The 72089-nt window shown below is 38.4% G+C and overlaps 1 long non-coding RNA gene across 2 annotated transcripts; it reads left to right on the top strand.

Moving 5' to 3' along the window:
- Nucleotides 1-51195: 51195 nt before the first annotated feature.
- On the top strand, nt 51196-53571 carry LOC103883070. Of its 2 annotated transcripts, XR_001900996.1 has the most exons (3): nt 51196-51410; nt 51515-51785; nt 52998-53571. It is a non-coding gene; the product is annotated as an uncharacterized LOC103883070 (long non-coding RNA). The 2 variants fall into 2 exon arrangements; XR_645141.2 differs by having other exon boundaries at nt 51196-51785.
- Nucleotides 53572-72089: the final 18518 nt, after the last annotated feature.

The raw sequence follows: 72089 nt of genomic DNA, 5'->3' as shown, positions 1-72089 counted from the left end.
TTCTAAGTAGTATCATTTTCCCCATTTTACAGATGATAAAACAGAGAAAAACAGACTAAGTGATTTACTTAAGGTCACACCTCTGATAAGTGATACCCAGGCAATCTGACTCAGGTGGTTTTTGGCCACTATACTACTCTCATACAGCTGAAAAATGTTTTCTTGGTGTTGGCCAGGAAGGACCCTGGTGACCAGGTGCCTGATCCTGTAGAAAAGGAAGTGTTACTGCATCTTGCAGGGGCAGGACAGAGGACAGGGAAAAGGTATGCATATAGTGTGCTAATGAGGTTATATTTCCTTTTAGAGTTAGTGTTTATCCTAATAATCAGATTTGGGATGGTGAGAAGCCACTATTTTGTTAGCTTAACTGGAAGAGTGTTCTTCCAGTGGTGTTTTTGTTGTTCTTTCATACTAAGTGTTTCTGGACACTTCAGCCTGTTGCAGTTGGAGAACCAAAGGTACCCCTCCTCCAGTGCCCAAGTCATAGAGACGCCATCCAGGAAATGATGGTACTCAAAATCAAAGCATGAAAAACTAGAGTGAGGAAAAATTCAGCAGGTATGAAGCTGGAGGTGTTAGACGACTGCCTTTTCCTACCTACAACGTCTTCCCTCAAGGCTAATACTTAGGTGGGCCTGCATTTATTGTAATAATGGAGGCTATTTCCAAAAAACTTTTGGGTAGCTGCCTGCAACCTTCTACAGTTTGGTGGCCAACAGTGACCTTGGGGCAGAACAGGCACAACTTTTGGTTTCCTGCACACCACTGTTCTTTCCTTGTAAAAGAAAAGGGATAGAAGTGCAAAGTGCTACACAGAAGTCCTGGGAAGAATCACTGTGTGTGCAGGATGTTCAGTAAATAATTTTCAGGGGATTATACCTAGAGGCCATTGAGCTTCTGTTTGTCTTACTCAGAGTTACCACAGACTTTCACCCAATGAGGGCTCTGACCTAAGAGCAGGCATAGGCCATGTCATCAGCCAGGGAGTACTGTAGTTGATTTTCTAAAATTAAACCTATTTTTATAAGAGGTATTTCTAGGATCAGATTTTCTATCCTGATTGGGCATTATGTAATAGCAACAGGTTTCCCCAGTTACTGTTTACACTGTGAACCTAAAGCCTTTAATAATATTGTCCAGATACCTAGTTTTTCCATGTAGGAACAGCTATGCATTGGAGTTTTCACATTAGTAATTTTGGTCTTCGAGGAGCATCCTCTCCAGGCATGTTCCGCAATGTCTCATACCTCTCAACTTTGCTTATTTAGTTTCTCCAGGGTAGGATGCTTTTTCCTCCCTTCTTCAATTGGTTAAATGTTCATTACCTTTAAGAATTCATTTTTTGCATTATCCCCTCTTAGAAGCCTTTTTTGAACTCCCAGGTTGAGCTCTGTGCCTCTCTTTCCATTTTCCATCATGCTCAATATCTTTATCTTGTTCTGTAGGCTCATTCAAGTAAAATTATCTACCCTGAAGTTTCTTTTGTGAGTTTTTCCCTCTCATTAGATTCTAAAGTCCTCATGGGTGGGGGTTGTCTTTACTCAGCATTTTCACCTGTAAATCTAGTAAAGTTCTTCATAAATGTCAGTCAAACCAAATTAAATGGGTAAGAGCTGGTTTTCAATAAGATGTAGTGAGAGTTCCATAAATCTATTGTAGCTTTGGAAGTGAGAATTGTTTCTACTAAACTATCACTGAAACAATGTTACCAAAATTAAACCCCATAATGCAGCTGTCCCAGAAAAGGGATAGACTTGTCTTGTTGCTGATTTCTGATTCTAATTTGTTTTGAAACAGGTTGTTTTTTCAAGGTGTCTTAATTTGTCTAGCTGCAAAATAGCTGTGGACATTGTGTTCATTGAAATCTGTGGGGCTTGCTATTCTCACTGAGTCAGCATATTAGGAATGCAGTTTATTATTCCCAAAATGTAGTGTATGCAGCTTAATCAGTGCAGAAGCAAAGACCAAGAGCCTTGGAGCAGTTGTACTGATTTGACATTTTCCTGGAATCAACAAAGAGGATATATCTCCATGAGGCAAGCTACTGGATTTCCCTCCCTCCCTGTATTTCAAGCTATAAACACAGTTTCCCCATTGACATTTATTAGAAAGTAACACAAAGCAGATTGCTGGATTTGTACTCTGCAGACATTTTTATATCAGGCACATTGCATGCTCTTTGTAAATCAGGCATGATGGCATCCTTGCAGGTTAAGCTCTCAAACCCTGTTCTACCATTTTAATAATTTCAGTGACTTAACCTTTATATGAATGAAGTATATAATTTCCTCAAACAATACTTTGCTCCTCTGTGTTTGCCAAAAGAATGCTTCAGTTTAGAAATTTGGTCTGTGATCTGTCAGATGAGGATACAAAAAGTTTACTTAAACACAAACACTAGGTCACACAGGGACAGGATCCAGATGGTTTTGTATTTGATTACACCACCCTCCATCTCCCTGGCATCTATATCCTTTCTTCTATTTTCTGCCATCTGTCAATACACCTGAACGAAGAACGTAATCACATATGCTATCAATAGGTCAGTTTGAATTTTTTTCTACCTTCTCTTTCACTGGGTGGTTAAAAAAGAGTATATTATAAAGCAGTATCTAGTTTTACATCATAATTTATGTTTTTCCCAAAGCTAAGTAAGCCTTAAGATTAAGGCTGGGCCATTTACTCATGTAATTCCAGTATTTGAGACAAAGAAATCAAATATTGTATTTGATCTAATTTAATGAGTTAGAATGAAGTACGTTTTTCTTCCATTATTTGTTGTTAATATAAATTATAGATTTTGTTATTATTAGTAATAAAATTGTAGATTTTAAAATTGATTCTTTTTTTTTTTTTGAGAGTCTTGCTCGTTGCCCAGGCTGGAGTGCAGTGGAGTGATCTCGGCTCACTGCAAGCTCCCCCTCCCGGGTTCAAGCGATTCTCCCGCCTCAGCCTCCCGAGTAGCTGGGACTATAGGCACATGCCACCACGCCTGGTTAAGTTTTTTGTATTTTTTTTAGTAGAGATGGGGTTTCACCGTGTTAGACAGGATGGTCTCGATCTCCTGACCTCGTGATCTGCCTGCCTCGGCCTTCCAAAGTGCTGGGATGACAGGCGTGAGCCACCGTGCCCAGCCAATTAATTGATTCTTAACATTGGAAATTTAGAATCAACCATAACAAGAAATTAACAACAGTATTTAAAGTGGTTTCAATGAAATACCTTGAAGTCAGAATCACCTGATTTACTCCTGGCTCCGTTATGTACTAGTCATGTTGCCTCAGGCATGTTACTTACCTCATCTGTAAAGGTGGTAAAGGACTATGTAACTTGCAGGATTATTGTAGCATTAATGAGATAATTGAGTACAGCATTTAGCACAGTGCCAAATGAAACCCTTTGTCAACAAATAGTGATTGTTTTCATTATTATTTGTGCTACTATTAAAATATCTTTGAATACTAAAGAAAAGAGATAAAGTAATAAAATAGAGTTTTGAAAAACTACTACACTATCATGCATTTTGAAATGTGATTCTCAGGTGGTTTCATAAAAATATTTTTATTATAGAGAGATATCACTCCATGAATACAATTCTCATTCACAAGTTAGGCCACTTATCTTATGTATCCTAAGTAAAAGAGTGCATATTGCTTTTCTGTCATGGTTTTGACCAAGTGGATCAAATTTATGTTATCAGCCTGGAATAAGGTTCAACAAGTTGCATCTGCAGACAAAATCCAGGCCCCCCCCCGCCAGCCCCCCCACCCCCCGCCTGTTTTAGTGTAGCCTAAGAGCTAATAATCACGTGTATATTTTTAAGTAGTGGAGAAATTTTTTCGATACCATTTTCTGATTCAGGAAAATTATATGAAATTCAAATTTCAGTGTCTATAGATAAAGTTGAATGGAACATAACCACACTCATTGATTTACATATTATCTATGGCAACTTTTAATCAGCAGAATTGAGTATTTATGATAGAGACTGCATAACCTGCAAAGTCTATATCTGTTCCTTTACAGGAAAATCTTACAGAAAAAATGACTCCTGACTTAGAAAAATAAAAATATATTTCTGGATGAGGCTTTCAGAGTTCAGCATTCTCAATTTAAAGATCAGCATTTTAGTTTCCTAGGGCTGCCATAACAAAGTACCACAGACTGGGTGACTCAAAGCAACAGAAATTTATTGTTGCACGCTTCTGGAGGCTAGAAGTCTGAAATCCTAGAAGTCTGAAATTAAGGTATCAGCAGGGCCATGCTCCCTCTGAAACCTGTGAGAAAGAATCCTTCCTTGTCTCTTCCTAATTTCTGGTGGTTTGCATGTTCCCTGGTTTGCAGCTGTATAACTTCAGTCTCTGCCTTTGTTGTCCCATGGCATTCTCCCTGTGTGCCTCTGTCTTCAGGGGGCCATCTTCTTATAGGGACACTAGTCTTATTGGATGATGGACCCATCTACTCCAGCAGGACCATCTTATTCATTATATCTGCAAGAACCCCTTTCCAGCTAAGGTCACATTCTGAGGTACTAGGGGTTAAGATTTCAACATGTCTTTCTTTGGTAGAGGGGAAGGGGACACAAATGAACCTGTTACAATCAGGAAACTGGAACCCTGACCTGTGAAGGAACTTACCCAAAGTCACAAAGAGGGTTAGTGGAAGAACCAAGACACACCTGAGAAGCTGAATCTGTAGCTGATTGATAAATAATCTTTATACTACACTACATGAATCAAAGTGAATTAATCTTTTATATCTAGTATATATGCAATACTTAATTTCATTGAGTCCTTTTTAGAATGTATCTATTTAAGCATTAATAATGAAGCACACTATTTAAAGTTGAGGACTGTAATTGGCTAAAATCCCCAGTACTGTAATTTTTATTTATTTTATAGCAGAGAATAATAATTGTGATGAGGTGTATTTGTTCTATTTCAATTGTCAGCTAACCATTCTAAAAAAAAGAAATGAATGTGTTCATAATCTACATTATGTGGCAACAGTAATATTCTACTAAATTGTCAAAATTTACACTCTTATTCAGAAGTGACAGCCATACAAAACAATACTAAAGAGGAAAACCCAGCAATATAAATAGTAATTTAAGCACTTAAAAATAATATGATATACACCTACTATGTATGCACAAAAATTAAAATAAAATGTCTGCTAACTCCACAATTTCATTTCTTTTCTCAATTGCTATCACTTTTATCCACTATAGAAATTCAACTTTCAAGTTGTTTCTTTCTCAAAGTTGCTCTAAAAGTGGTATTCGTGGGTGGGTTTCCACCTCCATAGGTCTGTCACTGGTTGTATACAAGGAACTAATAGAAATTTTCAGTGTTAAAATACGATTGTGAAAAAGGATCCCTTTAAAACTAAAAGTGATAGAGACATGGCAGATAAAGAACGATATTGGTGTTACACAAACAGGAAGAGGAGATGGGAAAATTTAACCAGGCCATATTTACCTGCAATTACCAAACTATATTCTTTACAGTATTTTTCAAGTGGTATTAGGTGTGTATATTATGGGGAGGCTCAGGAAGTTGGGACTAAAGAAAGCCACCCATGTGATTTAGCAGTGTGGTTCTCTTCAGCTGAATCCAGGCTTTTTGGTTTAATGTTTTGGAAGATTCTTCTGCTTCCGTCTGCCAGCACTAAGGCAATTGAGTACGTGGCTCAGTAACCCTAGAGAAAAAACACCCCTGAATGAACCTCCAGCTGTGACATTCATATATCCAAAAGCTAAAATAATCCCAAGATTCAAGGATTATGCTTTGAAGGAAAAAGCTGACAATAGCTTTGTTACTGCACAGAAAGTTTCAAGTTTACTGTGGCCAATAGGTAATTAATTGTCATAACCTATGCCTTTGAAGTAAATGGAAGGAAGGAAAAATTACCCCATTTGACTGATAGAAAAACTGAGACAAGGGCAACTAACTTGCTTGTGGTTACCCAGGGAATAGTTGGCTGAGACTCCAGGATTCTTGACTCCAAATTCATTGCCGTAACCACCAGACTGAAACCGGCCGCCAAAGGCTGTAATTTGGTCTTGAGGCTGTGGCTATAGTTTAGAACCACAATAGTGAGGGAAACACACTTTAAGGAGGACCTTGAAAATCTCTCAAGAGAATTATGCCTCTTTATCTATGTTTATGCAATGATTGGAATAAATGAGAGTTCCGTCCCAACCACATTTGTGGCTTTGGGTTAGGCTGGAATCCCTCTGAGGAAACTGGGAAGGTTTGTCTCATCTGTCAGCCCAAACTTTAAAACCAATGGTGTTGAATTTTTGATACATAAATCAATGGGTTAACATCATGCTTTTACTTGGCAGAAGTAATATCATGGATTGCCATGGATATAGCAAGTTGGCCCAAAGAAGAGAGGACTGGAGACTTGGAAGCTAGGGGAACATATTTTTCGGGGCCACATGGGTGATCTGGAACAGCCCTGAGGTGGGTGCTCTGCAGGGATCCGAACAAACATAGGCCTTGCATCAAGAACATCTTCTGTATCTCTAGGACACAGGCAGGAGGAGCATGGTAAGAGAGAGTGGTAGAAGTAGGGTCTGACTGTGGGTACCAGGTTGAAGTCCTAGAGGGCAAGCCTTAGGTGTCACAGAGATTGAGCTGTACATCTTATGGTTGAGGCAAAAAAAAAAAAAATAGGGTTCAATGGCAGCATTCAAGCAATTCTTGGAAAGGTAAAGCAACAATTTTACTCCATTGAAAAAGGGTACTAAGTAATAATCATTATATTTATTATAATATCATACTATAGCTACACTTTATTGAGTACCTGCTATGAGCTGAATGTTGTACCATCTCTTTATATAGATCTCATTTACTCCTTACTACAATCCAACAATGTAGGTTTTAATGTCCGCATTTTATAGATGTGGAAATTGAGACTCAGAGAGGTTAGCTGACTTACCCAAAGTCACAGTGATGTATCAAATGCAGACAGGATTTGAAACTAGGACTCTAGTTCTGTTGTCCATGCTTTATGCCCATCCTTCCTGGACTAGGGGAGACTGCAGAGCCTCGGTTTATAGGCATAAGACAAGAACCCAGTTTCCAGATCTAGGGTACAAGGATGATACATACACTGGGAAAACTTTTAAGATTTCTTTCAAGACCAAGAGTCCTAGAGATTCAGCTTTGGCTGTGTCTGTAAGTAAGAATATAATGGCTCTAGAGTGGGAAATTAAAGTTGCTAAGCAGGTCCCTATCCACATTTAATTTTACCCTTCCTCACAATGACAGCTTTTTCTCACTTGCTAGTGGTTAAGTGCATGAACTTTGAAGTCATGTGAACTTGGTTGGAAATGCTGTTTCATACCCTGCCTAGCTGTGTGGTCATAGGTAAGTTACTTAACCTCTCTGAGCCCTAGCTTTCTCATCTGCAGGGCTGATGTCTCACAGGATTGTTGTGAAGAGTCAGTGAGGACCTGTGTTGACATGTTTATCCTAGGGACAGGTGGTCAGCTCAACCTTAGTTGTACATTGGAATCACTTGGAGACTTTAAAAACCCTTGCTGCCAGGCACATTCCAGGTCAATTTATTCAGAATTCCTAGGCATGGGACCCAGACCTCAGTATTTGTTTAAAGCTCCCTTTGTCATTTAATGTACAGTCAAGACTGGAGACCAACACATAAGTGCTGAATAGTATTTTTCTCTTGTTTAGGTGGAAGGTAATTATCTTCCTCAGTTCAGCAAAGAATTGGTGAAATTCCTGAGTAAAAATAACTGTCGCCAAGTCTTAACCATAAAAAGAGTATTTTTCTATTTATAAATAGAGAACTAACTTTTCATATTTACTCTCTCAGAAGTTTAGAGTTGCTACATTTCCTTTGTTTTTTAAGTTGTCAAGTTAGCTGTTGATTTCAACAGTGAACAAGAATGAGAAACCAAGGCCATATTTTTAGGCGGGGAATATACCTTCAAAATAGATCGTCTTCTATCTCTTCCCTCCCCTGAAATCCCACCGACATGTAGGCATTTTCCCCCTTGGTGAACTCCTGTGTTGCAGAGGGGTCTGTGACTGAGTCTGTGACTGAGTGGTGTCTGATACTACCTCTGGGATTTGGCAAGTCAGAGGGATGTCCAACCAGAGAGCTGGGTCAAGGGCTGGCTGGGAGTGAGAGGCTAGGATAGAGCTGCCTTTCTGGGGTAGAGGATTGTGGGGAAAGTCAGTGTGAAGATGAGAAGCCAGTGCCTATGGGAGCCCTGAGAATTCAGAACTGAGATCCCAGATGCCAGTGCTGAGCCCACTGAACGTGTGTAGGATTGTGAATCTGGAAGAACTAAAGGGGAAGTGGGTTGAATCCGGAGCAGCTTGGAAACAAGTAGAGGATGCAGAATGATTGCTTCAGAGACTGCTGTGTGTCCACCACTTAACTTTGTGGGTGTCAGCATTTTATTTTTTTGTATCTGTGGTTTATTCATTAATTCACTGTTGTATGGTTTTTCACTTTGTAAACATACCAGAATTTATTCAACCATCCTACCATTAATGAACACTTGGTTTGTTTCCAGTTTCTATTGTCTATGCACTATGTGGCTATGAACATTCCAAACCATGTGTCCTGGTGTGTGTGTAAGCGTCTTTACAATGATGTGGTAGGCCAAATAATATCCTGCTAAAGACATTCAAGTCCTAACCCTCTGAGTCTGTGAACATATTGTTTCACATGGCCAAAAATGAAAGTGCAAATGTGATTAAAGTTAAGGCCCTTAAGAAAAGAAGGTTATCCTGGATTACCCAGGTGGGCCCAAACTAATCACCCAAGTACTTAAAAGCAGAAGATGGAGGCAAAAAAATTGGTCAGAGAGATGCAACTCAAGAACTTCTCAAGCTGTCCTTGCTGTCTATGAAGATGGAGGAGGGGAGCCAAAAGCAGAAGAACCTGGAGGCCTCTGAAATCAAGAACAGCCCTCATGTTACAGTGAACAAACAGGGAACTCAGTCCTACAACGTCAAAGAATGGAATTGTGCCAACAATGCGAAAGAACAGGGAACAGATTCTCTCCTAGAGCCTCCAGGAAGGAATGCAGTCTGCTAACACCTTCCTGTTGTTCCAAGGAGACCCATACAGACCTCTGGCCTACAGAATTGTAAGATGATAAATATGTGTTGTTTCAAGCCACCAGGTTTGTGGTAATTTGTTATGGCAGCAATAGAAAGCAAACAGATATATAACTAAGAGTGGAATTACTGGGTTGCGAATTCTTGTTTTCAGCTTTATGAGCTAATGACACACTGATTTCCAAAGGCAATTAGTGCTCCCACAAGCATTCAATGGAGTGTTTCTTTTATTCCATAACTTCACAAACACTTGGTATGTTTAACTCTAAGGTTTTTGCCAATCTTGTGGGTATGAACTGGTTTTAATTTTTATCTTCCTTGTTACTGATGAGACTTTTTATATACTTTTGGACTATATATTTTATTTTCTGTGAAATGCCTGCTTTGTCTTTCGCCTGTTTTTAATTCTATATTTGTTTGACTTTTATATTTTTTTCTTAAAATTCTTTATAGTGTTTATAGTGTTCAAGTCTTCTGTGTTACTTCTTGAAGTCTGTGGTTGTCTTTTCACTTCCTTTCTGGTGTGTGTGGTAACCACGGGAGTGCACCGTTCAGAGGGAACCTACTGTAAGGAAAGTAATTAGTTGACATCTTTCATTAGCCACACCTTTGGGTCACGTACTACTGGTCAAACCTGAGCATGGTGGAGGTACTGAAGCCTGCCCAGGGGTTTCTCAGTGTGGCACTGCAGGCTGAGGCTCTTCCTTTTTTTTTTTTTTTTTTTTCCTTCCTCGAGACGGAATCTCGCTGTGTTGCCAGGCTGGAGTGCAATGGCGCGATCTCGGCTCACTGCAACCTCTGCGTCCCGGGTTCAAGAGATTCTCCTGCCTCAGCCTCCCAAGTAGCTGGGATTACAGGCACGTGCCACCACACCCAGCTAATTTTTGTATTTTTAGTAGAGACAGCGTTTTGCCATGTTGGCCAGGCTGGTCTCGAACTCTTGACCTCGTGATCCGCCTGCCTCGGCCTCCCAAAGTGCTGGGATTACAGGTGTGAGCCACCGCGCCCGGCCAGCTCTTCCTATCCAATCCTTCTTCTCGCCCCTCTGTTTTCCTAGGTGTCAGGCCTGCATCATAGTCTCAGACTCTCCCGGACACTGCTGCTCCTTCTTGCCTTTATTCTTCACATGTGCTTTCCCCAGCAAATCTCTTGCACCTCTAATTCCATTTTGGCATCTGCCTCCTGGGGAACCCAGACTAGCACAGTGTTTTTTGATAAATGTAATTCTGCGCTTCCTCCTCTCTTACCTCCTCTTTCTCTCTTTATTCTTCTTATGGAAATTTTAAAACATATACAAAAGTAAAGAGAGTTGTAAAATAATGTCCACATACTCATTGCCCAGTTTCAATAGTTATCAACATGTTTTCCAATCTCATGTCATGTATTTCCCTCCACTTTTTTTTTTTGTTTTTTCTGCTGGAATATCTTAAAGCAAGTTCTGCATCATATTATTGCACTAGGACATGCTTCACTATGTATCTCTAATAGAGTCTTTCTTAAAAACAAAACAAAATCACACAATACCATTATTTTATCTAATAAATTTAATGATTTCTTAATGTCATCTAGTACTCAATATGTGTTCAAATTTTTGTGGTCGAACAGAAATGTTTTATTTTAATGTAGCTGGAAAATCAGCTTTTTCTTTTATGGTTTAGACTTTCTACATCTTATTCAGGAACATGTGTTCAACAAAATATTCTCCTATATTGCCTTCTAATTTTTTTAGTCTTTTGCTTTTGCACAGTTAAGCCTTGAATTATATTGTGTTAGTTTTTGTGTATGATATGAAGTAGGGTTCAGTCTTTGTCCATATGCCCAATTTCACCAGTTGTCCAAACACCATTTATTGAATAGTCAGTTTTTTAAAAAAATTATTTTTATTTTACTTTAAGTTCTGCGATACATGATGTGCAGAACGTGCAGATTTGTTACATAGGTATACATGTGCCACGGTGGTTTGCTGCACCCATCAACCCGTCATCTAGGTTTTAAGCCCTGCATGCATTAGGTATTTCTCCTAATGTTCTGCCTCCCCTTGCCTTCCACCCCCTGACGGGCCCCAGTGTGTGATGTTTCCCTTCCTGGGTCCATGTGTTCTCATTTTTCAGCTCCCACTTATGAGTGAGAGCATGCGGTGTTTGGTTTTCTGTTCCTGTGTTAGTTTGCTAATAATGATGGCTTCCAGCTTCATCCATGTCCCTACAAAGGACGTGAACTCATTTTTTATGGCTACATAGTATTCCGTGGTGTATATGTGCCACATTTACTTTATCCAGTCTGTCACTGATGGTCATTTGGGTTGGTTCCAAGTCTTTGCTATTGCACATTGTGCTGCAATGAACATGTGTATGTATGTGTGTTTATAGTAAAATGATTTATAATCCTTTGGGTATATACCCAGTAATGGGATTGCTGGGTCAAATGGCATTTCTGATTCTAGATCCTTGAGGAATTGCCACAGTGTCTTCCACAATGGTTGAACTAATTTACACTCCCAGCAACAGTGTAAAAGCGTTCCTATTTCTCCACATCCTCTCCAGCATCTGTTGTTTGCTTTTTTTTTTTTTTTTTTGAGACAGAGTTTTGCTCTTATTGCCTAGGCTAGAGTTCAATGGCATGATCTTGGCTCACCGTGACCTCCGCCTCCTGGGTTCAAGCCATTCTCCTGCCTCAGCCTCCCAAGTAGCTGGGATTACAGGCATGCCCCACCATGCCCAGCTAATTTTTGTATTTTTAGTAGAGATGGGGTTTCTCCATGTTGGTCAGGGTAGTCTTGAACTCCCAACCTCAGGTGATCCACCTGCCTTGGCCTCCCAAAGTGCTGGGATTACAGGCATGCTGCACTGCGCCCAGCCCCCTGACTTTTTGATAATCACCATTGAATAGTCAGTTCTATTCCCAAGATATACAATGCCACTTTTGCCATATATAAGTCAATTATATGCTTGACTTTCTCTCTTCTCTATTTTATTCGTTTCATCTAATTTATTTCTGGTCAGTACCACACTACCCAAGTCAATACAGTGTACAACAAGTCCTTACATCTGGTAGGGCAAGTCTTACCTTACTCTTTCTCTCAATTATTATCTTATTTTTATTGAATATTTGTTGTCTTATATACAATTTAAATTTGTTGAATTCCTGGGAGCAATTTGTTAATATTTTGATTGAAGTTGCACTGAATTTATTTTGATTGAAATTGCACTGAATTTAAGAACAACTTGGGAAAACATTGATATCTGAATGATTTGGAATCTTTCCAATCCTAAATATGATATAGCCATCTATTAGGTGCAAATGTCTTTTAATAAACCTTTATGGATTTCCGATCTTGCATGTCTTTTGAGAAGTAGCAGAGAATAGTGATGAGGAGTACAGAATCTGGCAGCAGACTACCTAGGTGTGAATCCTGCTATTTACTGGATGTGTAAACTTATGTAACCTCTCTGTGCCTCAATTTCTTCATCTTTAAAATGGAGATAAATATACTCACTTTAAAGGGCTATTGTCAATAGTAAATAGTAAATTAATACATATGAAATATTTTGAAAGAGGTCTGAGAAATAGTTAAGAACCATGTAAATTTTTATGGCTAGTGTTATTTATTCCTAGCTTCCTTTGACTTGTTCTATTTCAAATAAGATTTTTTTGTAATTACATTTTTCTATTTCTGATACATACATTAACTAATATTTATATATTGGTTTTAAACTTAATTCTGTTGTGGTCAGATTCCATTTGTTCAAAATTTCTTGAGAATTGCTCCGTTTGGTCAATTTTCATAAATATTCCATGAATTCTATTAAATAATGTGTATTCTTCAGGTATTCAATATAGATTTTCTTAGATGTTCATTAAATTGAGCTTGTGAATTTTGTTGTTCAGGTCTTCTGTGGCACTGTATTTAAAGTGTGTGGGTTTCACTAGATCATTGGATGAAACTGAGATAGTAATATAGAAATCTCTAGACAATTTTGAAATTTCTAAATGCACACTGGAAATTATATATACAATAACAATGTGTTTTCTCAGTTTAAATAAAGCATAAGGGGTTTTTGCTTTTTACTGGGATTGGATTAAGTTATTATGTTCAGAGTGGTACTTATATACATTTTTATTTTTAAAATGAAATTATTAGACAATAAAATGCCACTATATTTGTACTAATTTTTAAAAAGTCTCTTTGTCCTATCAAGAATTGAGAGAAATGTGTTGAAATCTCTCACTATGAGAAAAGATTTGTCCATTTATCCCTGTAGTTCTATCAACTTTTGATTTATATCGTTTGAAGCTATTTTATTAGTTATATGCAATTTTAGAATTGTTGGATCTTCCTGGGGAGTTGAAATCTTTGTCATTATGTTGGGACACACTGGAGCCACAAGAATGGATTTTGTCTCAAAGTCTATCTCATCTGCTGTTATTATAGCCATCTCAGCTCTATTTTTATTAGTATTTGCATGGTTAGTTTTTTTCTGTCCTTTTATTCTCAACTATCTCATGTCCTTAGATGTGTTTTAGGGGAACTGCTTATAATCAACAGTAGGTTTTACTTTTCATCCAGTCTGAAACTCTTATTTTTTAACTGGCAAGTTTAATATAATCCCACTTACTATGATTACCGACATATTTGGGCTTTTTTTTCTCCCTATCTTTCTTTTTTTATTTGATTCACATTTTCTCTGATTCTTCTATGTATTGTCTTGCCTTTTGGGGGACTTGATGGGATATTTTGTTTATTTGTTTATTCTATTTTTCCCTCTATTAGTTTGTAAGTTATTCATTTTATTTCTGTTTTAGTGATCACCCTTGAAATTTTGCAAGTAGGCTTAACAAAATTAGTAAGCAATACCAATAGCTGTGAAAATACACAGACCCTTAACATGCTTTAATTCTAATCACTCTTTCTTCCATCTTGAGTATTTTGTCTTTTTCTAAGACATCAGGTTTGAGATTATCACTATTTTATACAAATAATGTTGTTTAGATTTACCCCCAGTTTAAACATTTATTTGTTCACTTTTCTTCTTGTGTCTCTCAGATTGTCCTTCTGAAATAAGTTTCTCCATTTCCTCTGGAAGTGCATTTAGTAAAGATCTTCTGGTTGTGATCTCAACTTTTGTTTGCCAAAAATGTCTTTATATTGCCTTTGTTCTTGAAAGACAGTTGTGCTGAGAGTATAAGTTGGCAGTGATTTTCTGTCAGCAGTTTGACAATATTATTTCACTGTTTTCTAGCTTTCCTTATTGCTATAAAGGGTCTACCTGTGATTTGTGGATCATTTTCTTTCCTGTTGCTTTTAAAATTTTCCCTTTGTCTTTGGTGTTCTACAGTTTCACTAAAACCTATCCAGGTGTGGATTTCTTTTCTGTTTTGCTTTTTATTTTAATGGGCTTCTTGTGTTTGTGAGTTCATGTTCTCTCAATTCTGGAAAATTCTGAACCTTGATTTTGCATGCTGACTTTCCCATACTTCTGAGGTTTGCTACACTTCTGCAGGTATAGACATCTGCCAAGTTTTCTGAGACATCCACAATAATGCAACTAACCACAACTGCAGGGCCTCTGCTAGATCATATAGTACCTTTGTGCGTTAGCAAAAAGGTACCCCCTTCAGGGATGGGAACATGTGGTTCAGTGGGCAGAAAGCATGGCTTAGGGAGCAGGGATCAGTGTTGGGTTTTATTTTCCTGTTGCACCACTAACTGGATTCCTTTTTGGTGGGCACAGTTGCACAGCAATTTGCACCACCTCTGAAATGATAAAACCCGTGGTGGCTGTGGGACACTCAGCGCTGTGTTAAGATCAGAGGCATAGGGAGGTAGCCCCAAAGATTGCAGAAGTCTTCACATTGTGCATTAGGGAAAGACCTCTTGATTACAGGCTGGTCTCTTCAACAATAGTTGTGCACAGACACTCTACCCATTATTGGGGCACCTTCTGACACTGAGACAGGTTATGGATACTGTCTTCTAGGAATTACATGGCTCCTATGCACGAATTTAACATTTGTTCCCTTCTACTTGCACTCTTTCTCAGAGAAGCCTATAGAAAAACAAATTAATTGGTCATTTTTAATATTGAAAAACACCCGTATGACTTCAAAAATTCAGATCAGTAAAGAAATTAAATGACCATATACCAGAGAAGTTCAGCCTTTTTTCATGATATCAAATACATTTTCCAAGCATTTGTGATCTTCCAAGTGAGTGCATAGATCAAACCCAGAAAAAAGAGAGGCATTGAGATTTAGTTTTCACTGAGCACTCACACTGTGCTCAGGACTGGGCTGGCACTAAGCACTACACTTCAAAGGTACAAGAGGAATATTAGCAAAACACTACCCTGGCAGCCTCTGGGCCCTGCAGCCGGGAGAGTTGCAGGCCACTGAATCATGCATCCCATCCTCTAATTTCGCTTGGGATTCATCGGCCTAAATAACCTAATTGAGTGTCATAATTGATTTGGGAGACTCATTTCCTTCCCTGGAAATCATTAAAGGTGGCCGCGGCATGCTTAAAACAGCACTTTCTCTAATGGAATCCCCCGGACTTATTCATGAGGAAGAAAGGCCCTGTCAGCAGGTGGCTTCTCAGTCCTGCTGGTTCCTGGCCTGCCCAGACCTGCCCTCTGCACAAAGGTTGCCAGTGGCTCCTGGGGCCTCCCCACCAGGCGCCTTTCAGAGTACACAAAAAGGGCATATGGGCATTCCTAATGGAGGCAGCCACCCTGGGCAAAGGGCTGGCCACTGGCGTTGTCGTGGTCATCACCCCAATTAGCAAGACACACTCCGTGCCACTAAAGAATTTGTAGCAGGAAATTCTTTTGTGAGTGACTCAACTTCCCTGCATGAAATACCTAGATATTGTGACTTCTTTTTTGAAGCCAATGTTAAATTCCTAATTAAACTCTTACCTTTGAGGTTTTCCAACTGAGAAAACCCACTAGAGGTGGCCCTAAGGAATTTGCAATTCCTTCTGTTGGCTTTCACCGGTGAGAGGTGAAACTGGCCACTCTGCTGAGAACACCTTTGGAGTCAGAGGAGGTGGTTCTCTTTTCCCTTGATTTTAATCCCTCTTTTACTTATGATGGAAATGGCCTGAACCCAAATCTGAAAGAGAGATATCAAGACTGGATAAAGATGCTGAAGTTTAGGGTCACAAATGGAAAGCTGTCTGAGGTTTAATTTTGTGAAGTTCATTGATCCTGAAAGCACTTTATCCTTAAACATGCATCTGTGTCTACAACAGAAGCTGCCACTTGAAATACACCTCCTACAAGTGTAAGCCACCCTTAATTTAGAATCATCTCTATAATCCTGAGTTAGTCTCAAGTCTACAGATAACATTTCAAAAATCGTCTAACAAAAAACTGTCATTGATGAGGTAGGAGATTCCTTTGCCTATTCCTTGGCTTCTTTGTTCTCACTGTTTCAAAGTGTCTAACTTAAATTTCCTTACTGCCATTTAAATTGTTTCATCTCTGTGGAAATGAATAATAGATGCTGCATATTTTAAAGGGCTTAAGACAATATTTCTTAGGGTACATAATCCCAATTTTATACTATAGATTGCATATTTTAACAGTCACAGCCACAGATAGATGTATAAATTGACCCAACTTATAAGTAAGCCCAACTTATTTTATATACATTATGTGTGTGTGTGTGTGTGTGTGTGTGTGTGTGTGTATATTTAACATTATGTTTTTTAACATGCACTCTTCAACTGGGCTATATCAGCCCCAATAGTTGAAGAGTGTATATGCTAAAACTGCTAGCCTGTAGCATTCTTCATTCTCATATGCAGACATTTTGGGATTCAGAGATTATTTTTATCACTTCATCTTTTATCACTAAATAAATAAATATAGATAATTTTGCTGTACCAAAACAGTTTTCCAAACACTGATTTTGAATTTAGATGGAAGAAGCCTGATATATATATTTTTTACTAGGTCCTAAACTGACTCTGGGGACTAAAGAAAAAAAGTATAACTTACCATGGAAGTTGCTTAAGTGCAAAATTAATTAGATCAGGGGAGGACTGGATATATGGATTAAATTGTCATGCTTGGATCTCGACCGTCAGTGACAAACTAGGTGGGCTGCCAAGGAGGCTGGGGTGGGGTAGGAGTTAATTTCTTCTAAATATCAGAGGCTGCAAGAGGAAAGCCAGCTGAGGCAGTGATGTTTAGGCAAGGAAGTAAGCTCAAGGAGACAAACTAAGCAGTGAGGAGAGAATGCTCAGGCAGTAGGCATGAGGACTCCAACTAAGAATTTGGAGACTTGTGGGTTTGGCCAACCAAAAGCCAGAAACGGACACCAGAGAGATCAGGCAACATCTTGTGTGTGCAGCAGATGCTGTCACCAACAGGAAAAAAAATGGAATTTAATTCTGAGCTCAGAATTTGGTTAGAGGGAGTCTTTACATTCCTCCTGCCCAGGGCAAGAGCCTGTTTCTGAGGTGAGACTGGAATGAGCCTATGGATGCGTGGAGGCTCGAGATGGGAGCAAAAAGACATGCTTCCCATTCCTTACTGCATGATTCTATTAGATGCTGTGAAGAATCTTGTGGGAATCTGACCCAAAGTTTCTGTCATCAAGATTAATGGCTTCTTCCTACATAGCCAGTACCGTTTTCACTTTTCACTATTATTATAAAAGTTGTATCTCTAGTCCTTTATTTTACAATCACTAATTATCAAAATATTCTAGTTTATAAGTTAGCTTTATATTCATTATGGAAATGACAAAATGGAAAAGAAGTAACTTGTTCAAAGCCACAGGCAACTAGTCATAAAACAAACAGGGTGGGAAAAATCAAATCAGGACCCTCAACACCTGCTGTAATGAAAGGGACATGGGGACACTTTTGGGAGCGATGGGTTTGTTCATTATTATGACAGTGGTGTTAGTTCACAGGTGTAGATAGATGTTTAAACTTTTTAGACTGTACAATTTAAGTATTTGCAACTAACGCAGGGTGCAGTGGCTCACACCTGTAATGCCAGCACTTTGGGAGGCTGAGGCAGGCAGATCACAAGGTTAAGAGATCGAGACCTGGCCAACATGGTGAATACCTGTCTACTAAAAATACAAAAAAAAAAAAAAAAGAAAAGAAAAGAAAAGAAAAGTATTTACAATTGATTTTATGTCAAACATAACTTAGCAGAGCTGTTCAAAAAAATGAAATAACTGATGATTCCAACAGCTGATTAATGTAAGTGGAAATAAGCTGCAAAGTTTGCACAACCACACAACAATGGCAATGGAAGTCTATGGTACTTGATGCCTTTCTATTTTCTCTGTCAAGACTCCTCTACTGCTTCCTTCACTACCTGGCCCAGACGCTGAGATGAAACGTTTTAAACATTTTAGTTGCTGGTACCCTTAATCTCTGGTACTTCTGCTCTCACTGAGGCAGAAACTTCATTAAGAGGTAAGGGTTAACTTGTACAAAACTAACCCCCTGCTGGCTACCCTCCCTGAAAAGAAGTTGGCTTCCTGCAAATCTTCATGGAAACAGACTAGGCTCTAAGTGTTTAAAGCAATCAATCATTTCTGGTCAACTACTGGCCTGGAGCCTGGCCTCTCCCTATCCTGCCAGGGGAGGGGACGGTGCTTCACAGTCATGAACACTACTGTGGTGAATACTGCAGAGAGCTTGCAACATCATATACCTGTAACTGCGAATTGTGGACCTCAAATCCAGATCACACCAGGGAAGAAGTTGCTGACTCCCAGTCAAGAGCCTTGAGTTGGCGGGAGAGCCTTGCATCGAGGTTCCATCACACTACAGATCTCATTTACAATTGACTTATGTCCCTACAAATATATAATAAGCTGAAAATACCTAAAATAAAAAATGCATTTAATATACCTTACCTACCGAACACCAAAGCTTAGCCTACCCTATCTTAAATGTGCACAGAACAGTTACGTTAGCCTACAGATGGACAAAAATTATCTGGCAACTCACCGGTAGAGTAGCATTTGCTCACCCTCATGATGGCATGGCTGATGGGCGCTGTGGCTCACTGCTGCTGCCCAGCATTGTAAGAGAGTACTTGCTAGCTCTAGAAAATACCAAAATTCAAAATTCAAAGTATGGTTTCTATGAATGCATACAGCTTTCACACCATCATAAAGCTGGAAAACCCTAAGCTGAACCATCGTAAGCTGGAGACCATCTGTATATGACGTTTATATCCTGGTTCTTGATTATACTAGCAGAGGGACAACACTTTCTATTGGAGTAGCTTCACAACTCCATAGCCCAAAGTTCAGCTCTTTCTACTTGAATCTGAAACCTGGCCTGGACAGGTCTCTTATGCTGTAGAATTAAGTGAAAGGTAGAGACCTATGTCTTCTGTCTCCATGAATTTTCCCTAGTGAACTGTAGTATGAGTACTTCTTGCCCAAATGTCATTGTTTGCACAACATTGAATAACTGTGAATGTGGGCTCCATTACAAATATAGGGCTTCCTTGCTTAACTGGGCTCTCATCATGCTCTGCAAACCATTTAACTATACTCTTCTCTGGTCAGCTCCTAGCTGGATGTGAATGTTTACAACTCTCTGTAAGTTTCCCCCTCAATCATATTCCCTCATTTGGGGCAGATATCCTAGCTTCCAATTGCATAAAGAAATAGACACTCTTAAGTATAATTCCCTGGCCCCCAACAGACAAACATTTCTCTGCTGTCTGCCACTCCTTCATTTTATCCTCATTCAGAAGAAAGAGAGGAGACTGTGTTGTTTAATGGTTAGGTGGAGGATGGCCTGCATTCCTGCCTCGTTCCAATGCTTGCTAGCAAGCTGACTTCGGGAAGATAAGGTAACTCATCTCAGTTTCCTCATCTGTAATGCAAAGGTAATAATGATGTAAATTTCACAAGTTATTGGGAGGAATAAATAAGAAAATGAATGCTTAGCATAGTACGTGGGATTATTGGACTTAATGGACTTAATCTGTACAGGTTGCTATCAACTATCATGACTCTTCTCTAAAATAAGTCCATTTGCCCTCCTGATGCCATTGCCGTTCCCATTGCTGGGTCTTGGCTACAACAATTACTTCTGTCCCACCTCTCTTACCACCCTTAGCTGAAATCACCTTAATTGACTCCTGCCTGGAAAAATAAATAATGTTTATTTGTTTTTGTGTCTGTTTCCCTGTTAGAGTCTGAACTCAAGAGCTAGGCAATTATCTCTGTAGATCCCAGTAAGTAGGTGAGCAATTTGTTAAATGAGTCAGATCTAGAAAAGAGTCAGATTTCCTCCATTTTTTTCTATTAGGAATCTACCTCCATTTTTAAAAAAGCTGAATCTCATATCTGCCTTTGTTTGTTTTGTTCTGTGTTTTGACAGGCAGTGTACCACAGTTGTCTGCACATGGCTCCTGGAGCCAGTGAGGCCTGGGTGGGAATCATGGCTTTACCATTTACTATTGTGTGACTTTGGTCAAATGACTATTTAAATCTCTGGTGCCTACATTTTGCACATATGTAAAATGGAGATCATAGTACCTGCCAGCATAGAACTGTTGCATTAGGTCATGCATAAAAAGCATGTAGCTTAGTGCTTGGTGCATTAACCATGTCCATCATTATTGTTATCAGAATTGAGAAATCTCCAAAACCATGGTGCTGTAGCTACTAGAAAATCCAACAGATTGTGCTAGTGTATCAACATTAATGGTTCTGTCAAAACTACGAAGAGTGGAAACAGAAAGAAAAGGGGGATCGTTTTTATTCTGTTCACAGACTCTTCAATGCATGCTTGAGTGATTATCTGTATGAGTGTGTGTTTTAAGTTTAATTCACACAATTAGCTTTTCACTTCACATTCAAATAATTTGAGTACAAATTGGGAAAAACTGTATTTCATTCTTTGGGGAACATAACTGAAGATGAAAAGGAAAGGTTTTCTAAGGTAGCGTAGATTTCTTTGGTGTTTTAAATAGTATTATACATAAAATCTATTATGCCTTCAAAGTTTTAAAAATTAATATTTGGTGACCATAAAATTAAAATAATCCAAATAATGGATTGGATCATTTATGTAGCATATATCTTGATACTAGATAAATAAATTTTCTCTATTCTTTTTGTGTTGGTGATTATTTTTCTATGATTTCCCTCAATTTTTTAGAAAGAAGAGAAGATACTTTATCATATCCTAAATATGTCCAAACTAGTTTACCAAAATAAATACAATATATATAGAATTCAAATAATTTGCATCTTTAATGTAGAATTAGCTAATAAAAATAAATGGGAAAAACACATTCTCATTTGACAAATGGGCAACAGACAGGAACAGGCAATATACAACAGAAGAAATACAATTGGCCAGTAAACACAAATAAAGCAATAAAATAAAGCAATAAATATTATTTCAATATAAAAAGTTCACTTGACTTGAGTGTGCATTAATTTTATTAAATTCTTCATGATTATGCAAATAAAAATCACAGCGAGATACCATCTCACACCAGTTAGAATGGCAATCATTAAAAAGTCAGGAAACAACAGGTGCTGGAGAGGATGTGGAGAAATAGGAACACTTTTACACTGTTGGTGGGATTGTAAACTGGTTCAAACATTGTGGAAAACAGTATGGCGATTCCTCAAGGATCTAGAAGTAGAAATACCATATGACCCAGCCATCCCATTACTGGGTATATACCCAAAGGATTATAAATCATGCTGCTATAAAGACACATGCACATTTATGTTTATTGTGGCACTATTCACAATAGCAAAGACTTGGAATCAACCCAAATGTCCATCAGTGACAGACTGGATTAAGAAAATGTGGCACAATTACACCATGGAATACTATGCAGCCATAAAAAAGGATAAGTTTGTGTCCTTTGTAGGGACATGGATGCAGCTGGAAACCATCATTCTCAACAAACTATCACAAGAACAGAAAACCAAATACCACATGTTCTCACTCACAGGTGGGAATTGAACATTGAGATCACTTGGACTCTGGAAGGGGAACATCACACACCGGGGCCTATTATGGGGAGTGGGGAGGGGGGAGGGATGGCCTTGAGAGTTATACATGATGTAAATGATGAGTTGATGGGTGCTGACGAGCTGATGGGTGCAGCACACTAACACGGCACAAGTATACATATGTAACAAACCTGCACGTTGTGCACATGTACCCTAGAACTTAAAGTATAATTAAAAAAAAAAAAAGAAAAGAAAAATTCTTCATGATTCAATTGCATTTAAATGAATCCTGCAGATGAAGAGACATTTTTATCTTTTCAGACAACATTATTACCTCAATTTTACATGCTATCCAAAGCAATGGAAAATAAAAGTTCGAAGAGATGGGAAGAGGTATGAATTAAAATGACAAGTGGCAACATGTTAAATATTCAAACTGAGGGTCATCTGCTCTTCTCTAAAGCCTCTGAATAAAGTAATTTCCAGACTTGAGGCTAGTGTAATTTTTGACCCATGTTTTTGCATCTTAAAACCCTTTTGCAGCCAGGCGTGGTGGCTCATGCCTGTAATCCCAGCACTTTGGGAGGCCAAGGTGGGAGGATCACTTGAGGTCAGGAGTTCAAGACCAGCCTGGCCAACATGGTGAATCTCCGTCTCTACGAAAAAATATAAAAATTAGCTGGGCATGGTGATGCACACCTGTAATCCCAGCTACATGGGAGGTGGAGGCAGGAGAATTGCTTGAACCCAGGAGGCGGAAGTTGCAGTAAGCTGAGATCACGCCACTGCACTCCAGCCTGGGCGACAGAGCAAGACTCTGTCTCAAAACAAACAAACAAACCCTTTTGCCATCTTGCTCTTTATCACCCCTGTGGGTTGAAGCTTCTCCTTTAGTCCTGATGATCACACATACCATTTACCCATGAATAGAGATGCTGCCTTTGACTCTGACCTGGTTCTTGACTCTGCCTTTGGATTTTTTTTTTTCTCGAGTCTACCTAACGTGAATTGCATTTGATAGTGTGGATATTCCAGAAAAACTTCCTCACATATTGTCTCCAATTTATTTTAAATATTAATAGTTTATCTTTGAAAAATATCTTCTATAATTTTAATAAGATAAGGAAAATCATGTTTAAAAAGAGTGTTTTTAATTGGAATCTTGAAGGAAGAGCCTAACACCTTTTCCAGCATGGAATTTTAAGCTCTCTTGAACCCTAATTTATTACCATTGGCCACAAGAGGTGACACTTCCTACAAGGTTTAGGGAATTTATGGCAATACTAATAAGAACCAATCCTTGACTTGCCACCCACCTGCAGTTCAAAGCTGTTCTTCTAGAGAACATGGAGTCTGTGGTGTCTTAGACTACTGACTTTGCTGTTATTCATCCTACCCACCCTTCATTTTTCTCCATGAGTAACTGCTTTCCTCTTAGTCCTAGTAACCCAGAGGCACAGATGTCCAAAGACAACAGTCAGATGGAAATGTAAATCACAGATCTCCACACCTGAAAACACCATTGACAAACTGAAAACCAGACTAGCTCTAGGAAGCAATTGCTATCAAATTGCACAGATGAAATTAACCTGATACACATGAAAAAGTCACTGTCTAAAGATATAAAAAAAGAAGGAAATTTATATATTTTATAAAGGATTGTTGCTATCAGGCCACTTTTACATGGGGAGAGTTTTGGAGCTCTGAGTGTGTGTGTGTGTGTGTGTGCGTGTGTGTGTTTGTGTGTGTGTGTGTTTAAATTTGGAACTTGGAGGTTTTCATTTAAATTCTAAGTAATGCCTTTTAGGGACCTACAGTGATGTTAGTGTTATTTACAAATCTGTGTTTCTTCAGAATTTTTTATCTTTCTCTCCTTCCATGCTAAAGCTGTGAGAAAAAGCCCTGAGCTATCTCCCTAAATGGCTGTGTCTCCTGCAGTGGCTTGGTACCGTCAAGTCAGATGAAGGACCCATTGGGTGAGGTGCCTATCTACTGCCTGGAGAACATGCCCAGGAGGCTGGAACCTGTTCCCTTTCAGAGATGAAATCCTGTCTTCTCATCAACTCGCAAGACAAAGAGGACTTTTCTGACGTTTAGCTGAAGGAGGAGGATTGTTTCAAGTCTTGTGCCGCAGAATTTCCCATAGTTTGTTCTGTTGATCCTTAGTTTTTCAAGATGCCCATAGGAAAAAAATATTTTTGTGGTCAAGTCAGTTATGGAAACCTCTGCCTTTGAGCTATTTATAGGTTCTTAAGGCATATTAGCATGAACATGTTCTGAGACTTCCTGTGTTTAAAAGAAACTCTGTTTAACTTTGTTTAGCTTAGTGATTTCCAAATTTGTTTGACCACAGAACCCTTTTTTGGGAAACATTACTAATATTTCATGGAACTAGTGGGCTACAGAAAACACATGGGATATATGGATGGATGGTGTTAAGATGATGGATCAGATGGAGAGTGGGAAGAATAATGGATTTAAAGTCACAGACCTATGTTCAAGTCTAATCGGCTGTTAACCAAAAATGCAACATTTTTGTTATGGAGATCTCTAAACCTCTCTCACTCTTGGTTTCCTCATCTAAAAATGGGAAATAATAATATTTATTACACGGGGTGTTTGTGGGGATGAAAGGACACAATGTGGAAGAACATGGGACCAGGGCTTGGTTCAACTTCGGTTAAATCAGACTCTTCTTGACAAATAAACACTGGGACCAGATGACAATGGGATACTGGCACAAAAGTGATCTGCAGAAGTCTTGTTACTTTCTACATGCACATATGTGCTCCATCACCTTATACATTGTTGAAAATAGCAGCTTATTGATGGCTTTGGCTATAGTTGAAAAGGATACGGGCCCTTCTATACCACCAAGTTGGCTGTCTTCAGTGTTGGTCAAGATTGGCTGTCTTAAAGTTCAAAGGATGGGCCCGGCTAGATATTTTGTTGTACCTCAGAAAAAGTACCTTAATTTTCTACCCTCCCCAAATTTTTTGACCACAGAATCGTTTTTTGGAGAAAAATTATCAATATTTTATGGAACTAGTGGGCTATAGAAAACACACAGGATATACTGATAAAACACAGTAGTAAAACACATTGGTTTATGAATGATCTCTGTTTTAAACCATCTGTACACATTGGTTTAATAAAAGTTCATTGCTAGATCTATCTGCTGAATTTCCATTCACCTTCATTAATGGATGCTTTAATTTGCAGTTCTCGAAAAGCTTTACAAATGAATTAGGGTAGACACAAAACTGTGCCACCCAGAGCATCTTCAGTGATGTGCTGGACCCAATAGCGAGGGGGACCTTCAACAGAGTCCCCAGTCTTCAGCTCCGGGAGGCTCCACCTCTGTTGCAGAAAGCCACCTTATTGGAGATCACACCTTCTCAGGGTGGTTCACATCCAATGACTGATCCAGGCAGGGGAAAAAAGACTCAGCTGTTTTGGCCCGATGTGAGAAAGCTCAGACAGCCGATATATGCTCCAGCACCGCGCCCCCCACAACCCCTAGGTGAGTGGCCGAGGCTTTGTCAGGTCTGCACTGCAGTTTGACATGCAATGGTCTGCAAAAACAACTGACTTGCAAAAAATTACAGTTTGGCTTCTGCTTAGCCCTTCTTCTTTCACTTATTTTCACAAGTATCCATCCAAAATTCCTTCTGTAGAAGCCAACTTATACCCAGAGGTTGGTGCTTCGGCTCTATACCTCCTAAATATCTATTCGGTGTCTCTTGACTACAGTATTCTCTCTCTAACTTGACTGCAAGTTCCTTGTGGGCAAAAAACATATAGCGATTTCTATATGCCACAGTTTCTATGGCTGTGCCACAGATATAGAAGATAGCTGTTAAATACATTTTGAATGAAAGGATATTCCTTTTATAAGACGGATACTTTCATTTCTGTACACGGCAAGTGGTCAAAAATTAAAAGAGCCATGTTAGAACTCTGGAAATTCTGTCAGTTTTTTCAGGTTTCTTTCGTGGCTCTCTCTGTGTCCACTTACACTGTGGAAATTTCTGGTATGTATTATATTTCTCACTCCTTTCTTTTCCTCCTTTTCTTTCTATGTCCAGAACTAACGTTGATGTCCAAAATTTCTCCACCTATATCCTGCTACTCCTCCTATGACAGTTGAAATGATATTTTTCTTTATGAATTGTTATTCACAGCAACCTTCTTGAGTAATGTATTCAAAAATTGTGAATGCCATTTTCCCCTTAAATAGGCCCCTTTAGACAAATAACTGCTAAGCATTTTTCCCTGTGAATATGTAAATAGGTTAAAAACGAAGATGCAGCCAGTGTTGTGTGAATATTATTCCAACATTACACTTAAGATCCTTTCAGCACCATTTGCTAACATTTTGTACTCCTAGCCAAAGTGCCAAAAATTGCTCTCTCCTCATGCAATTTTCAAAAATTTCACTGGCACAAAATGAAGTAAAATCTCTATCTGCAGGAGAGAGCAAACTTCATTTAGCGTGTTTTACAAAGTGCTAAATAGGTTTTCTATTTTGGGAGTGGAGTAGCAGAACGTGTGCTTCCTGCTCTCCTGATCAAACATTTGCAATTCTGTTTCTGCACAGATTGCACATTTCAGGTTGTCTTTGGCTATATTAACATAAGACTTGTTGTTTTATGCAAAAGAAAAGAAATACAATTACAATGTGTTCATGGGATGTGATATCAGTACTGGAAGGTTATTTTTCCTTGTCTTTAATGTTTTCATTATTTAAGAGAAAATAGTGATAAGAGTCCCTGCAAGAGGCTTTTGTATTCAACTGGTTTCAGAGTAAGAGCTCTTATTTGCTATCTTCTAGGGCACCATCCAAAAGAAAATGGTCGTGTTCTCACTGATGAGAAATTTAGGATACCGGATTGGTAGCATCCTTTCAAGTAGCCCATTATAGCCATATCTCAAAGAAACCATACATAACTATTTGCTGGATATATTTTCTAAGAGAAAAGTTCTTGTCTCATAATATGATAAGAATAATAATTATAGCTAAGATTTGTTGATTGCTTATATGTTCCGAGCACTATATGACATGCATGATCTCATGGAATTCTCACAACTGCCCTCTAAGTTAGCACCTATTTGATTTGACTCCAGACCCTGGGTCCTTTACCATTTGCAATACCATCTCTCACGTAAAGACAGCGTGCAGTGCTATACCTCACCTCCCTAGTAGAATATCATTTAGTTTACAAGTAAACTTGACTGAGAGAGCATGGAAACAGAGTTAGGGAGGTGGCTGCAGAGCACACCAGGAACAGAAACATATTACTGCTTTGTAAACTTCTCAATATTTGCACTATGAAACACATATGCTTAGAGTATTTACACACTTCTCCAGCTTTTCTCAATGCTTAATATGTGGATATATTTAATATCTAACTGTAGTTTGAAAGGGGCAAACATTCCTTCAAAGCCAGTGAAGGCTGGAGGATTGACCTAGGCAATTGGGTTTTGAAGAGTAATGATACTTGTGAGCATTAGCCCTTTATAGATATCTGCTAACTCACCCTCTCAGAAGCTATTAACGAAGAAAGAAAGAAACTCTGTGACTCTTACATGGGGATCCAATTGTGTCTTTAATCTCACATAGCTATCTCTCAAGTATATACCAACATTGTGTGCAAGTATCTTAAACTTGTGTTGCACGTATCACCTGGGGAGAGGATGGCAGTCGGCGGTGGGAGTGGGAGTGGGTAAACAACTTCACTGAGGAATCCAGAGAACTATGCCTTGTGTATTATAGACAGCCAGCATCTCTGGTCCCTGTTTCCAAAAAATCTTACATGTGTAATTTCTATATTTAAAAATCTAAGCTTTTGGAAGAGAAAAAACTCAAGACAACATATAGGATAACTAAAATAATATGTGACCCGAACAGTAATAACTACCAGTTCAGAGGAAAGAGAAAGATCATTGTGGTCCCAGAACATAAGAGAAACTTTGAGCTGGACTTTAAGGAATAAGCAAGATATGGATAAACTAAGTAGTTAAGAGGTCAGCAAAGTTGTTCTGTAAATGACCAGATAGTAAATATTTCAGGCTTTGTGGGCCATATATTATCTCTTTTGAAACACTTAACTCTACCATTGTAACAAAAAGCAGCCATAGACATATTAGGTAAGTGAATGGACTGGGTTGTGTTCTAATGAAACCTTATTTCCGAAAAAAAAAAAAAAAAAGAAAGGCTGCAGGCTGGATTTGTCATGCAGGCTGTAGTTTGCTGACCCCTGGCATAGACCATAGATAAGTACATCTTAGGAAAGAGGTACTCTCAAAGGAATAGGAAGGGATATATATCTGGGACAATGGAGAATGGGAAAGACATGATGAATCAGTGAAACATTATAATGTATGAAAGAAACTACACATGACTAAATATTCATGGAATATATTTTCTTCTTGTGGAAGGTAGAGAGAGCATCATCTCTACCCATAAAAGGTGGCATTCTGCAAGACTGAGAAGATGCCCCCCCTCCATTCCCAGAGTCCAGGCCTTCATTAACTCACATGTGAACTACTAAAGCATCACCCCTAGTTCTTCTATTAGTCACTCCTCCTCACCTGCTTCTAATCCAGCCATCCATCCAGCGTGGGTCATGTAAAGTTACAGCTGAGAAGGTACTCCCTCTCTTAAGCTCATCAGGGCTCCATGTGGCTTCAAGATTGAAAATAAAACTTCTGTGTATGGTATATAAACTAAAGCTCTCAACAGTATGCCCACTCCCTGTGCTCCAGTCGTGGAAAACTATTTGCAGTTCTTTGAGCATGCTCTGGTCTCTCTTTCATGCTTTATATAATCTGTCCTCTTTTATTGGAACATAATTCCTTCCCATCCTACCCTCAACACCCAACTTGTCTACCTGAGGAGCACTTAGTCATTGTTAAAGACCAAGTCCAAGTTTTTCATCCTTGGAAATACTTTCCTGACCTAGTTTGTCTGGAGTTTGTACCCGCTTTCCTGTTCCTAATGTTCCCTAAACCTACCTCTACAGTAGCAACCATATTCCATTATATAGTGTTTACTCATTGACCCATCCCTCTTCCCTGCCAGACCTTGAACTCCCTGAGGGCAAAAATCTTCCCATTCTCAATCTCTGCCACCTAACACGGTCTGGCAGTTTATGAACTAACAAATGCTTAAATATTAATTTATTGATCATTGAATGAATGAATGTCTAAATCCTGTTGTCTATTTTTAAACACAGGGACAATTCTCGTATAGTCAAACATCTGTATGATAAAAAGTATAAAGATGGCATTAAGAAAAACAGAAAGAATATGTACCACAAAGGCTTAATAGTAGTTATTACATTTCTTAAAATGTATTTTCTATGTTATAAATGTGCTCATTTTATAATAAAAACATCAATATAAGATAAATAGTATATAAAAACTCTTGGAATCTAATTAAAAATTGAATCTGACTGGTGTGAAGCAGGTTCACCATGCACCTGTCACTCTACTTGAATGAGTCTGTTGAGACAGAATACTCAAACAAGTTAATTGAGCTTCTTATCTATTACACACAGATGAGAAGCATGGATAATGGAAACCTAGCATTAAGGTGGACTGGTGCCCAACTTTCAGGAAAGCTGTCCAGGATGAACAGAGCCTTGTCTGTGCGTGCCCCACGGCGCACTGCAACTGAGGGACCCTGAAAGCATTCTGCCCTGGGTTTTATACCTCATGGAAAACTGGGTGTGCTGGGCTAAAGCTTTGCAGAAAATCCTGTTCTAGAATAGATAGGAACAGAGCCCGGGCTGTTCTGAACAGTCCCTTTTTATTTCAGGATGTTATATTCCCAGCACATTTTACAGTTATCCTGAGCAGGAGGAGACCTGACCTCTTGCAATTGGCTGTCATGAGGTAGCCTCTTCCGCCTTCCCCCTTTAATGCTTATGAAGATAGAAAAATATATAAAAATAGCAAGACAGGAAACCAAACCTTACAGAAGATATATTGCCAGACTCTGGGAGCACTCTTGGGAATCTACAAGGCTGATAGAACTTGGTCAGGATAATCCGAACTTCTGATTGTTGGCATTCCCAAACTTTGCTTCATGAAACAGCTCATAACCCAGAGAACCAGAAATTGCTCCAACGAAAGATTATGGAATCTCACCTCCACCACACAGTTGCTCCTTTTGGAGGCTTTCTGAGCTTGTCTAAACTGCCTTTCATCCTTTCATGTCATTTACAGGAGCAAACTCCGGAGAACAAGCCAGTAAAAGAAAGCCCCAGAGAACAAGCCAGAACAAGCCAGTAAAGGGTTACACCTAATGGCAAGTTACATCCTTGGAGGTAAAGTGGTTACAAAGTGATGGTGAGGACATAGATTGTGAAAAGCTGGGAATGGGCTTGGGGCAGGCTCCACTCAGGCTTCTAGATGGAGATTTAAATATTTGCAGTTAATAAGGAGAAGGAATTGGACAAAACAAAATCCTTTATTTTCAAATACAACCTCTTTATTATTCTTATCTTACTTAACAATTACTAAATTTAATGCTATTCCTCCCCTAGCCCCCCACCCCCTGACAAGACACAGTGATGTTCCCCTCCCTGTGTCCATGTGTTTTCATTGTTCAACTCCCACTTATGAGTAAGAACATGCAGTGTTTAGTTTTCTGTTCTTGTATTAGTTTGCTGAGAATGATGGTTTCCAGCTTCATTCATGTCCCAGAAAAGGATATGAACTCATCCTTTTTTATGGCTGCATAGTATTCCATGGTGTGTATGTGTCACATTTCTTTAGCCAGTCTATCATTAATGGACATTTGGGTTGGTTCCAAGTCTTTGCTGTTGTGAATAGTGCCGCAATAAACATACGTGTGCATGTGTCTTTACAGCATTAGGAGAAATACCTAATGTAGGTGACAGGTTAATGTGTGTAGCAAACTGCCATGGCACGTGTATACCTATGTATCAAAACTACATGTTCTGCACATATACTCCAGAACTTAAAGTATAATAAAAAATTTAAAAAATAAAAATAAAGAAAATATGGTACGTATACACCATGGAATACCATGCAGCCATACAAAAGAATGAGATCATGCCCTTTGCAGGAACATGGATGGAGCTGGAGGCCATCATCTTTAGCAAACTAAAGCAGCAACAGAAAACCAAATACTGCATGTTCTCACTAATAAACTGGAGTGAAATGATGAGAACACATGGACACATATGTGGGAACAACACACACTGGGGCCTATTGGAGGGTAGGTGGTGGGAGGAGAGAGTATCAGGAAAAATAACTAATGTGTACTAGGCTTAATCCATGGGTGATGAAATAATCTGTACAATAAACTCCTATGACACAAGTTTACCTATATAACAAACCTGCACTTGTACCTCTCAACTTAAAATAAAAGTTAAATTTTAAAAAATGAAAAAAGATAAAATTTATTTTTTTAATTGTTTATTTAAATTTAAAATCCAAATTAGAGCCCATAGAAACATAATGTAAAATAAGGGACAAGAAGTGGTCATGCTGAGGACTTGGAAGAATGGAGACTGCTTATAACTGAAAATGACCAATTGTAGAATCCTGAAGAAAAAGTTCAAAAAGTTGTTCAGAATTTCCAATAAAAATGAAAACAAAATATGGCTTCTACAAAACAGTTAAAAATAATAAGGAGAAAAGAGAGAAAGAAAAAAGTGACAGCAGGACAAGATATACGAGTAGATGAATGGGTGAGAAATAATTATTTAGTAGGATTAATACCCTACTATTATTACAGAAAAAAAATCATAGTTTGGTACTTAAGAAATAAACTCAAAGATGCAAAGGACTAATTTGATAACTTTTCCTGAAGAGTTTTAAAAAAGAGACAAAGGTGAAACTATGAGAAAAAAAAAAAAGAGGGAAACAGAAAACAGAAACTCGAACCAAGATAGAAGCTACCATACCAGGAGAAAAATAAAGCAATTTTTAAAGACATAATTGAAGTAAGTTTTCCCGAGCTCAGACTATTTCCCATATGCAGATTGATATTCTAAACTAAAATCTACATAATTACAACCTGAAAATTTAAAATTCTATAAACTCTAGGTAGAAAATCTGGTTATTCTATAAAGGAATTTAAAACAGGTGTCTTCAACCTTCTTCTCTGCACTCTACAAGTCAATGGATCAATGTGTAGACTGGGAGCTGCTGTTCAATAAAACTTTCTGCAGTGATGAAAACGTTCTAGATGTGTGCTGTACAATATGGTAGCCACTACTCATGTTGAGCTATGGAACCCTTGAAATGTGACCAGTGGACTGAATTTTCATTTTACTTAATTTTAGTAATTTAAATTTAAATAGCTCTATGTGGTTAATACCACCCATATTAGACAGTGCAAATTCAGCATTTTGAGGTTAAGCTATTGTAACTTAGATTATTATTCCCATCAACGCTTTCTTTCTCATGTGAAGGAAATAACACTTTTTTGAGTATTCAGGAGCTTAGAAAATATACCACCTATTAATTTTGTTTGGAAAAAAAATCTTCAAAAATCTGTTCAAACCTTAATAAACATTAAAAAATTAAAAGCACAGGAATAGGGAAGTTTTCTTATAATAGGCTTGATGGGGACTACTGAAAATAGGAAATGTGTAATGTAAAACTTAAACATTAAAGACAATAGTCTGCCTAAATCTCCAAATTATGTTACCAAAACAGGTATGGCTAGAAGTGGGGTAGGAGGCATGCTAAATTCTTTGATTGTTTGTTTGTTTAAAGAGACAATCTGCATTTTAACTAGACAAGAAGAAAACTATACAATGTTTTTGCATATGTATATGTTGAATTTAAAACAAAATGTATCTTCTATAAAAACTGGAGAACACAGATATAAAGAAGGGTATACTCTTGTGCTCAGGGAAAACTCCTAGATTTCCATGCTTTCATTACTAAAGAACAGAGAATTAAAATAATTTAAATAAGCACTAAACTCAGGAAGTTAGGTAAAACAAAGCAACTCTAAGAAAAGCGTACACAAATATTAAAGCAAAAATAATTGTATCAGAAAACAGAAATATGGTAGGATTAAAATAAGCCTGAAAATGGTTTGAAGAAAAAACTAATAAATAAATCTCTAGCTAGTCTTCTCAAAGAAAAGGAGAATAAATACAGCTAAAACTATGAATAGGAAAGGATATATAGTGTCTGATATAAAGTGGATTTATTGTTAAGGAAAGAAAAAATACTACCTAAAAATCTTGAAAAAATTGAAACATTTTTAGGAAGTATGTTATCAAAAATAACTTCTTAAGAAGTAGAACACTTGATAACTATAGAAAAAAAGTAATATTTTAAAAAGTTTACTGCTAAGAAATGGTGATCTTAGAAGTTCTCAGTGAGTCTTCTCAAACCTTCAAGTGTGAGATTACTCTAAGTTTTTTGTAAAAAAAAAAAAAAGCAAAAACGTATTTTTTAGAGCAGCTTTAGGTTAGCAGCAAAATTGAAATGAACACACAGAGAAACCCCATGGTAGGGGTTTGTCTTCCTCCTCCCCTGACACATGCATAGCCTCCCTCGTTTATAGCATACCCCACAGAGTGGTACATTTGTTACAGCTAATGAACTTCCAGTAACACATCATCACCCAAAGCTCATAGTTTCCATTAGGGTTCACTCTTGGTGCCCTACATTCTGCGAGTTTGGATAGATGTATAATGACATGTGTCCCCCATTATAGTATCTTACAGAGTATTTTCACTGCCCTAAAAATCCTCTGTTCTCCACCTATTCATCTCCGCCTCCCCGGACCCACTGCCAACCACTAATGTTTTCACTGTCTCCATAGCTTTGGCCTTTCCAGAATGTCTTATAGATGGAATCATACAGTATGTGGCCTTTTAAGATTAGCTTCCTTCACTTGGTAATATGCACGTAAGTTTTCTCCTTGTCTTTTCATGGCTTGGTAGCTCATTTCTTTTTGCCACTGGAAAATAGTCAATTATCTTTATGTGCCAGAGTTTATTTTTCATTCATCTACGGAAGGATGTCTTAGCTGTTTCCAAATATTTGCAAAATTATGAATAGGCCTGCAATAAACATGTGTGTGCAAGCTTTTGTGTGGACATAAGTTTTCAGTTCCTCTGAGTAAATACCAAGGCATATAATTTCTGGATCCCATGGTAAGAGTTGTTTAGTTTTGTAAGAATCCACCAAGCTGCCTTCCAAAGTGGCTGTTCCATTTTGCATTTGTATTCATTACAGCAGTGAATGATAATTCCTGTTGCTCTACATCCTCACCAGCATTTAATATTGTCAGTGTTCTGGATTTTGGCCATTATAATAAGTGTGTAGCAGTATTGTACTGCTGTGTTAATTTGCATTTCTTTGACGATATATGTATGGAATATCTTTTCATATGCTTATTTCCCACTGCATATCTTCTTTGGTGAGATGTCTGTTGAGGTCTTTGGCCCTTTTTCAAATCTGGTTGTTTGTTTTCTTATTGTTGAATAGGTGCCTTGTAGGATAACAGTCTTTTATCAAACATGTCTTTTGCAAATATTTTCTCCCAGTCTGTGGCTTGCCTTTGCATCCTCTTGACAGTGTTTTGCAGAGCAGAATTTTTTTTTTTGTTATTTTAATGAAGTTCAGCTTATCAGTTATTTCTTTCATGGATCATGCCTTTGGTGCTGTATCTAAAAAGTCGTTACCAAACCCAAAGTCATCTAGAGTTACTCCTGTGTTGTTTCTAGGGGACTTATACTTTTACATTTTACATTTAGGCCTGTGATCCATTGAAGTCAAGTTTTGTGAAGGGTGTAAGGTTTGTGTCTAGGTTCACTGCATTTGAATGTCCTGTTGTTTCAGCATCATGTGCTAAAAAGATGATCTTTTCTGTACTGTATTTGCCTTTGCTTCTTTGTCAAATATCAGGTGACTATATTTATGCAGGCATATTTCTGGGTAGTCTATTCTGTTTCATTGATCTCTTTGTCTGTTCTTTTGCCAATACCACATTGTCTTGATTACTATATCTTTACAGGAAGTCTTGAAGCTGGCTAGTGTTTGTCCTCTGACTTTGTTCTTCTCTAGTTCTTTTTTATTGTTCGAAAGCATAGGGAATAAAATGAAAAATTTAACTTCATTTTTAAAAGACCATATATTTTGATGCCAAATGTGAACAAAGTTGAATAATGAAAAAACTGGAGATCATTCCCAGTTCTAAATAAAGATGAGAAAACTCAGTAGTATATTAAGAGCACGTGACAAAGTGAAGTTACTTTCAGGATTGAGAAGCAATTACAAACACATTGTTTTGGTTTTGTGTCAGGTGGTATCCTAAGATCTGCTCATATATTCATTCAATTCTCACAAGAATAAATTATATGGGTCCCATTATTGTGCCTCGTTTACATATGAGAAAGTTAAAGTGTTAGGAGATTAAATAAGTTGTTCAAAGTCACACAATTTGTAAGGGCAGAGGAAGGCTTGAATCCAGGAAGTCTGGCTATAGAGTGACACTCCTACCACTAGTGATAAGACACTATTACCACTAGTGATATTGTTTTTTATGCCAATAGATTACTGGAAGAAACCAGAGCATATATCTCAATAGTAATGAAAAAGAGATGTGATAACATTCAGAATCCACTCCTGAATTAAAAAGAAAGTGCTTACACTAGGAGAGAAGGTTATGTAATTCTTAATATTATAAAGAATATTTATTACTATGGGGAAATATTAATAATGGATTGCTGAGTGAAAAGGAGATATAGTGTATAAAATCGTATTTTAATTAAATTACTATATAGAAAATATATTAGAAAGATATGTCAAAGTTAATAATAAATGGGGAGATTATAAGTGATTCTATGTCCCTTCACTCGACCTTTTCTGTATTTTCTGAGTTTATTGTAAATGCATTTATTTTGTAATTTAAAAAATATATATTGTTTAAAAAGCAAAGATTGCCCAAATTATGGTAGATCAAATGTAAAGTAAGAATTAGAAATCCCAAATAGACATTCATAGAGTATCCTTTGAGTTTCTCCAACAATAAGAGATTGTTTTGTGCCCCAGAAGGTGGGAGGGAATTTGTGGCACCATATGAAAATGACAGAGCAAAGCAAGTGTGGAAGCTATGAAGGAAAGTACCAATTAAGTTTGAATTCTTAACTTTGGTCTTCTCTGAAAGGAGCTGAGAAAAGTCTTCATCACAAATCATCTTGAAACTGGTAGAATGGAAGAACAACACGAAGAAAGACTCATCAATAACTGAGTATAAAAACAATACCATGTAAGATTATTTAAAATTAGCAAACAACGGCTTGACCAAATCCAGCCATCAAGTGCAGGCAGCATCTGCTAACTTGTTGTTCATTGGTAGCCATTAGCTCTGTGACAGGGTTGCTCTAGAAGTACACAAATGAGCTTGCCATTCTCCTTGGAAGCTCAGGGAAGGTGAGGGTGGACAGAGAAGAGGAAGGCTGTTGAGTCAGTGAAAAAATTCTGAGTAAGTTCAACAAAGAGGCAGCCCAAGGTGCATATCAGGAATCAGAATAAGAATTAGCCAGGGTGATAAGAGGGAAGAAGATGACAGCTAGTGAAGGGGAGTGCTTGGTTCAAACAGAGGCCATCTGTCCATACCCAGCTGATTCACAGGCAGCAGAACAATCGGACTAAAGGGCAGCCATTGGATAGGTGTCTCTTTCATCTTATGCAGAAGCACATTATCTTAGCATTTAAACTGAGAGTGAAGTGGGCCCCTCATTATGCTTTGCCAAGAGTCCAATATCCTAACATTAAATGGAAAATAGAATCAAGCACATCATCTGTTGGCATAAAAATGAAGTTTAAAGAGAAATATAAGCAGAAAAGCATGACTTTCCAGCAATGAGAAGCATCTCAAGGGAAAACAATTTATATGATGAAAGTTGTAAGTACATACACATATTAAAAGCACCCAGACACCTTGCTTGTATTGGCTTCAGGTTATGAATTGAAGAAGACTGCAAAAGCTTGGAACACACCATTTGAGTGCTTCAGAGCTGAAACGAGAAGCGCATTCTATTTTTGACCAGGGATATGGGAAACGTGTCAATCTCTGTGTGAGGGTGAAGAACACACTGAGAGTCAGAAGAGACGTGTGAGTAATGCCACTGACATTTAAAAATCTTTTTCTGGGTCTAAGTATACCCTGGCGACTTCATGGCTTCCTGATAGAAGCAACACAGTCATACATACCCTCTCTACAACAGATCACTTCCTCAGCACCACTAGCCTAGGGACTATGTGGGGAACCAGGGACAGTGGCTAACAATAGCCTTAAACTCTCTGTTTCTGAGTCAGACACAAGTAGAATTCTGAATCATACGTTCTTTTTCCTTTTGTTCCTCCTTCCACTCAGAGAATACTTGCCTCAATTTTAAGGCGGTATCTCCATCTTCCACTGAGTCAGATGCAGAAATTCCGATCCTTCTCATCTTTGCAACATGCTATACCAAGTGGACTTTACCATGAGTAACAGACCAATCCAGTGAATCTCCAAAACCCACAGCAATAACAGACACCATGTAAAACAGAGAGGAGTGTTGTCTCCACCCAATCCCAGTTCTGAAGTCTTCATTTTGTGGCTTCTTTCACTAACCACATTTCTTTAAACTTAATCAGAGCTAACCCTTCCCTAATTGGACTCAGACAAGTTACTTGAGCACTGGACACAAGACCCAGAAAGAATTCAGGGCTGTGAACAGCTGATTATAATTTCCTGTGGTGATTGAGACACACACATGCAGACACACACACTTTAGAGATCCTGGTTATACATGTTACTTAGCTATTCTTTATCTAATTGATGAATAGGCCTTCCTGAGGGAAAAGGAAAGGGAGTTTCTTGGGTTTTTCTCCATTTCTAACTTCACTGAAGAGTTCTTGGTGGTAACTGTGGGTTGCTCACCATGTCCTGTGGATTTCTCCCACAGAGTGACTTAACAAGGTACAGATTCTGCCTTACCACTCTAGTAACGTTGCTCATGATGACCCAGTCACCATGACTTTCCCTTTGTCAAGTTCTTTTTTTTTTTTTTCAGAGTTTTACTCTGAAACTCTGACCAGGAACCAGGAGTTATAAGCCCTTCTTTTGACTTCTCATAGGTGCCTTGTGCTCTGATTGCAACACTCACCTTGCTTCACCTTGTGTTATGTATACTCCTTGACATTCTTATATTGCACACCTTTCTAGATGGTAGGAACCTGATGCAATGCCAATAGTCTGTTGCACTGAATTGATTTAATTTGGTTCTGAACCCAGAGGCTTGCTAAAATTGTTTGGTTTTCTTAAAAAAGACATCGATTCTTTTAATAAGACAAGAGTATATTATGGAAAAATTAGAAAAATGCATAACTACAAAATGAAAACACCCATTATGCTACCAGTTAGAGACAGACTTGCTCTCTTTTTGAAGTATTACTTTATTTTTTCCTAAAATTTTAATCAAATGATTTAATTTCTCCAATAAATAATAAATTATACCAAGGTCATTTATAAAGCGATCATTCTCCCTGCTGATTTGAACTGATTTTAACAAATTGAAGTAATTGTTTTTGTATAGCAATATTGGTTGAAATGTCACTTCAGTGATACTAAAAAGGTTGTCAAAAGTAGTTATCTCCACCTCCTTGCCTCTCATTCTAAAAGGTATCGCATACCCACCGGCTTCACCAAGATTGCTCTTTTCAAGCTAGGCAATGCTCTCTATTTTCTTTGTATATTGCTTGAAGTCTCCACAGGATTTAGCACAGCTGACTACCCCTTCCCTGAACTACATCCTTCTGTCTGCTTCAAGGCCTGTCTGGTTTTTCTCCAGCCTCCTCAGCTATCTTTTTCCTGTTTCCCTTGCTGCCTTGCTCCTCTTCTGTGTATCCTCCAAATGCCAGTGTCTGGGCATCTTTTTAGGACTCCTTTGCTTCCCTAACATGCTCATTTGTGCCTTGGCTTTAAATATAATCATCAATTATTGCCCAACCTGGATATCTTGAGCCTAACTTATCAGGACACCAGATTTCTGTAGGTTACTGCCTGCTTGTTACTTCCTCAAAATCTCTGATAGACATCTAAAACTTACTATATTTGAAACTTTTGATTCCGCACCCCCACCCCCATCCTGGTCTTTCTCCAGTCTTCTTAGTATCATGCATCCAGTTCTTTTAGACCATAACAGGAATTACCCTTGATTCCTTTCTTTTCTTCAGTGTCCCAATTCAATCTTTTTGACTTTTCCTCCAAAACATATCCCAAATTAATTCACTTCTTTCCAACTTCACTATCCCTACTTTATCCTGGTCACTTTCATCTTTCCCAGACTACTCTGATAGGCTCCTGTCTGGGTTGGCCATTTTCATACTGGCTGTTTGTAGTTCATTCTACAAATAGAAATCAGAGTGATCTTTATGAATGACAAGTCAGACTGTCACTCTTCTGCTTTAAAACCTTCCAATATTTCTTTATTATACTTAAAAAATAAAGTCCAACTTCTTTATCTTGGGTACAAGGTCCTGCAAGATCTAACTTCTGTCAACCTCACATATGCTTGCCCCCTTTCCTACTGTGCTCCACCCATATTGGCCTTCTTTCTGTTTCTCGACTACACCAAGCCTGATACTTTCTTTGAAAGATTCTTTCCCCTGCATTTGCATGGCTCTCTTCTTCTAGCCATTCACTTATCAGATTAAATGTCACCTCCTCAAGTCAAAATTATGCCACCCTACCTGAATTATCTTTATTTTTATTTATTATATATATAGTGTACATATCTTGTGTATAATATATATGTATGTATATGACAGAGAGAAAAAGAGCATTGTCTGCCTCTCCGATCAGAATACAAAGAGAAACAGACTCTTGTCTACCGTATTCACTGTTGTATCCTCAGTGACTAGAATGGTACTTAGAGCATTATTTTTAAATAAATGAATGAATGTGACATAGGCTAGAACTTTATTTACACTTGCCTATGCTTTTGTTTTTTCTTTTCTGTTCTAATGAGCTACCTATTCTTTCATCGAACAAGTAAACAAGTAAAACAGAAATAGAAGACTCCATCTCAATTGCCATAGTTATCACATACGTTTTAATATTTGATAGGGATAGCCAAAGTTCTCCCTTCTTACACTCATTATTCTAAACATTCTTAACTAGTATCGCCTGTTTGTTCTCCAAGTGATCCAAAAACATACTATATATTTCTTTATTTATGTATTTCTTTATTTATATAAAAACATACTATTTATACTGTATAGTTCAATTTTCATAGGCTCAGCATAAAGACTCTGTGTGTTTCTTGTTAAGTCAGCTAGTTTATATTTTTCTTGCTATTGTGAACAGCCTATTGCCCACACAAGGAGAGGTCATGCATTTAGGTTACCTACCGGGCCTTTAAAGACATTTGAGTTTGCACCTCCTGATATACAGGAAAACTAATACTTGTCCATATTTATTTTCTATGTAATCTTCATAGTGGACTTTTTCATTGGTTTTAGCAGATCTTCAACTAATTTTCTTTACTTTTCTAGGTAGTCTATTATATCATCTGCAAATAACAATCATTTTTTTCCCTTCCCAAGAGTTAAACCCTTTACTCCTTTTCCTCCCTAGTCTGGTTGCATTCAGTAGAACTACCATAAAAATATTCAATAATGATGAGTATCCTTGCCTCATAATGACTTTTATATAAATGCCTCGAGTCTCCCTATTAATTATGTTGTTGAATGCTGGTTTTAGATAGATTACTATATTAAGAATGACATAGCCTTCTCTCCTAGTTTAAAAGTGCCATATGGTTGTTTCTGATTGCATAATATATAATGCTTTATATTATAATACATTCTCATTGTTGCCATATTTTTATTATTTCAGTATGGAAATCATCCAGGAATGTTATAATATTGCCTTTGTCTGATAGGACATTAAATGTTGACTGTGTATCCACTATGTTAAAAACATTGTGCTATTTTTAAACTCTGCAAATAAGTAGATTAAAAGGAGATTTAAATGTGGATGTGGTAATCCAACCCCATGTTTAATGCTATTTCACCGCCCACCGTCATCTACCAAAGCGTTAGATTTGTTGTTACAAAATACCAAAGCAAGCAGTTGCTACTCTACATATATGTACTGCGAACCATCGTATTTTCTCCCTGTTAGCTATGTCTATTTTTCCTATGACAATTAAAGGTTTTTTTCAATTCCTTGTTGCAATATCTTAAATAATGAGTCCTAACCTGGATGCATATGAGAATTAGCTGAGGTTTGAAATATTCTGAAATTTAGATCCTTCCCTAAACTAATTAAATCTGAACTACCAGGAGTGGGTACAAGGCAATTTTATTATTGAAAAGCAACATTCAGCCAGTAGAGTCACTCAGTGTTGAACGAAGCACTTTGTGTCTGGCCCTCCAAGAATTCAAGAAAATAAAAAATCTCTACACCAGCTATTGTCAAACTTTGCTTAGAAATTAAAGGGCAATTAGAAATATCAGGGTGCATTTAAAAATTCAAGGTACATGATTGGTAAAGGGCAGAGCAAGATGGCAGAATAGAAGGCTCCACTGATTGTCCCCCAACCCCTGCAAACACACTAATCTAACAACTGTCTGCAAAAAAAAAGCACCTTCATAAGGACAAAAAATCAGGTGAGCACTCACGGTACCTGTTTTTTAAAAATTATTATTATACTTTAAGTTCTGGGATACATGTGCAGAACGTGCAGGTGTTTTACATAGGTATACACGTGCCATGGTGGTTTGCTGCACCCATCAAACTGTCATCTACATTAGGTATTTCTCTTACTGCTATCCCTCCTCTAGTCCCCCCAACCCCTGACAGGCCCCAATGTGTGATGTTCCCCTCTCTGTGTCCATGTGTGCTCATTGTTCAACTCCCACTTACAAGTGAGAACATGCAGTGTTTGGTTGTCTGTTCTTATGTTAGTTTGCTGAGAATGATGGTTTCCAGCTTCATCCATGTCCCTGCAAAGGACATGAACTCGTTCTTTTTTAAGGCTGCATAGTATTCCATGGTGTATATGTGCCACATTTTCTTTATCCAGGCTGTCACTGATGGGTATTTGTGTTGGTTCCAAGTCTTTGCTATTGAGAACAGTGCTGCAATAAACATATGTGTGCATGTGTCTTTATAGTAGGATGATTTGCAATCCTTTGGGAATATACTCAGTAATGGGATTGCTGGGTCAAATCGTATTTCTGGTTATAGATCCTTGAAGAATTGCCACACTGTCATCCACAATGGTTGAACTAATTTACACTCCCACCAACAGTGTAAAAGCATTCCTATTTATCCACATCCTCTCCAGCATCTGATGTTTCCTGACTTTTTAATGATCACCATTTTAACTGGCGTGAGATAGCATTTCCTTGTGGTTTTGATTTGCATTTCTTTAATGACCAGTGATGATGAGCATTCTTTCATACATTTGTTGGCTGTATAAATGTCTTCTTTTGAGAAGTGTCTGTTCATATCATTTGCCCACTTTTGATTGAGTTGTTTGTTTTTTCTTGTAAATTTGTTTAAGTTCTTTGTAGATTCTGGATGTTAGCCCTTTGTCAGATAAATACATTGCAAAAATTGTCTCCCATTCTGTAGGTTGCCTGCTCATTCTGTTGATAGTTTCTTTTGCTGTACAGAAGATCTTTAGTTTAATTAGATCCCGTTTGCCAATTTTGGCTTTTGTTTCATTGCTTTTGGTGTTTTAGTCATGGAGTCTTTGCCCATGCCTATGTCCTGAAAGTTATTGCCCAGGTTTTCTTCTAGAGTTTTTATGGTTTTAGGTCTTACGTTCTGGTTTTAACTTTATATCACTGAAAGAGGCACTGAAGAGGTAGGTAAAACAGTCTTGAATCACCAACACCACCCCTCCCTCATCCTGAGGCAGCAGTGGCATGGTGAAGAGAGCTTTTCTGTGCACTGGGCAGAGGGAGAGTGCAGCAATTATGAGGCATTGAGCTCAGTGCTGTGCTATTATAAAAGAAAAAAACTAGATGAAACTTAGCGGGTGCTCACCCGTGGAGGGAGTATTTAATTCAGCCCTACACAGAGGGGAATCATTGACCCCCAGCAGTCTAAACTTGAGTTCCTACAAGCCTTGCCACCATGGGCTACAGTGGCAATCTAGGCCACCAGGACTACAACTCCTAGGCAAGCCCTAGTGCTGAAATGGGCCCAAAGACAGTGACAGTGGGCCAAGCGGGGCACGTGACTAATGACACATCAGTCAGGGGAAGCTAAGAGAGTCCTGGCATCACCCTTCCCCTAACCCCAGGCTGCACAGCTTGTGACTCCAAAAGAGACCCTTTCCCTCCACTTGAGAGGAGATGGAATAATGGGGAAAACTTTGTTTTGCATCCTGGATAAGCTCAGCCACAGCAGGATAGGACATCAGTCAGAATCATGAGGTCCACTTTCCAAGCTCTAGCTCCTGGACAACATTTCTATACATACCGGAGACCAGAAGAGAGCCCACTGCCTTGAAAGGAAGGACCTAGTCCTGGCAGGATTCGTTATCTCCTAACTAAAGAGTCCTTGGGCCCTGAATAACCAGCAGCACTACCCAGGTATTGGTGAGGGCCCTGGGTGAGCCTGAGACTTGCTGCCTTCAGGTGAGACTCAGCCTGTTCCCTGCTCTGGTGGTTAGGTGGCAAGATGCCTTCCACATGAAAAAAGAGGAGGGAAAAGTAAACGGGACTTTGTCTTGCACCTTAGGTGCCACCTTGGCTACAGGGGATAGAGCACCAAGAGGATTCTCAGGGTCCCCAATTCCAGGATTGGCTCTTGGATGGCATTTCTGGACCTGCCCTCAGCCAAAGCGGAGCCCATTCCCCTGAAAATTGAATCCCAAACCAGGCAGCATTCACCACAAGCTAACTGAAGAGCTGTTAGACCCTCAAGGAACATCAGAGGTAGTCTGGCAGTACTCCTCATGAGCCTATGGTAGTGGTGGTCACAGGGTGAGGCTCCTCTCTGTTTGGAAAGGAGTGGGAAGAGTGGGAAGGACTGTGCCTTGTGGCTTGAGTGCCAGCTCAGCTGCAGCACATTAGAATATCATGTAGAATTCTAAGGTTTTTGTTTTTAGTTCTTAACTCCCAGATGGCACTTCTGGACCTGCGTGGGGAGTGGAGGAACTCACCACCCTGAAAGGAAGAACACAGGCCTGGCTGGCTTTACCACCTGCTAAGTGTAGAGCCCTAGGGCCTTAAGCGAACATAAGCTGCAGCCAAGGAGTGGTTATAGTAAGCCTTGGGCAACACCCAATGCTGTGCTGACTTCAAGTCTGACCCAGCACAGTGCTAGTGGTGGTGGCCACAAGGGTGCTTGGGTCACTCCACTGCCAGCTCCAGGTGGCTCAGAACAGAAAGAGAGGCTCTGTTTGGGAGAAAGTAAGGAAAGAGAACAAGAGTCTCAGTCTAGCAATCCACAGAATTCTTCTAAATCTTATCCAAGACCATCAAGGCAGTACCTCTATGAGTCTGGAGGAACCACTGCATTATTGGGCATGGTGTGGCCCCTGAAGCACATACAGCTTAGATCACAACTCCCTAGTCCTTCTGAATATATGGAAAGCCTTCCCAAGGAGGATGGGTACAAACAAGCCCAGACTGAGAAGACTACAATGAATACCTGACTTCAATGCCCAAACACAGACAAATATCTACAAGTGTCATGACTATCCAGGAAAGCATGACCTCACCAAATGAACTAAATAAGGCACCAGGGACCAATCTTGGAGAAACGGATATGTGACCTTTCAGACAGAGAATTCAAAATAGCTGTTTTGAGGTGACTTAAAGAAAAATCAAGATAACACAAAGAACGAATTCAGAATTCTATCAGACAAATTTAATAGAGATTGAAACAACTAAAAAGAATAAAGCAGAAATTCTGGATCTGAAAAATGCAATTGGCATACTGAAGAATTCATAAGAGTCTTTTAATTGATCAAGTAGAAGAAAGAATTAGTGAGCTTGAAGACAGGGTATTTGAAAATACAAAGTTAGAGGAAACAACAACAACAAAAGAATAAAAAAGCAATGAAGCACACCTACGGGATCTAGAAAATGGCTGCAAAAGGGCAAATCTAAGAGTTGTTGGCCTTAAAGAGAAGGTAGAGAAAAAGATAGGGGTAGAAAGTTTATTCAAAGGGATAATAACAGAGAACTTCCCAAACCTAGAGAAAGATACCCATATCAAATACAAGAAGGTTATAGAACACCAAGCAGATTTAACCCAAAGGACTGCCTCAAGGCATTTAATAATCAAACTCCCAAAGGTCAAGGATAAAGAAAGGACCCTAACAGCAGCAAGAGAAAAGAAACAGACAACATACAATGGAGCTCCCATATGTCTGGCAGCAGACTTTTCAATGCAAACTTTACAGGCCAGAAGAGAGTGGCATGACATATTTAAGTGCTCAAAGAAAAATAAAATTAACCTAGATTAGCGTATCTGGTGAAAATATTCTTCAAACATGAAGGAAAACTAAAGACTTCCCCAGACAAACAAAAGTGGAGGGATTTCATCAACACCAGACCTATCCTACTATAAATGCTAAAGGGAGTACTTCAGTCAGAAAGAAAAGAACATTAATGAGCAATATAAAATCATCTGAAGCTACAAAACTCACTGGTAATAGTAAGCACAAAGAAAAACAAAGAATATTGTAACACTGTAATTATGGTGTGTAAACTACTCATATCTTAAGTAGAAAGATGAAAAGATGAACCAATTGAAAAAAATAACTAGAACTTTTTAAGACATACGCAGTATAATAAGATATACATAGAAACAATAAACAGTTAAAAAATGGGAGGATAAAGTTAAAGTGTAAAGCTTTTATTCGTTTTCTCTTTGCTTGTTTATGCAATCAATATTAAGTTGTCATCAGTTTAAAATAATGGGTTATAAAATACTATTTGCAAGCCTCATGGTAACATACATGGTAACATACGATGGCTACAAAAAAATAAAAAGCAAGAAACTAAATTATATCACCGGAGGAAAAAACTTTCACTAAAAGAAAGACAGGAGGAAAATTAAAAAGGAAGAGAAGACCACAAAACAACTAGAAAACAAATAACAAAATGGCAGGAGTAAGTACTTTTTTTTTTATTTATCAATAATTACATTGAATGTAAATAGACTAAATGTACCCAATGAAAAGATTCATTGATCTGTCACCCACAAGAAACACAAATAAAGACAACTATAAAGACACACATAGACTGAAAATAAAGAGAAGAAAAAAGATATTCCATGCAAATGGAAACAAAAAAAAGGAGTAAGAATAGTTATATCAGACAAAATAGATTTCAAGACAAAAACTATAGGAAGAGACAAAGAAGGTCACAGTATAATGATAAAGGGGTCAATTTAGCAAGAGGATATAACATTTTAAGAGGACAATAAAGTTGAAAACCTAGAAGAAATGGTTAAATTCCTAGATGCATAAAACTTACGAAGATTGAACCATGAAGAAATCCAAAACTGGAACAGACCAATAACAAGTAATGAATTCAAAGGCGTAATAAAAAGTCTCTCAGTAAATAAAAGCCCAAGATCTAATGGCTTCACTGTTGAATTCTATCAAACATTTAAAGAAGAACTAATACCAATTCTACTCAAATTATTATGAAAAATAGAAGGGAAGGGAATACTTCCAAACTCATTCTATGAGGTCAGTATTGCTCTGATACCAAAATCAGAGAGATACATCAATAAAAGAAAACTAACAAAGGGCTAATATCCAGAACCTACAAAGAACTCAAACAAATTTGTGAGAAAAAAACAAACAACCCCATCAAAAAGTGGGCAAAGCATATGAACAGACATTTCTCAAAAGAAGACATGCATACAGGCACATGAAAGAATGCTCATCATCATCGGCCATCAGAGAAAAGCAAATCAAAACCACAATGAGACAGCATCTCACACCAGTTAGAATGGCAATCATTAAAAAGTCAGGAAACAACAGGTGCTGGAGAGGATGTGGAGAAGTAGGAACACTTTTACACTGTTGGTGGGATTGTAAACTTGTTCAAACATTGTGGAAAATAGTATGGCGATTCCTCAAGGATCTAGAAGTAGAAATACCATATGACCCAGCCATCCCATTACTGGGTATATACCCAAAGGATTATAAATCATGCTGCTATAAAGACACATGCACATTTATGTTTATTGCGGCACTATTCACAATAGCAAAGACTTGGAATCAACCCAAATGTCCATCAGTGACAGACTGGATTAAGAAAATGTGGCACATATACACCATGGAATACTATGCAGCCATAAAAAAGGATGAGTTCATGTCCTTTGTCAGGACATGGATGCAGCTGGAAACTGTCATTCTCAGCAAACTATCACAAGAACAGAAAACCAAACACCACATGTTCTCATTCATAGGTGGGAATTGAACATTGAGATCACTTGGACTCTGGAAGGGGAACACACCAGGGCCTATTATGGGGAGGGGGGAGGGGGGAGGGATGGCATTGGGAGTTATACCTGATGTAAATGATGAGTTGATGGGTACTGACGAGATGGTGGGTGCAGCACACCAACATGGCACAAGTATACATATGTAACAAACCTGCATGTTGTGCACATGTACCCTAGAACTTAAAGTATAATAAAAATAAATAAATAAATAAATAAATAAATAAATAAATAAAACTAACTACAGGCCAATATCTCTGATGAATATTGATGCAAAAACCTCAACAAAATACTAGCAAATCAAATTCAACAAAACATTGGAAAGATCATTCATCATGACTGAGTGGAATTTATCCCTAGTATTCAAGGATGGTTCAACATATGCAAATCAATCAATGTGATACATCATATCAACAGAATAAAGGATTTAAAAACCCATATGATCATTTCAACATCCCTTCATAATAAAAATATTCAAAAAACTGGATACAGAAGGAATATACCTCAACATAATAAAAGCCATATATGGCAAAAGCAAATTAAGTGTTCATTAACAGATGAATCAATAAAGAAAATGTAGTACTCACATACAATGTAATACTACTCAACCGTAAAAAGAATGAGATTCTGTCATTTGCAACAACATAGATGGAACTGGAGGTCATTATGTTAAGTGAAATAAAACAAGCACAAAAAGACAAACTTTTCATATTCTCATCTATTTGTGGGATCTAAAAATCAAAGCAATTGCACTTATGGACATATAGAGTAGAAGGATGGTTACCAGAGGCTGAGAAGGTTAATGGGGGGTTGGAAGGGGTGGTGGGATGGTTAATGTGTACAAAAACAATTAAAAAAAAGAATGAGTAAGACCTAGTATTTGATACCATAACAAGGTGACTATAGGCAAAAATAATTTAATCACACATTTTAAAGTAACCAAAAGTGTATAACTGGATTATCTGTAACACAAAGGATAAATGCTTGAGGGGATGGATCCTCCATTTTACATCATGTGATTATTACACATTTTTTGCCTATATCAAAACATCTCATGCACTACATAAATATATACACGTATTATATACCCATTAAAAGTTAAAAAAATTATGATGACCAGGTCACACTTAAAGGCAAATAAGGACCTCTGTGGCATCAGTCTTATTTGGCACGCCACATGTAAACCCAAAAGGTAGCCAAATTTAAGAACTGCTGTTCTACACTCTTGCAAATCAAAGTATGGTCTGTGGTTCAGCAGCATTGTTATAACTTGGAAGCTTGTGAGAAAAACTGATCTCAGATTTATCATATATGCAGATGACTTTGTTACATTAAAGTTTTAGTAGCACTGCTTCCACAAGGGGTTTCAGCCTTGTAGCTTAGATCCTAAACTTTGAGACTTGTTATTTTGCTTACGATTTTAATTCACGTAGTGGGGAGCAGTGACAACCCTAGGGAGTAATTCCAAAGATTTGTTTCAAAAAAGCATCTGGACTTTTCAGGAAGCCACATGTCCCTGCAGGGATGTCATTTCATCCCTTTTGCTCTTGCTAACTTTATTTTTACGTTTTTGTTGTAGTTCTTTCATTTATTTTGTTCCTGGTCTTGCACATGTTTGGTGACTACAACAGGTTGAGGGAAAATATGATGCTAAGTGAGATGTGAGGCAAGTGAAAGCCTTCATGCACTTAATCTAAAAATGAAACAACACCCTATATATAAAGTGTGAATTGCTTGTAGATGCGCTGACACCCTGAGGTGTGGGAGGAGAAGGAGGCAGTAACCACAGTACTCACCTGAGCAGGCTGGCTCAGCTCCCTGTTGAAACAATGGGATTCCCTAATGGCAAAATCACACCTGAGCCTCCTCTAACACTCCAAAAGCAGCAACCTCCTCATGAGCAGGGGGAGTTGTTCTTCAAGAAGCATAGAGACCTGATAAATAATGTTTTCATTTAGGTTGAGTCAGTCATTTAGCATTGAAATAGCTTTCTAGATATGATAGGTATTTTTAGAATTTGCATTAATTCTATCAGCATTATGGCTAAGAAATGGGCTTAGCAATAGCTAGTAGAAGATTGGCTAAAAGTCTACAAGGATTTCTCCTTGCTTTTAGAATCTCCCTATCTCCCCAGTTGCAGCCCCAGGTTTGTCCTGCATCCATGTGACCTGTGTAAATGCCTTACACCTTACATCCCTTCCTGCCCCCACTCCCAAACACATGCATAAACTGGGAATCCCCTGTGCCCCCTTTCTAAGAGTGTCTCTCCTAGCTAATAGTGGAATGTTGGAAGGGGACATCCTGAAAGACTCAGCATAATTACTAATGTGGCTAATATTTATCAGGTCCTTTCAATGTGCCAAGCACTTAACAAGCATTATTTCATTTCATTCTCATAACAATTGTCTGAATTTAGTATTACTATTTTTATCCCGATTTTGTAGAAGAAAAAACTAAGTAACTGACCTAAGATCCCACAGCTATTCAAAGTCAAACCTGGCAGGATGCAAACTCAGGCATTCTGTCCCCAGAGCCCATGCTCTGACCCACTTGACCCACTACACTAAAATAGCTCCCTAAATGAGACTCTCTTGACAAAATGGGGAACTTAAACTTGGCTTATTATGAAAATCCTAAGCAAGAAATTTTAGACTAATACAATGTACTCCCATATGTCTACCACCTAGATTTAGCAACCATTAACTTTTCGTCTTATTTATTTCATCCATATTTATTTTTACTGAGTCACATAAAAGTAAATTTTAGATCTTCTTATATGTCACCCCTTTAGTAGATAGAATGGTGGTTCCAAAAATGTATAGCCATGCCCTAATCTCCAGAACCTATGAATATTACCTTATATGTTAAAATATGGTATATTACCTTATTTGGAAAAGGGGTCTTTGCAAAAGTAATTAACTTAAGAATCTTTAGATGAGGAGATCATCCTGGCTTATCCCAGTGAGACCTACATCCAGGGATAAGCATCCTTGTAAGAGAAAGCCAGAGGGACATTTGACATACAAGTTCCTTGGCAGCTGTGAGCCAAGGAATGCCAGGAGCTAACACAAGCTGGAAAAAGCAAAGATAGATTCTCCCCTAGAGCCATCAGAAGGAGCACAGTCCTGCCAACATCATTTCAGTCAAAATTCTAGTTTCTAGAAGTTTGAGATAATAAATTTCTGTTATTTTTAAGCCACCAAGTTTGTAGTGATTTGTTACGGCAGCCCTAGGAACAAGTACAACCTTTCAATGATTGAGTATGCATCACCAACAAAGTCAGGATATTCTTCTATATATAGATAATAAAATGATCATATCTAGCAAAAGTAACATGAATTCCATATATATTTATATAAACAAGTATATACAAATATATATTATAAACAAGTACATATTTTGTATAAAATAATATATTTATATAAACAAGTATATACTTATATAAAAATACATTTATAAGTAACATATACAATATACACATATAAATATATGTTATATGTATCTATACAAATTTATATATTTAATAAATTTATATATTTAAATATATTTATTTAAATATATTTTTATTTTATTTATAATTAATTTATATATTTAATATTTAATATATAAATTCATGTAATTTAAATATATAGATAGAAGAAAAAGAAGATGATTCAATTCATTATTATAAGGAATTGGCTCATGCAATCATGCAATTATGAAGGTGATGTCCTACAATCTGCTCTCTACAGTTGGAAACCCATGAAAGCTAGTGGTGTGGTTTAGCCTGAATCAGAAAGCCTGAGAAGCAGGAAAGTCAACGTTAAAGTTCCAGGATGAATCTGAAGGCTTGAAAACCAGAGAAATTGATGGTATAAATCCTAGTCCAAAGGCAGGGGAAGACTGATGATCCAACTCAAGCAGGTAGACAAAGAAGAGAAAATGTTTCCTTTCCTTTGCTTTTTGTTCTGTTCAGGCCCTCAGTGGATTGATGATGCCTACTCACATTGGGGAGGTCAGTCTGCTTTACTGAATCCAGCAATTCAAATGCTAATTCTATCCAGAAACACCCTCATAGACATACCTGGAAATAATGTTTAGACAAATACCTGGCACCCTGTGACTCAGATGAATTGAAATAAAATTAACCATCACAGATGTCAAGACTGGACTGACCCCAAAGCATTCGTATTCCATGCAGAGCTCACTGTGGCTGGAACTTCACCTTTTGAAATGTCTGTATTTATGTAAGTTTTCCCTGCTTCCTTTGAAAATGCCACGTTTCTAGACAGGTGCATTACATGACTAGCACAGCGGTATTAATTGATTTCTTGATCTACATGGCTTTTCCACCGATCAGATAGTCAAAGGGGATTTGAGGCTAATAGGTGTTTGACAAAGAAAACCTTCACCTACTTTCTAATTTTTCCAAGACTGATGCAATGAACTGGAGGAATAGAGGGGAGAATTGCCAATACTCAGGAGTCAGGCTTCACATTGATCATGCAGCTAATAAGAAAGAAGGCAAAGGTTCCAAGCCCCTTGCCATATGAGAGCTTCCATTAACTTTGGCAGAAGATAGAAAGGAAAGTAATACTACTATTTAGAAACTGCCACTGATGTTTCTTGACTTCTCCTGAGTCGACTACTATTTTCCCCTCAATGATTCAAATACAAGAGAAATTTTTCTCATCACTCTGTGTCTCAAAGCTCTGAAATAAGGCATCCTTTCCTGTCTTTTATTTGATTTAAGGCCAGCTTCAAGCATTTATTGAACTGATTAGCACATTAGTTTTATTATTTTTTTTTCCATGTCCTTTTATGTTCTGGTGAGTTTATTAGGTGAGGCCAGTTTCCTTCAGAGAATTTAATCCAAAGGCCTTTACTAGAAGGCTGGCATGTTTCCTTTTCTCATAAAGATAAGGAAACATCAATAGGCATAACACATAGCAGAATGTCTAGCCTAAGTTATGGAAAAGGCTCCATCCCATGCTCCCTGGTGAGGCTGACTTCACACTTACTGGCTTACTTCTCCCAGTACTTGGTTTACAAGTAAGACAAGTAATCCCCTCTGGGGGTGTCTGGTCATGTTTCTTTGTTTACTCTGGGGGTCATTTTGCCACTAACAGCTATACTGGCTCTATGCAGAACTTCAAACCTGAGCCTGTCTACCTGAGCTATAGGGAAGAAGAAGCTACAGAGTTCCCATTAATAAGACATCAGCAATATGTTTAGTGGCTAGGGAAGATGGGTCACACTTAGGAATACATGGAGAATCTGTTTTAAAAGAGAGAGAATCCAAATGTATTGTACTCCTAATCAGAGGTCCCTAGACTCCAAATCCATTTCCTAATACAGTTTCTCAAACTTTTTATTTCAATAATGTATGTATTTGGTAATGTCTGATGAATACTTATACTTCATTTTTTTGTTGTCCACTCGTTCATTAACATCTGCAGTGGTGTCTTGGATGGAGGGCGAACTGGAGAAGCACTGAAAAGGAAAGAGAGTGATATTACAAAGTCCCTGAAGTTAGAAACACACAAGCAGCCTGAACACACTTCTGTCCTCACCAATGGAAAAAGCTCAGCTGCTCTTTCATTTTGCTTCTACATTCCCCAAACCCCAGGCTTCCCTACAATCCTTTTTTATATCTTTTAAGACAATCTTTTACATTGAGGAAAGATTGAACAAAGGTATTGAATCATCCAGAACAAAATGGAAACTTCCAATTTTGGAATTGTGAAGCCTACCAAAGCTTCACAATTCAACTCATCAATTATGTAGATGCTGCAAAGACTAATTTTTAAAGAGCATTTGATATTGCTTACTTATACTTCCTTATTACTTATCTGCTGCTGGTGCTTATTATCATTAAAGAAAAAGAAAGCAACTTTCAAGTTTTCCTGGACAGCTCTTCCAGGACAATCAATCTACTTCTATTCCATATTTTCTTAATTATAACAAGACATAATTATGTACAGTAGATTCCCATTGGTGGGAACATAATGAAAACAAATTTTATACTGGTCATACTTAGTGTGTTCATGTAAGATGGGTCAAATCTGGAGCAGACCTCAGAGGGTGTCCTGGAAGATGATGACATGTGGAGTGACACCACCAAATCCAACTGCCCCAAAGCACAAAGCCCCAAACTGTCAAAATCACTCAACATGTAAATAGATACATACAAATATAAACAGGTAAATAAATAGGCCTCTAAACAGGTATGCAAAAATATAAATTAAAAAAACATAACATAGAGTGAGCATAATAGATAATGGGAGGGGAGAGGAATCAAGGAGACTGACTAGATACAAAGAGTACATGTGCCCTCCATGGAGAGGAACCAGAATAGTAAGCAGATACTCACACTTCAAACAGATCATCGAGGAGAGAATTCACGGAAGACATGGGAAGCACCAGAAGTAAGTAAGAAGAGGGTTTGGTACAGCTTGCTGGCAGGGGGCTGAGAGCCAGGAGAGGCTCCTGGGTGCGGGGAAACCCTCAAGGCTCTGAAATGGGTTTTTACAATCTTGGCTGCAAGAGAATCCCTCAACCCACTAGGGCCTCAGGCCTGACACACAGAGGTGCCTAACGATTGCTCAGAGACATTGCTCCAGAAAGGGAACCCCACATGCCTCCAAGCCAAGAGCAGCCTCAGCTGGGCACCATTCTGAGAGTGTAGATACTAGGGATCTACAGACATGGCTGCTGCTGCTGCTGCTGCACTGATTCTAGGAGACAGACAGAGAGGCTGGGTACTCCCATGCACCCCCTGGGAGGGTCCCTACTGCTCTGCCACAGGCTGCTGTTGAGACTGAGATGTGAGTAGACTACACTTGCACTCCCCCTAGCATCTTGCCCACACTGCTTGCCTAGGAGGTCGCCACCCTCCCTGGACCCTGGACCCAGGCCCAAAGCACCATTTTGAGTCTAATGCTGGGTTGTGTCCTGCCCTCAGGCTAAGTTCAGGCTGCCATGACTGCAGCTGCTGCTAAGGAGGATCAGGGAAAGCAGGCTCTCGTGTGCATATCTAGAATAATACCACTGTTCTGGAATGGGTGGCATAAGGCTGAGACACAAGCGGACCACACTCCCCACAGCTACTTGCCCACGCTACCTGCTTGGGAGGGTCCTCATTGCCCTCACTAGTTGCAAGACCAAGGTGCCATTTTGAGAGTTTAATGCTAGGCTGCCCCCTGCCCTTGGGCAAAGTTTGAGCTGACATGGCTGCACCTGCCACCCATCTACAGGAAGAACATGGGAGACCAATCTCTCCTGAGCACACTTAGGACGATACCCACTGCCCTGCTATGGGTGGCTGTGGGATTACGGACTAGGCTTCTCAGCCTGTTGCAGCTTCCAGCAACACCAATACAGATTGCTTGGGTCCCGGTGGTTTCTTTTCTACTGTTACTTTCATCACCCACACCACACTAACTTCCCAGAGGTCTGAGAACCCACCCACATAGCTGGCCCACTGCTCCCACTACTAGCTTCTAAGCAAGCTTCCTGGAGGCTAAGAATAAGCCCTCTAGAATCCAGTAACATGGTGCCAGTGTCAACTGCTCTGGGGCCTAAAACAGGCACACTCACTCCACTGCTGCCAACAATGGAGCCCAAAGACTGACTCATGTGCCATCCAACTCCCTGGATAAACTTCACCACAACCTCAGCTAATAGCTATACCTTAAGTCACTGAGGAAATCACAGATATCACTGATCCTGTGTACCGCTGAAGAAGTTATACAAAGACAACACCACTGCCGGCACCCAAAGCCAAAACCAAAGTATCTTAACAACGTACATACATACTTAGGAAAAAATTCTTTCCTACAAAAACAATTTCAAAAAAAATAGAACAAACAACTGCTACACTAGATGTGCAGATATCAATGGAAAGACACAAGAAATATGAAAAAGCAGGGAAATATGATGCGACTAAAGGACCACAACAATTGTCTGGAAACAGTTTCCAATCAAGAATTCCTTGAAATGCCAGAAAAAGAATTCAAAATATTAATTTCAAAGAAGCTCAATTAGATGAAAAAGAAATCTGAAAACCAATACAAAGAAATCAGAAAATCAATTCAGTATATGAATGAAAAATTTACAAGAAGATAGATAGTTTGTTTTTTTAAGACATGGTCTTTGCCCAGGCCAAAGTGCGGTGGTATAATCATGGCTCACTGCAGCCTTGAACATCTAGACTCAAGCAATCCTCCCACTTCAGCCTCCTGGGTGGGTAGGGTGAAGTGGGATGCCAGCCACACCTGGCTAATTTTTTAAATTTTTGTAGAGATAGGTTTCACCCAAGGTAAAATAGATATCTTTTAAAAAACTGAGCAGAAATTCTAGAAATAAAAGATTCATTGGAGGAAATACAAAATAAGTGTAAAAGCTTCAGTAACAGACTGGACCAAGCAGAGGAAAGAATGTCAGAAGCTGAAGACTGGTCTTCCAAAATAATCCATTCAGACAAAAATAAGGAAAAACTAATAAAAAAGAATGAACAAAGTCTTTGAGACACTGGGACTACATAAAGTTGCTGCACTTATGAGTTATTGGTTTTCCTGAAGGGGAAAAGAGATCAAAAAGTTTATAAAATCTATTTCAAAAAATATTTGATGAAACTTCCCAAACCCTGTCAGAGAGTTAGACAGCTAGATACAGGAGGCTCAGCAATCCCCAGGCAAGTATAAAAAGTACTTCCTTACAGCATGTTATATTCAGAATATCTAATGTCAAAGTGAAGAAAAGAATTTTAAGAGAAAAGCATCAAGTCACCTGTAAAGGAAATGGATAAATTCTGGGAAACATGCAACTTCCTGAGATTGAAGCAGGAAGAAATAGAAACTTCTGAACAGATCAACAATAAATAGCGAGATTGAATCAGTAGTAAAAAAAAAAAAATCTCCCAGCAACAACAAAAAAGCCCAAGATCAGATGGATTCACAGCTGAATTCTATCAAACATACAAAGAAGAACTAATAATGATCCTTCTGAAACTATTTTTAAAAAATAAGGAGGGGGAAACTCTTTGTAACTCATTCTATGAAGCCAGTATCATTCTGATAGCAAAACCAGACAAGGACACAAGAAAAAAGAAAACAAGAAACCAATATCCCTGATGAACACAGGTACAAAAATCCTCAAAGTAACACTAGCAATTTGAATCCAACAGCATAATACACCATGATCAGGTGGAATTTATCCCAGGGATACAAGGATGGTTCAACACATACAAATCAGTTAATGGGACACATCACATAAACAGAACTAAGGGCAAAAAATATAATCTCATATATCATATATTCTGCATCTGGATAGCCACATGCAGAAAAAGTATTTGATAAAATCTGGCATTCCTTTATGATAAAAGTACTCAACAAACTAGGCATAGAAGAAACATACCTCAACATAATAAAGGCCATATATGACAAACCCATACCCAACATCATACTTAATGGTAAATGTTGAAAGCATTCTAAGAACTGGAACAGGACAAGGATGTCCACTTTCACCACTCTTATCCAGCACAGTACTGGAAGTCCTCACCAGAGCAATCAGGCAAGAAAAGGAAATAAAAGGCATCCAAACTGGAAAAAAGGAAGTCAAAGTATCCCTGTTTATAGATTCGGTGCTATTATATCTAGAAATCCCTAAAGACTCTACCAGAAAATTATTAGATTTGATAAATAAATTCAGTAGTTTCTGTCCAAAATTAATGTACAGAAATCAGTAGTGTTTCTATACAACAATGATCTAGCTGAGAACCAAATTAAAAAGGTGAGTCCACTTATAACAGCTACAAAAAAAGAGGAAATACCTAGGAATTGATTTAATCAGGGAGGTGATAGAGCTCTATAAAAAGAATTATAAAACACTGATGAAAGAAGTTGTAGATGATATGAACAAATGAAAAAAACACGCCATGCTCATGGATTGGAATAATCACCATCATTAAAATATCTAACTGTCCCAAGCATTCTACAGATCCTATGCAATTCCTATCAAATTACCAATGACATTTTTCAGAGAATTAGAAAAAAATCCTGAAATTTGTATGAAACCAAAAAAGAGCCTGAATAACCGAAGCAATCCTGAACAAAAAGAACTAAGCTGGAGGCTTAGTAACCAAAGCAGCTTAATACTGGTGTAAAAATAGACACATAGACTGGGCGCGGTGGCTCACGCCTGTAATCCCAGCACTTTGGGAGGCCGAGACAGGCGGATCACAAGGTCAGGAGATCGAGACTATCTTGGCTAACACGGTGAAACCCCGTCTCTACTAAAAAATACAAAAAACTAGCCGGGTGAGGTGGCGGGTGCCTGTAGTCCCAGCTACTCGGGAGGCTGAGGCAGGAGAATGGTGTGAACCCAGGAGGCGGAGCTTGCAGTGAGCTGAGATCCAGCCACTGCACTCCAGCCTGGGGGACAGAGCCAGACTCCGTCTCAAAAAAAAAAAAAAAAAAAATAGACACATAGATCAATGGAACAGTAATAAAGACATATGACTACAACAAACTGATCTTTGACAAGTCAGTAAAAATAAGTAGTGGTGATATGACATGCTATTCAATAAATGGTGCTGGGAAAGTTGGATAGCTATATGTAGAATAATGAAACTGGACCCATACCTCTGACCACATACAAAAATTAAGTCAAGATGGATTACATAGCTAAACATAAGACCCAAAGCTATAAAAATCCTAAAAGAAAACCTAGGAAAAACTATTCTAGACATTGCCTAGGCAAAGAATTTATGACTAAGTCCTCAAAAGCAAATGCAACGAAAACAAAAATAGGCAAACAGGACTTACCTAAACCAAAAAACTTCTTCACAGCAAAAGAAACAATCAACATAGCAAACAGGTAATCTACAGAACAGGGAAAAAATTTTTGCAAACTATGAATCTGACAAAGGGCTAATATCCAGAATCTTCAAGGAACCCAGACAACTCAACAAAAAAACAAACACTGAAAAAAAAAAAAAATTGAAAAGTGGGCAAAGGAAATAAACAAACATTTTTGAAAAGAAGACATACCAGTGGCCAAGAAACATGAAAAAACGTTCAGCAGCACTAATCATCAAAGAGATGCAAATTAAAACCACAATGAGATACCATCTCATACCAGTTAGAATGGCGATTATTAAAAAGTCTAAAACCAAAAAATGTTGGCAAGGATGTGAAGAAAAGAGAATGCTTATGTACTCTCGGTGGCAATGTAAGTTAGTACAGTCTCTATGGAAAATAGTATGGAGGTTTCTCAAAGAGCTGAAAATAGAAGTACCATTTGATCCCACAGTCCCACTACTAGGTATGTACTCAATGGGAAAGAAATTATATCAAAAAGATACCTGCACTTGTATGTCAATCACAGTACTATTTTCAATAGTAAAGATATGAGATCAACCTAAGTGTCCATCAGTGGAGGATTATACGAAGAAAATGTTCATATTTCTTACTCAGCCATAAAAAATAATGAAGACCTTTTTGGGCTGGAGGCCATTATCCTAAGTGAAATAACTTAGAAACTTAACACTTATAAGTGGGAGCTAAACAATGTGTACACGAAGGCATACAGCATGGAGTAACAGACACCTGGAGACTACAAAAGGTGGGAAGGTGGGAGCGAGTTGAGGATTGAAAAATTACCTCTTGGGTACAATGTTTACTATGTGGGTTATGGGTATATTAAAAGCCAAGGCTTCTCTACTATGCAATATACACATTTAAGATATATGCACTTGCACCTCCCAAATACATAAAAATTTAAATAAAAAATTGATGATGGACTCTTAAAAAATGTCATATGACTTGGGCTGGGCATGGTGGCTCATGCCTGTAATCCCAGCACTTTGGGAGGCTGAGGCGGGCAGATCACCTGACATCAGGAGTTCAAGACCAGCCTGGCCAACATGGCAAAACCTTGTCTCTACTAAAAATACAAAAATTAGCTGGGCATGGTGGTAGGCGCCTGTAATCCCAGGATTACCCAGGAGACTGAGGCATAAGAATTGCTTGAACTTGGGAGGTGGAGGTTGCGGTAAGCCAAGATTGTGCCACTGCACTCCAGCCAGCCTGGGGGATAGAGTGAGACTCTGTCTCCAAAAAAAAAAAGAACAGAACAAAAAAAAAGAAAAGAGATGACTCAAAAAATAACCCAACAGTCCACAGAAGAGGATGATGAAAAGTTACGGAAACCGGTAAATGCAATCAAATCCCTTGTGAAATCACCTGTTGAAATCTTTTCATTTTATGAGATTCAGAAAGGCAATAGGATTTGTCCAAATTCTTAGTTAATACTAAGTCAATTCTGCCTTTGTCACATGGAAGTAGTCATATGCAATATGCAAAAATGGATGTGGCTGTGTTGCCACAATGCTTTACTTACAAAAACAGCCAACAGGTCAGATTTTGTCCTTGGGCTGTAGTTTGTTGACTATTGATAGAGACTCACAAGAAAAAACAATAAGAATTATGACCTTATACTATAAACTTTCCTCCTCTTCAAATAAAGCAATTATGTGTGTGTGTGTGTGTGCGTGCACATGTATGTGCACATGCCATATATTTGTGCAAAAGGCAATATGAACACTTCTGTAGACCAGAAATGGAAATAGAAACCCAGAGCTATCAGTTGGGTTGAAGTATATACACTGGGTATCACATGCAGAAGGAGATGAAGACAGTAGTGTAACTATGAGATTGTAGAGAATCCAAAGCTTTCCACACCATGGTGAGAGACCTGAACTGGACTCATTGTGTTACACCAGGAGCTAAAGAGTGTTTCTCTGTCCAAGAAAGGAAGACTGAATAAACTGATACTACTGTTTTTGACTATAGCTTGCATAAAATATAAGCTGTAGCAAGAAGCAGCAGCAAAAGTCAATCAGAACGTTAGGTCTGGAAAGAGCTTCTTGCTGGCTGAGTGAATGTATCTTTACATTCACAGTTCATCTTGAAGCTGGAGCTAATTTAGGACCTGGTTCTACTTCTAGGTTGAGGAACTTTATCTAGAAAACTGCTTAGAGCAGAGTGAGACCAAAGACCAAAACCACAAAACAATAAAACCACTTTCTATTCAAGATGAACCTACAAACTGAAATTTAAGAGCACATTAGAAAATTTAACGTTAAGAATGAAACTAAGAAAACAAAGTCTAGGGAGATAAATAGATAAATTCACACATGGCAAAATGTAAACAATGGAACAACCTCGATATGACTTTAAAATAAGAATATTTAAGATCCTCAAGTAGATACAGATAAGAATGTTACCCAGCAAGATAATTTTGAAAATACAGTAGATGGATATGAATAAAAAACCAAGCAATCCCACTTGTGCACATATATCCAAAGGAATTGAAATTCGTATGTTGAATAGATGTCTGCACTCCCGTGTTCACTGCAGCTCTATTCACAATAGCCAAGATATAGAAACCACGGAAGTGCCCACTGATGGACAAATGGATTTTTTAAATGTGGTATAGCTACAAAATGGAGTATTATTCATCCTTTAAAAAGCAGGAAAGTCTGTCATCTGTGGCAACATGGATAAACCTAGAGGACATTATGCTAAGTGAAATAAGCCAGGCATAGTGAGACAAATACTGTATGACATCACTTATATGTCAAATCTATAAATGTCAAACTCAAAGAAGTAGATAACAGAACAGTGGTTACCAGAGGCTGGGTGGGAGTGGAGAAGGCAGAGAACGGAGAGAGTTTGGTTAAATGGTACAAAGTTTCAGCTGGACAGGTCTTCCTGTTCTGGTGATTTACTGCAGAAGACGGTGACTATAGTTAATAATAATGTATTGTATATTTTAAAAGAGCTAAAAGCAAGGATTTTAAATGGTATTACCACAAAGAAAAGATAAATATTTGAGGTGATGGATACGCCAATTAGCCTGATTTAATTATTTTACAATGTTTACACAATTATATGTCAATTAAAAATAAAATTTCAAAAAAACCTAAGAGAATTTTCAAAACAAAATGAATTCCTAACTCTCAAATACATATAAAATAAATGTGTGTTAAAGATTTTCTTTAATGTATTAAGAAAACTAGGCAGATGTTACACTGAGCTCAAAAGAGAATCCATGAACAGATACATTTATAGATCAAGAATATTAAAATGTGTGCAAACTTTTTTCTGGGATAAAAGAGACAGAATTTTTATGTCTATAGACAAGAATTATTTTGCATAGCTATCAGTTATCTACAATATACAGAGTCATAAAATATCTCCATAGAATCAGAATTTAATAACCCCAAGAGGTCTCCCCTAGAGTCTAGACAACGCAACTTTTTCTCTCTACGACCATGATCAAATGTTAACATTAGCTCACTTTAGTTTGCAGGTACAGATGGCTTTAAAAAAATACTTTCTTGTGTACTTTTCTTCATTTAAAAAAGTTTTAACTTTTTAAATTAAAAACAACTATATTCTCACCACCTCTCAACTCAAGATTCTGATTCTGTAGGTTTGGAGATAGGTCTAAGGTTTGTAATTTTTTAATTACAAGGTTATTCTGACGTGCAGCTGGTTTGGGAACCTTTTACTAGATGGTAACTAACATTCCTCCCAACTCTGAGATTCACAGCAAATGCCCTTGTTTCCTAGTTTGGTGGCAAGGCTGGGATCAAGGCCTAGGTTAGCTAAGGGCTAATGAAAGGTTTAGAGTCTTAACCCAGGGAAGAAAGGCACAGCAGTCCATTCTATGCCTAGGTTGGCAGGATGCAAATATCAGGTGCCAGACATTTTTTATAGATGAACTTACCATTTCCCTGGAGCAGAATTAGGATAACAGTCATCCAGTGCAATGTCTGGGCAGGCCTATTAATTGCTCTGAGCCTCATTATGTGTGCCCTGTCTACATCACAGGCTACTATGAGAATGTATTTGGAGCTGCTTTACAAACTGTGAAGTGCTATTCAGTGATAAAATGTTGCAATAATGCTTATTAGTACTGGTCATTATTTTGGCAAATCAGTTATACATAGCAAATTAGAGATATGCTAGAAATTATACTATGCTTTTTTTTTTATTTGATGGGGGGTAAGGAAAAAAATGAGGCTCTTTCCTGTCAGCATAAAAATATGTTTGGAAAAACCTAGCCAAACCTAAGAGTCATGAATTACTTTTAGATACTAAATCTGATCAGCGTAGGAACCCAATCATGTAAACAAGATAAAAATTTATATTAAAATACAGTTGGACCAGCTAGCACTGGATGGAAAACTCCAGACTGTTAGGAGTTGTTCATGAGTATAATGGGATCCATTTGCTTTAAAGGGGATGCTGTGATTGCTTGGTATGTTAGGCTGACCCAAAAGTTCCTATGAAAATAAACAAGTGAAATTCTCAAAAACACATGGTACTCATCAAACTCATCTCTATGACTTTTCATTGTCGTCCTCTATGGCTATCTGAATCCTACACATTTTCCGATTCGCCTTCTTCCTCCATGGATCTTTCTTTTATTGCCCATCACAAGTCACAACTGCTTCTTCTTCCTCTTAACTCGCAGCAAAACTTCTGGTCTTCATCACTGATGTAACTTTTGCTCATATTGCATGGTATGACTGTCGTGGAGGATTTGCCAGCCCTTTTTAATAACTTTGTCTCTTCCTTCCTAGGTGATGTAGTAGAGGGCAGACTTTCCCTCTACCTTCCTAGGTTTGATAGCTGGGTTTATCCAATAAACTGTCAACAGGCAGATGAATAGGAGAAAAGGTACACAAATTTATTCATTTTTAACATTACATGCACAGGGACATCATGGGAAAAAACACGTGAATCTCTGAAAGAGTGATGAGATTTGAGAGCTTCTACACCATCTTAATGGAGAAAAGGGAGGGAGGCGTGTAGGTCATTCAGGAGAGAGTAAATGATTTTCAGAAAAAATGAGAGTCCTTAGAAGAATACATGGGAGATATGATGGTTTGTAACAAAGCTTGTCTGGGCGTTGTGTCGACTTCTAATTTCCTCTCCTGTGATGAGTCAATCTTCCCTGGGTGATGAAACTCCTGGGGATCAGGGGAATTAAGACAATTGATTTCCTTTTAGAGTACCCGGACCTACCTTTAGGCAAATAAGGGATGTTTAGAGAAAGTCTTTCCCAGCATTTGCTGCTTTTCAAGTGCCTTCAGCTCAAAATCATCAATATACCAAAGCAGCATATTTCAGGATGACATGTCTTGAACTCCTTCAATGATAAGCAGTCTAGGGCCAACAGCAATACTGTGAACATTTTTGAATCTCCACTGCCCCCAGGCTCAGTATTTTATGCAAAAGATTGTAGACTCTGCTAATCTTTCTGAACCACTTAAGCCATTGACCAAGACCGTAGAAACTTCCAATTCTATATTGCAAGAGAATGAGTCTTACTTTTTTGCAAGGTCTATGGCATTGATTAATTTTAGAAATTCATTTTATCTTTCATATTTAAGATACATTGCCACTGACACAAGTAGCTGAATCTGAAGAACAATTAAAACCAGATATTTGAGCACAGCAGGACTTTGCCTACCTCTCTTGTCTCTTACCTAGCGTATCTTTGGTGTCTACATTATTCACCTTCATAGCAGATAATTCTCCCCCTCAGGATGGGAAACCTGATTATCAAAAGCTGCTGGAGGCCGGGTATGGTGGCTCGTGCCTGTAATCCCAGCACTTTGGGAGGCCAAGGCAGGTGGATCACCTGAGGTCGGGAGTTCGATACTGACCTCACCAACATGGAGAAACCCCATCTCTACTAGAAATACAGAATTAGCTGGGCGTGGTGGTGCGGGCCTGTAATCCAAGGTACTTGGGAGGCTGAGGCGGAAGAATCGCTTGAACCCAGGAGGGGGAAGTTGCTGTGAGCTGAGATCGCACCACTGCACTCCAGCCTGGGCAACAAGAGCAAAACTCTGTCTCAAAAAAAAAAAAAAACCTACTGGAATTTATAACTTATGCTTTCCATCTGTGGGGAGAGACTGACATACTTTTTTCGTTCTCAGTTTCACAATTACTGGGAAAGCTCTCTAACTGGTCCAGCCTGGATCAGGTGATCATATCTGGACCAATCATCTTTAGTTAGGAATGAGGGTAAGATTACATTAAAACACAGATTCTTCCATCTAAACCATGTGGTTGGAATGGGAGGAGAAACAAAACAACAGGTATCAATCATACTTGCACATCTCATCTTTCACCATTCCCAATTAAAATCCGTCCTCATTATTTCCATACACATCTTGCTTCTTTTTGTCTCTATCCCTTTCCTCACAGGCTACCCTCTTGATTTATTTATAAGGCTTTGAGGCTTCTCTTACGAGAATATTGAAGTCTTCTCTTACAAGAATATTGAATATTTACATTCCCCTTACCATTTTTGGTCAAATGCTGTATCATAATGGCATGCATGGTATTGTAGTTAAATTAAGAAGACTCACATTCAGGTTATTATCCTAAGATTTGCTAGCTGTATGACTCTCTGCAAATTCTCTAACTTCTCTGGGCCTCAGTTTTCTCTTCTTTTTTTTTTTTTTAGACAGAGTCTCACTCAGTCGCCCAGGCTGGAGTGCAGTGGCACGATCTCGGCTCACTGCAAGCTCCGCCTCCTGGGTTCATGCCATTCTCCTGCCTCAGCCTCCTGGGTAGCTGGGACTACAGGCGCCCGCCACTACGCCCAGCCAATTTTTTTTTTTTTTTTTTGTATTTTTAGTAGAAACGGTGTTACACCGTGTTAGCCAGGATGGTCTCGATCTGCTGACCTAGTGATCCGCACCCCTCGGCCTCCCAAAGTGTTGGGATTACGGGCGTGAGCCACCGTGCCCGGCCAGTTTTCTCTTTAATCTCGATAAAATGATTATAATGTCTACCTCACATATATATTTTAACATCCAAGTGAAGTAATGCATTACTTTGTAAATTACCGTAAAGATAAAAAGGTATTTTCATATCTCATTGCATGGTACCAGGAGGGGCTTTGACCTTACACTGGAACATTGATGAAATATGTTTGCCCTTAATGCTAGGCTGGGCCCACAGAACACCACTACCATCTGTGTCATAGCTCAGATAATGTTTGCATCACTGGACGAAGAATCTATGGCACACTAATGCTCAATAGGCACAGGCAGATGCTCAATATCATGAGTCTTTAAGGAAAGGTCAACAGAAACTACAATGAGACACCTCTTTATGTCTTGGATGGCTATAATAAAAAGATAATAAGTGCTGACAAGGATGTGAAAAAGCAGGAACCCTCATATATTGCTTATAGGAATGAAAAATGGTGCAGTCACTTTGGCAAATACTTCATCAGTTACCCAAAAAGTTAAATACAATTCGGTATTTATGCAATTTCTGTTTACCGTATGAACCAGCAATTTCACTTTTAGGTATATACCCAAGATAAATGAAAACATTTGTACACAAAAAATGTGTACACAAATGTTCACAATAGCATTATTCGCAATAGCTAAAAAGTAGAAACAACTAAATGTCCATCAATTGATGAAGGGATGAACAAATGCGATATGTACATACTATGGAATATTATTCTGTCATAAAGAGTAAGGAAGTATTGTACATGCTACAACATGGATGAACCTTGTAAACATTATGCTAAGTAAAAAAGCCAGTCAGAAAAGACTACATATTGTGTGATTCTATTTATCTAATATGTCCAAATATTTGGAGACAGAAAGTAGACTAGTGGTTGCCTAAGGCTGTATGTAAGGGAAGGAAAATGGAGACTGGTCTCTTAATGGGTACAAGGCTTCTTTATGGGTTTATGGAAAGGCTTTAAAATTAGATTATGGAAATGGTTACACAACCTTGTAAATATTTTAGAAACCATTGAACAGGTGAATTATGGTATGTAAGTTATCTCAATAAAATGACTTTTTACATACAAAAGGATCATTCTTAAAAAGAAAAAAAAATGGAAGTAGTGCCTTGTGCCAACAGGTGGGAAGAGCCCTGATGCTTGGAAGTAAGGTTCCAACCAACACACTCAAATTCAGAGTTAGAACCTCCAGTCTCCCTGTTGGGGTACTCACAAGAGCTCTTTCACAAATCTCCATTCCTCTGCTTATATACTTCCCTGGGCTCAACATGTCCTTTCCTTCTTGCCTACCAAGTAACTTCTTATTCCTCCTTTGAGAGTCATCTCGGGTATCCACTTCTTGTGAGTTATTTCCTATGCTATCTTCTCTTCCAGAGGATGCTAAGGGCTTTCTCCTCTTCAGTTCCAAAAGCACCCCATACATACCATCATCAGAGTGTTTATATCTGGCTCATCAATACTTTTATAAATATACCTCCTTATCAGCCTCTGAGTCCCTCAAGGGAAGAGGCAATTTCTTTATCATTTTAATATCTCCAGCACTTGACAAGATGTCTGATCCAGGCAGACACTCAATTAATGTTTGCTGAATGGATAAAAAGGGAAGGTGCCCCAGAAGTAGACTGGAACACTACCTAGAGATTAAGATCAGGGGACTCAGAAACTAAGTCCAAAGTCAAAATCCCATTGGGAAGGAAAGCTGTGTGGAAGTCCCCTCCCAATGCAGGGTCTACGTAGGGAATGGGCAAAAGTGACTCAAGGAAGAGGCTGTCTCCATGACCAGCTGCTGGAAGTTCAGTGGGCCCAATTATGGGCAGCTGGGGATGCCACAGTCAATGTATATGAGATGGGGGTGGCCGACTACTATTATCATCTAGTTGTTTGTCTACTTTATTCAATTGAATTATAAAGTCCTTAAGGGTAAGTGCTAGAATTTCTTCTTTTATGTGCTCCATAGATACTCTGCAAAATGTTTGTTAAATGAGATAATTTTACCCTAAACCTTTCTTCCTCAAAAAGAGTGAACAGTCTATTTCCTTTTTGCTGATTCAGTATATTCTAAACTCTTAAAATGAAATGTAAAACACAGGAGAGTGGCTCCCTTCCAATTTGAGATAAATCCTGTGGGTTTGAGAGAAAATATGTTATCATTGAAGAACTAACTCAAATCATGAAACTAAGTGAAGACAAAACTGCCTATCATGATAGCAACATGACATATTAAACATCTATTTGTTTATTTGTTATTGCTGTAAGATGCAAGCTCCATGAGAGCTGAGAATTTTATCTGTTTGTTTCACCAAAGTATCCTCAGCACCTAGAACAGTTTCTGGCACATAATAGGTACTTAATAAATACCTGCTGATAAAGAGAGGCAAGGAAAGAAGAAAGGAGAGATGGAGGGAGAGAAAACTTTGAGGTATGAAAATGTGTAAACACCAGAAATTAGTGCCAGATAAATCTTACTTAACATTGTTATAAGTGATACAAAGAAAATGCCTGCTAGAATAAAATTTTCCACAAAGCTCTTCTGTATAGTGACATAGCAAGGCAATAAGAATAAACTGTAAAAGAAAATAACATGGACATGTGAGTAGGCAGAAAAATAGCAAATAAGCTCCATGCAGACTGATGTAAGATGATATAATAACACATTACGGGAAAACGGTACAAATGTGCCTACAAGATAATGGTTCCTGACAATCAGATCAGAACCAGAAGAGAATCTGAAGGAGTTGTTGAATGTAGCCTACTTTATGCCCAAGAGTTATGCTCAATGTCAATGCAGTGAAAGAAATAAGTCCCATATTATTTTAATTATGCAACTCTGGACTTGGATGAAAAATATCTCTGAAAAATAAATACATTTTTTTCTTTCTTTCTTTCTTTTTTTTTTTGAGACGGAGTCTCGCTCTGTCGCCCAGGCTGGAGTGCAGTGGCCGGATATCAGCTCACTGCACGCTCCGCCTCCCGGGTTTACGCCATTCTCCTGCCTCAGCCTCCCAAGCAGCTGGGACTACAGGCGCCCCCTACCTCGCCCGGCTAGTTTTTTGTATTTTTTAGTAGAGACGGGGTTTCACTGTGTTAGCCAGGATGGTCTCGATCTCCTGACCTCGTGATCCGCCCGTCTCGGCCTCCCAAAGTGCTGGGATTACAGGCTTGAGCCACCGCGCCCGGCCTAAATACATTTTTTTCTAATAGTTGTGTCACAATTTTGTTTCCTCTCGTTCTATGTCCTCCATTCAAGCCTGTTGTGTATGGATGTGGGCCCATCTTCTTGCCAAAAAGGTAGGCATAGCCTAAGTTTAGGTGACACAGTTAGGGTGTCCTCTCTGTGGGAAGAGCTTCTGCAACTCTTGCTATGGTAGGCTCAGCTGCTCTGAGTAAGACAGACCCAGTACCCTTCTGGCTATAGCTAAATAGAATCTGAGCAGTATTCACTATCCATATTTTTTGCCCTTGTTCTCTGTATAAATCTAGTTTACTTAAAGTTGGCTTGAGTAGGCTTCTATTTAGAGTAGTCCTCCATTATCCATTACCCCCAGTGGATGCCTGCAAATGCAGACAGTTTTGAACCCTATGTATACCATGTTTTTTCTTATGCATACATACCTATAATAAAGTTTAATTTGTAAATTAGGCATAGTAAGAGATTAACAACAATAACTAATAATAAAATAGAACAAGTATAACAATATGTCAACATTGCTACTTTTGCACTGTTGGTCCTTTATTAAGTAAAATAAGGGTGACTTGAACACAAGCACTGCAATAGCGCAGCACTGCAATAGTTGATCTGATCACCAAGATGGCTACTAAGTGACTAGTGGAAGGGTAGCATGTACAATGTGGATACCCTTGACAAAGAGATTATTCACATCCCAAGCAGGATGGAACAGGATAGTGTGAGATTGCCTCACACTACTCAGAAGAGCATGCAATTTAAAACTTATGAATTGTTTATTTCTGGAATTTTCTATTTAATATTTTTGGATGGTGGTTGACCATGGGTAACTAAAACTGCAAAAAGTGAGAGCACGGATAGTGGGGGACTACTGTATTGCAATCAAAGAAACCCCAGGTATCAGTAGGAACTGTATTTCAAGAGAAAAAAAAAAATGCCCCATCCCATCCTGCATAAAAATAGATGCAAATCAATTCAACTGGTAAAAGGACTTGAAAACAGATCCTGGAAACAGATGAATACTTACCCAAAGTTGGAAGCAGTCCCAATCCAAATGTACCTTGGCCTATATCTGGAGAGCCTTTGTTTAAAATTCAACTCAAGACAGAGTGAGGTCAGAGGGTAACTCCTGGCCAGCTCCCCAAATATTGCTATCTAATACCCAGTGCCAAAAATAGAGTTACTTTTGTGTCACTAGACTATGATCTGAAAATCTATGCTTTTATATGATTTTCCTATTGTTTTTCATTGTTGGCTTTCCCAGGAAATATTTATTTTGGGGGAAAAATCAAGACGCCATATTTCGTTGGATTTAGTTCTGACCTCTGTACCTCACAAATGCCAATATAGGGCCAAAGGTTGAAGAGCAACTAGGATGACTGCAGGAACTGATGACCTTCCTCACTGGGTTAATTGTCTTTTAAATTAGGATTGTAACATGGAAAAGCAAGAGTTTAGAAGGGTTGTTAAAATGAATGAATTCATGAATTATATGTAATTTTTATGTTAACTTATTTAATCCACATAACAATTCCATAAGAAAAATGTAATTATTATCCCCATTTCACATAGGGAGGTTGAATACATTGCTTAAGCCTCAGAGTAGCGAATCTTGGATTTGATTCTAGCTGTTTTTTCTGTTTGGTTGGTTGGTTGGATTTTTTTGTTTTTTGTTTTTGTTTTTGTTTTGTTTTGTTTTGTTTGAGACAGAGTCTTTCTCTGTCACCCAGGCTGGAGTGCAGTGGCACAATCTTGGCTCGCTGCAACCTCTGCCTCCCAGGTTCCAGAGATTCTTCAGCCTCAGTCTCCTGAGTAGCTAGGATTAGAGACATGCGCCACTGTGCTTGGCTAATTTTTGTATTTTCAGTGGAGATGGGGTTTCACCATGTTGGCCAGGCTGGTCTCGAACTCCATACCTCAAGTGATTTGCCCACCTCAGCCTCCAAAAGTGCTGGGATTACAGGCATGACCACCGCACCTGGCGCTGATTCTAGCTATTCTGGCACCAGAGTTCATGATCTTCACCATACACTTGATGGCCCCCAATGTATTAAACTCAGCTTGGAATATAAGTTGAGCATCTTATAAGTTGGAATACCTACAAAACATATAAAACTCTTTACATGAAGGTGTGGCTACAAATATAAGTAGGCAAGACTGCTAAATTCATGAATGTTAAATTTATAATATTACACGAAATGACACTAGGGACATCAGAGGTTATCAACCTATTGATGTTGATGAAAGGGAGCAACCATAATGTCTTCCTAAACTCTGCTTTAGAGACCCTGTTCCAGACAAACCAGAGACATGTGGAAGCCAGCTTCATTCCATACAAAAAGTCTCATGTCCCTATCATATGTCATAATAGTTACAGAAGTAATATTTTAATGATCATTAATCGGTCTTCACAGCTGGTGGCTCCTACTGCTGGTGACAGAAAGTGCAGAATGGTTAATAGAATCTGGTCGCACTGGCCTTCCCATGCAGGTATTCATGCTGGACTGTCTCTATTGCATTACTTCTTTGCTCATGTCTTGATTTTTACACCCCATCTGTCCTCTAATGAATATTTTGAAATCAAAATTTAAAATGGGAAAATAAACTTAAAATAACTTTTCTTTAATATTTTTATTCTGTTATGAAGTGTTATCTTACAATTTCACATGCAGCCACAAATACAAAATTTATGGTAGCTGGGCCTGAAGCCTCTCTATATTAAGGAAAACTATCCGGTAACTTGCAATGTTCATTAAATGTGGGAAATGTAAGTTTAGTGAATGAGTTTTGAAATCTCTCTGTGGGAGATTTTACCTAAACATATTAATGTAAACCACTGAAAAGATAAAAAATGTTGAGGTGGGGTTGGAGGGAGGGAGGAGCACTGTTGGGAGAGATTTCACTTGGTGACTGTTGCTATAGGAACCATTTACCAATTGCTCAAGATATCAGTTCCCAAGAAAGACAGGCATAGCAAACAAAATAAAAACAACAAATGGAGAAAGCAATGGGATTTGGCACCGGGAAAAAAACTACCTTTTTATGTGCATACACTTGAGAAGATGATATTTTCTCAGGGAGGAGGTTGGGTGGAGAGTAGGGAGGTAGATTCCAAAAATGTGGTGACCATTCTCTCTCAATGAGCAGGTGGTCATGTGTTAAACAAGAGGGAGGTCCTGACTGACAGCCACATCTTTCTCCATAGCTCACTGCCACTCCATGAGTCAATCTGGAGAATGATCATAAACCTTGACTGCAATTCCTTTTTTCTTTTGAACTAGCCTAAAGAACCACATAGTAGGTACTCAGTATGTTTGGTGACTGGTCAACCATTCTTCCACTTACAAGTTCCTTATCATTGCCTTTAAGACCAATGAGCACAAAATCTCAGTACAGGAGGGTATATTTGAAATCCCAAATGAGAAAAATATGCCTTGCTCAAAGCCAGGCAGCCCAGTACATTGCTTTAAAGTTATGGCTCATTTGCAAGTTCTATTCACTCAACGCATAG

The sequence above is a fragment of the Papio anubis genome, chromosome 4 (genome assembly GCF_008728515.1).
Source record: "Papio anubis isolate 15944 chromosome 4, Panubis1.0, whole genome shotgun sequence".
Lineage (NCBI taxonomy): Eukaryota > Metazoa > Chordata > Mammalia > Primates > Cercopithecidae > Papio > Papio anubis.
This window is presented reverse-complemented; position numbering and strand designations above follow the sequence as displayed.